Genomic DNA, 72,089 nt, shown 5'->3' on the forward strand with positions numbered 1-72,089 from the left:
ACCCACCAACTGAGCCCAGCCAAATTGCAGACCTACAAAACTGCAAGCCAGTAAAATTGTTGCTTCAATCCACTAAATTTTGGGATGGTTTGCTGTAGGGTGGTAGATGTGTTCTATAGTTCTCACCTAGCCAAGACCCCAGCACCCCTAAGTACAAAGCCAGGCCCTAGAGGCAGCTAGCAGGGGTGTGTGGCAGAAGCTATAGTCTGCCATGAGCCATCTCTCCTTTGTCTTTTTAGTAATAGCTCAAGTCCACCCAACAAGAGACTACATTTTCTAGCCTTCCTTCAGCTAAGTGTGACTACATTTTTACCAGTGGAATAGAATGAAAGTGATATGTACAACATCCGTGTTGCTTATTTATTTATTTAGACAGAGTCTCGCTCTGGTCTGTGTTGCTTCTTTAAAAGGAACTTGCTTGCCCTAAACTTCCTCTTCCTGCAGGCTGAAATGCAGAGCTGGTGCCAGCAAGGGTGGAGCTCTATGACAACCTCTATGATAGGGCTACTCAAAGTCTGATCCATGGACTGGCTACTTGACACAGTCAATGAGAAGGTGAGTACAGAAATCAAGAAGAAGTGTTTACAAACTTTCATAACAAATTGACAAACTAATATTAGGTCTATTGACTATAACAGTAGGAAAAAAATGGGATTTTAAAACTGTGTTTGGGCCAGGCGTGGTGGCTCACACCTGTAATCCCAGCACTTTAGGAGGCCAAGGCGGGTGGATTGCTTGAGCTCAGGAGTTTGAGACTAACCTGGGCAACATGGTGAAACCCCATTTCTACAAAAAAACAAAAACAAAAACATTAGCCAGGCATCGTGGTACATGCCTATAGTCCCAGCTACTTGAGAGGCTGAGGTGGGAGGATCACTTGAGCCCAGGAGGTTGAGGCTGCAATGAGCCGTGATGGTGCCACTGCACTCCAGCCTGGGTGACAGAGTGAGGCCCGGTCTCAAAAAATAAACAAATAATTAAATAAATAAAACTGTGTTTGGGTTTTTTTTTTAAGTTTTTAAGTGTATTCCACAGAAGTACTATTACTTTATAACAAATTGGGCAAAAAAATCTGGCTTTTCCTCCAGATAGCCTGAAAAGCACTGCTCTAGGGGATGGTGAAGTAACAAGTCACCCTGGAACTTAGAAGTGACTTGAGCCTTGTCAGGATCCTGTCTTTTGGCCTGTCATTTTCAGTATACCACCTTTCTGTATACCACCTTTTTCCACAAGGCAGGATGTCTAGCAGCATAGAGGTCTACAGTCTGTCGTTTCAGCCTTACACCTGAAAAGGAAAGAGGCCTTCTCTCCTTAGCTCAATTTAGAACAATTTTTGGGAAGATTGTGACTAGTCTGGGTCAGGTCAGATGGCCAACCTCACAATCCATCACTGGGACAGGAAGGAAGGATCACGAAAGATGGAGTCTCTCCAGGAGTTCAAGACCAGCCTGGGCAACATAGTGAGAACCTGTCTCCATTTAAAAAAAAAGATGGAGGCGCCCATTGGACCACACATCTGTGTGTAGGAGCAGCTCCACAAGAGGGTGGTGACTGCTCCCAGGAGAAGGAAAGTGCAGGGCAGATGAGAGATGAGTGTCCACCACAGGGAGTTCCCTGCTTTCTCCCAACTTCTTTCTCTTGTTCTCCAGCCTCCTAAAAAACCTTTCTACCAGGAACAGCCCTCCACCCCCAAAACCAGGGAGTGAGGAAAAGAGAGGGCAGCAGAGGCGACAGCACATGCAAAGGGCCAAAGGGGAGATGGGTCACACTACTTTCGTGAATTGAAAGCAGCTCAGGATGGCTGGTGTGTTCCAAATCCAGGAGCAGGAAGATGTGGGGCTAAATACCAGATTCTGAAGGGGGGGTGGCAGGGAGTCCCCAGCTGGCTATAACTTAAACAGAGGACCCTGCCTACTGTGTGGAGGACGGAAGGGGGGCCAGGCTGGAGGCGAGAGGCCAGTTAGGAGGCTGTTGGAGCCATCCAAGTGACAGATGATGGTGGCTGAAGAGTAAGTGCTGTGGAGGAACAAGACAAGTACATTCAAGAAATATCTGGAAGGAATAATCAGCAGGATTTGGAGATGAGCTTGCAGTGGGGGATACGGGAGAGGGAAGAGTCCTGGGTGACTCTTGGGGATGCCCATGCTGCTCACTAGGACAGGGGAAACAGGCAGACAGGTAGGGATGGGGAAAAATGAGGCCGGCTTCCATCGTGGACAAGCTGGGTTGGAGGTGCCAACGGGGCATTCAGATTATCTTTGTTTTTTTGCATACACCATTCCAGGAACCTCTTACCTGGTTGTGCTCCATTTAATTTTTTCTTTTTAAGTTACATTAATCTGACCTTCAGTGGTTTTCTACTTTCTATACATTGCCATCCAAGATCTTTATCCTGGCACCTGAGGCCCTCTAAGATCTGATCCCCACCTCATTCTTCTACCACATAGACCACTGCTTCTCTTGCCGGGCCTGTGTTCTGGCTACATGGAACCACTGACTTTTCCCCATTTATAGTTTGCTCCTCCACACCTTTGGTCATATAGTTTTCCCAGCTTGGAGTGCCCTCCTCTCACGGATACACACACAAAATTCCACTCCTCCTTGAAAGTCCAGTTCATAAGCTACTTCCTCCATGAGGCAGTCCCTGACTCTTCATATGGGAAAACCCCCATGTTTCTAAATTATCACAGCATTTTATCTAAACCTTTGCCATCTCTCTCATGTCCTATCTGCATTATATATGTAAGCTTAGAAGGTGATTGATGGGCCTGGTACTGAAGGGTGTGGGGACATGGGTTATTTTGCTTGTTTAAGTGGCAGCTCTTCTGCTTCTGGTAATAGCACCTCGGTTTTCCTTTGGGGAGTTACTCTTTCCCCTGTGCTGAGCTCCTGTTCTTTAGACAGGGCTGACCCCATCGGCTCCTGGGGCAGCAAATCAGCACATTTCACTCCCTGGCTGCAGTTATCAGTTCAAGGCTGGGCTCAGGACTCTTCAATCCAAGAGGAGCCTGGGCAGGACTTTGGAGGAAAAGGGCAGACGGAGGCTGTCAGCGGGTCTGTGCTAGGCAGGGATCCTTCCTTCCTCTTCCTAGCTTCTGTTGGCTGCTGGCAATCCTTGGCCTTCCCTGCCCTGTCCTCATATCACTCGGTCTCTGCCTCTGTCATCACATGGCCTTCTCTCCTATCTCTTTGTGTCCCTTTGTCTCTATGTCTTCAAGTCTCCCTCTTCATATAAGGACACTAGTCATTGGATACTGGGCCACCCTAATCTAATATAACTTCATCTGAACTCGATTATCTCTGTAAAGACCCTGTTTCCAGATAAGGTCCCATTCACAGGTATTGGGAATTAGGACTTGAACATCTTTTCAGGGACACAATTCAACCCACAACAGACCCTTTCTACCCTGGGGCTCTCATCGGTCCCATGGGACACCTCCATGCATCCTCTCTCTCAGAAGACTCAAGAGCTTTCAGCTAAACTCAGCATAGCTGCCTCCCCTTCTGCTCATCCCCTGAGCAGCTGGTCGGCCACGCCATCACCAGCCCTTTAGATTTCTCAGGTGGAGGCCAGGTGCAGCGGCTCACACCTGTAATCCCAGCACTTTGGGAGGCCGAGGCAGGTGGATCAGCTGAGGTCAGGAGTTTGAGACCAGCCTGACCAATATGGATTTCTCTGTAAAAATTCCCTCTGGTTGAAGAAAGAAGAGGATCTCAAAGCATAAGTTTCTCAAACTCAGTAGTTTCTCTTCGCTGGTCTCCACTAAAAATACAAAACCCCATCTCCACTAAAAACACAAAAATCAGCCAGGCCACGGTGGCGCGCGCCTGTAGTCCCAGCTAAATTTCTCAGGCGGAAGTCAGGCACCAGTCCACTGGGGCCCCATAGTACGGGGATCCTGACTCCTCTTTCAGAGAAGTTCTGATGAAGCTCCCCTCATAGACTTACTGTGAGAGGCAGGTGCCTTCCACTGTCTTTCCTGCAAGAAGAGGAACATGGCATTCAATAAGCAATTCCTTTCCCCCTTAATCTCCAACAACCTGATCCTCAGCCGTAAGTGGGGCTGCAAGAGTTGTAAAAACCTAGTTTTTAAATTTTTCCTTATAAAATTTGCATTTTGCTCCAGTGATTCTGGGAGCTGATACCTAGCAACTTAACATCTCAGCGGAAACTTCCGTTTTAACATGATGTTACACCCTCTCCTAAGGCCTGAGGAACTGGAGCCCAAGCAGCCTTCACAGATGGCCTCCCCAGGTGGTCAGACCAGACCTTCCCTGAAGAGAGAGACCTCTGGAGCTCCCCCTAAGCCTAGCTCTGCCTGCTCTGCGGACTCCCCTATAGCAGTAGAATGCTGTGTGGTAGGAAAGGAACCTCAATGGACCCAGCAGATTGCCGCTTCCTCATTCTGTGACCTTATACAAACCATTTACTTGGTTGAGCTTCGTTTTCCTCAGCATAAAATGGACATTAAAAAAAAAATAGTCCCAATCTCCCAGAGCCATTTTCAGAATTAAATGTGTACTTGTGACTCAAGTGGATGCAACGAATATATTCAGCTCCCTGATAACAAGTCTTAGTCTTAGTTGAAGCCTCCTGGCCAGCCCAGGGCCGGCGAAGGTATGGGGGTCTAGTCCTTAGAGAGCTCACATCGAGTTGGGTGGATGACCTGCGCAAGACTGAAAACAGAAATAACAACCGACATTGTTTAACAGCCACCGGGGAGATTCACAGGCTGGCCAAGGAGCCCTAGGTACATTGGTGGCCCAATCTGACCTCTGTAGGGATTTGGAGGATGGGAATAATTCTGGTTTGGAATGGAGGTGGGCCTTAGGCAGGGCCCTGAGGAGAGTAAGATAAGCCTGGCGGAGGAGAGAGAAGGGCACCATCTCTTCCTGTGGCCTCCCTGTGAAGAAGGCCTGGACAAGTGTGAGTTGCGAACAGAATTACACATTTGCTCCATTTTAGATTCATAAGTCAGACGGCAAAATGATCCAGGGGCTGGAAGCACTTGGCCTCAGCTGCTCATTAGAATCACCCGGGGAGCTTTAAGAACCACTGATGCCCAGGTCCTGACCCAGAGACTCCCGCGTAATTGGCTTGGGTTTGGAAGAGCAGCCCAGTGGATTCTAAGGTGCAGCCAGGGTTGAGAACCGTTGTTACCCCTCACACCTCAGCAGTATGGCTTCTGTTAAGAAAAAAAAAGTGCCAAGAGAGAAGGCAACTTTAATTTTAAATGCTAAATTGGCAGGGTGGGTTGGTGATGTCAGATTTCTCTACCACCTTTGCCTGCCTCTAGCCGCTGCCCCCACATTTTCCCAGCTGCTCTGAAAAAGCCAAGCTCCTGCTCAAAACACTTTTTTCCCTTCCCTAAAAAGTCCTATTCTCAGGAAATTCCCTCCTGACCCCATCATGCCTCTTTTGGGAACACCTTGTTCTTAATGCTTTGTTCTGCTTCTCAGAAGTGCTCTGATCCTTCAACATCATGCAGTTTTGCTCAAATGTCATCAGGTTGCAGAGAATTTCCTAGAAGGATCAGAGGGAGCCTTCTAAAGAGGCCACTGCAGCAGCGGAGGCCACGTGGAAAGTATGCCGGGAGCCAGGATCCCCCAGCCCAAGTGCTGACACCGCCACTAATGGGCTCTCCACTCTGTGCCTTAACTTCTACATCTGTGAAATGGGGTGGCCCAGTGACCTCTGAGGTTCCTCCTCACCCTCCCTCTCTGAGACTTCAGAAGCTACTCCAAGCTGAACACAACTGGGCCTGAGGTACGGTTCACCTCCCAGACTCTGCTTCCTGGGGCCTCAGCCAAGCCACGGGCTTCCTGCCTGGTGAGCCACGGGGACAAGGGGCCTTCACAGAGTCTCTGCAGGGCTCTCCTGGGGAGCTGGGGGTGGGGAGGCAAAAAGCCTCTCAGAGCTAACACAGAGGCTTCGTCTGTGTCCAGAGCTGCGGGAAGAGTACACTGAGCAGCCCATAGGGACTCTACCTTGCCTCTTGATTTTTCCATGGGTTTTTCAGAACCTTTCATTTGCTCAAGTAACCCCTCAGCAGTAGAGACCAATAAGGGCCATTAGCTCAATTTGACATATGAGGAGGCTGAGGTGCCATGAGGAAAGCGATGCTGGAGGAGGCAGCATGTCAACGCAGGTAAGAGCATCTGCTGCTGCACCGCTTAGCCTTTCCCAGCCTCAGTTTCCTCATCTAAAGGTGCCGATACTCTGGACTGCTCTGGCAGGCCTGCCCATGCTCCTTGGAGAGGAGGAGGCGGCCCAGGAACACCTTTGATCTTGAGGTGGGATCCAGGAGCCAAGTCAGTGCACAGGCAGGGCCCTGAGAGATCCATGATGGGTCAGGTACTTTTCTAGAACATTCCATACATCATCTTGTACTATGTTCACAGCAGCCCTGTCAGTCAGGCATCCTTTGCCCCATTCTGCAGAGGGACAACTGAAGCCTGAGCGTTCACACACAGCCAGGGTCCAAACTCGGGTTCCAAGTCATGTTCTTCCCACCACTCTGGGCCATCCTCCTTGGATGTGGGTCCAGCGCTGGCGAGTTGAGGCAAGCTCTGATTCTGTGTTATCTCCTCCTTGTAGACAGATGGACAGCAGGTCTCAAACTCTTGCCCTCAAGTGACCCTCCCACCTTGGCCTCTCAAAATTCTGGGATTTCAGGCTCAGGGCCCAGTCCGATGCAGGCAAGGAAACCAGGGAAGAGAAACGAGTTTGAGAAACTTACGTTTTGAGATCCTCTTCTTTCTTCAACCAGAGGGAATTTTTACAGAGCAATTTTACATGGATTAAAGTTATTAATACATACTTTTTAAAAACCAAGGCAAACTAAAAGAGAGACTTGAACAGCTACCAAATCTCTGGAGGGAGAATGTCTTTTATTAAAACTTAGAAATGACTGAAGAAATCACAAAGAAAAGATTAGCAGGTTTGACTACAGAGAAATGTAAATTTTCTGTATTAAAAAAAGACTGAAAAGGGGCAAGTGGGAAAAATATTTGCAGCATTTAAGGTAGATAAGTTTAAAAATAATCTGGTTTTATTTATATTCTATCTCTTTCCTAAAATGTTTTGAGGAGGACATATTACATAAACAGTCCATACAAACTCATAGTTACAAACATAAAAAGCCTTATATGTATACAAATAAGCAAGGAGCATAATGAAGCAAATTACATAAAACAAGTTATAACTAGTAAATAGATTTACAGAAAAATGTGCAGCCTTGCTAATCACCAAAGAAATGCAAAGTTAAGTGGAAAGTTTAACTTGACACCCAGAACTCATGAAGATGTGATAAAATAGCTAGCCAACCTATTTACTCATTGCTGACCTGAGTAAATTGTTACAATTTCAAGGAAAATAATATGGTGAAAGATATCAAGAACTATAAACATATTTTTATATTCAACAGAGTAATTTTACAACTGGGAATTTATGCCAAAAATTCAAAAATGTGAAAAGAGTTATGTGTACAAAAATCCTCATTGCAGCGATTTTTTTTTTTTTTTTTGAGATGGGGTCTCCCTCTGTCACCCAGGCTGGAGTGCAGAGGTGCCAACTCGGCTCACTGCAGCCTCTGTCTCCCAGGTTCAAAAGATCCTCCCACCTCAGCCCCCTTGCCTCCCAAGTAGCTGGAACTACAGGTGCATGCCGCCACGCCTGGTTAATTTTTTGTACTTTTAGTAGAGATGGGGTTTTGCCATGTTGGCCAGGCTGGTTTCAAACTCCAGAGCTCATGAGATCTGCCCACCTTGGCCTCCCAAAGTGTTGGGATTATAAGCATCAGCCACCGTGCCCAGTCTTCATTGCAGCATTTTATTTTTTTTTAAGGCAAAAATTTTAAATGACCTAAATGTCCTAAAGTAGGGAAATGATTAACTGAAGTTTGCTCCATCCATTCAGTGGAATACAATACAGCCTTTAAAAAAGTTTATAAAAATGTATGGCAAATAAAAATGCCTGTGGCAAAATGTTAACTTTAAAAAGCAGAATATAGAACTGCGGTATTCAGAATATATAATTCATAGTATGGATATAATTATGTGAAAAAATACATGCATACAAATATGTGAAAGGCAGGCCTTCCTCAACGTATGCAAGGCCTGGGGTGGGGTACAAATGGAGACCACACACCAAATGCCTAAATATTAAAAAGTAATAGTTCAAGCTAACAAACTATCAAATCAAATATTTTACCTTCCTACCTTGTGATACATTAAGATGCATATTGTAATCACTAGGGTAACCGTTAAGAAAATAACTCAACAATTATATGTAAAAATGAACAATGAAATTAAAATGGTTTGCTAGAAGAATATATGTTAAACATAAAAGAAAGCGATAAAGGAGCGACATAGAAACAAAACAGACATGAGACATGTAAAAAATAAAGAGCAAAATGATAGATATAAATCCAATAATATCAATAATTACTGTTATTGGATGAATGTTTGTGTCCCCCACTGTAAATTTCTATGTTAAAGCCCTAATTCCCAATATGATGGTATTTGGTGGTAGGGCCTTTGGAAGGTAATTAGGCTTAAATAAGGTCACAGTGGTGGAGATGTGATGGGATTAGTATCCTTATAAGAATTGGAAAAGAGACCAGAGATCTATCATTTGATGACACAGCAAGAAGGCAGCCTTCTGCAAGCCAGGACAAGAGCCCTCACCAGGAACTGAAATTTCTAGCACCTTGATCTTGGACTTCCCAGCCTCCAGAACTGTGAGAAATAAATGTCTGTTGTTTAAGCCACCCAGTCTATGGTATTTTGTTATAGCAGCGCAAGCTAACTAAGACAATTACATTAAATTATAACAACATTATTTATAATTAGCCCAAACTGGAAATAACCTAAATGTCTGTCAAACAGTGAATGGATAAACAATGGAATACTAATCAGCAATTAAAAAGGAACAAACTACTGATAGATACTTCCATGTGAACAAACTTCAAATACATTATGCTGAGTGAAGGAAGCCAGATGCAAAAGATGACATGTTATGTGATTCCACTGACATGACATGTCCAAAACAGACAAATCTACAGTGATTGGTGGGGGCTGGCAGTGTAACAGGGATTGACTGCAAATGGCCACAAGGGGTTATTGGGAGGTGATGGAAATGTTCTATCTAAAATTGGATTATGGTGATTGTTATGGTAATGAACAACCCTGTAAATTTACTAAAAATTATTGCACATTTAAAATGGATGAAATGTATGGTACATGAATTACGCCTCAATAAAGCTGTTTTTAAATGCTAAAATTAAAAAATATTGTGTGGTTATGATAACATCAAGAAATGAAAAGACAACTGATTAACTCTTTAAAGTACATGTGTGTTTTGTCTGTGATATATGGTTCAGCTGGGTGCATTTTCTGGCTTCCCATAACACAGGGCTTCACAACTTTTTCTTAAAAGTCCAGATAATAAATACCTTCAACTTTGCAGACGTATCTGTTGCAATGACTCAACTCTGCTGTTGTTGTTCAATGAATGAGTGTGTTCCAATAAATCTTTATTTACAAAAACAGACCACTGGCCAGAGGGCTGTAGTTTACCAACCCCTGACAGTGTTTCCCACTGACAAAATCACACAAGAGCAAATGCAAAATCTGCATTATGCTTATATTGTTCCCTGATATACCAATCATGTTGGAATAGGTTCTCATTTCCAAAACAAGCATTATGGCAGAACAGACTGAACTTGATAGGCTGTTATGAGAGGTAAATGACCTAGTGCTTATAAAGTCCTAAGTCACTGAGAGATTGGTGGTCCATGGATGTTAGTGATTATTATTAGCTATGTTTTATGGTTGTTGTTGGCATTACATTTGACTATGTGATACACTTAGAACAGTGCTTGTTGCTGGGTGTGGTGGCTCACGCCTGTAATCTCAGCACTTTGGGAAGCAAACAACAACAACAACACAAAGGACAGTGCTTGCGATTTAGTTATTTTTTAAAGACTCTTTTTGGGAGTAGTTTATGTTCACAGCAAAATTGTGAGGAAGGTGCAGAGCTTTCCCATATACCCCCTGCCCTCACACATGCGCAGCCTCCCGAACTACAGACAATTTGGCAGCAGTTAGTACATCCACAGTGTTGTGCAGCCATCACTGCTGTATAGTTCCAGAACATTTTCATTATCCCCAAAAGAAACCCCATTCTTATGAAGTAGTCATTCCCTACTCCTCCCTCTCCTAGCCTCTGGAAGACACTTAAAAAAAAATCACTTCTTCAAACATTTGAGATTGCACAGTGCTTACAATCAAAAACATCTTTTTTTTTTTTTTTTCAGGGCAAGGTCTCACTCTGTCGCCCAGGCTAGTGTGCAGTGGCACACTCACAGCTCATTACAGCCTCAACTTCCTGGGCTCAAGTGATCCTCCCACGTCAACCTCCCTGGTAGCTGGGTCCATAGGCATGTACCATCACATGTATTTTTTGTAGAGATGGGGTTTCTCCATGTTGCCCAGGCTGGCCTCAGGCGATCCACCCACCTTAGCCTCCCAAAGTGTTGGGCTTACAGTATGAGCCACCACACCCAGCCCCAAAAAATCTTATAATCATTGTTTATCCTGTGGTGTTGCCACATAGTTGTCATTGCCTGAATAAGCATAAACTTGGTCTTTGCTCTTTAGAGCTATGAGTTGTAAATGAATGCGTAGTTTTGTCATTCCTAGATATTTTATGTGTTGAGTTTAACTGCCTCTAAACTGCCTTCAAGAATGCTATTGCTCAACAAAGAAAGGAAAATTTGTTGAATGTGAAGAAGAACGTGAAACCAAGTGGCAGGGCATAAACTTGATATTAATGAGGCAAATATTCACCAACAGAGGCACCACCATAGTCTATGCCTCTTCCAGAATCACAATCAGGTACTTTATGGGACAGGAAACGAAGATATAAACAGATGAAGTTGTGCTATGTTTTGTTACTGAGATTTGTCTGAAAAGATGGCCTGTCACATACCAAGCAAAGCAACCAAGGGCCAGAGAAATTGTGAAATCCCTTGGAATAGCTAATAAACGATTTCAAAGTAAGCAGAGGTTGGTGTATCTGGTTCATGTGTCACGTGAGACTATCGTTAAGGCATTACGATTCAGTTTAATGGCAGTATATTTTTTCTTGATAGTACATAAAATAACAGTGCATGCTACAATTGATAGCACCTTAAAATGATAATATTATTATCATCCTCACATTGCATTGTTATTTCCACTTACTTGTCTGTTTCTCCCACTGGACTGTGAATGTTTTGAAGAAAAGGAATTTCTCTTATTTGCTACTGTACCCTCAATGCCTTGACAAATGTCTGGTATGTAGCAGGAGCCAACAAATGAACAAAAAATTTATTTGGGAGATGAAGCTCACAAATTTAATTAGTCTTAACACCTGGTTTTAAGGTTGCTGTGAAAATTAAATGAAAAACAGATTTGAAAACCTTGCCTATTACAGTGCGTGGCACAAAGTAACTGCTCAATAAAGACTCATTGGTTGGTTGTTGTTTTTGTACCGGTTAGGATAGTATTTGGCTAAAGTGACAGAAGACCCAAAATATAATGTTGTAAACAAGAGAGAAGTTGATTATCCCTTCAGATAAGCAAAGTGTAGAAGTAAACAGCCCAGGTATACGAAGCTCCATGACCATCAGCATCTCAAGTTCCTTAGTTGTATTAGCATCTGAAGTTCCTTAGTTGTATTACTCTGCCATTCTCATACACGGCATCCACCTTATGGCCCAAAATGGCTGCTTGAGCTCCAGCCATCATGTTCACATTTCAGCTGGAAGGAAGTAGAAAAGGACAGCAGAAGAATGGTACCTCACCATTTATCAATACTTTCTCAGAGTCATAGTGATACTCTGTTTACCTCCCATTGATCAGAACTTGACTACATCTAACATATGGCATCTAGAAAATTCAGGCTTTTGTCTAGGCAGCCATGTGCCTAGCTAAAATTCAGGAAGGGGAGAGTAGATGTGCAGGGACAAGTTGGCTCTGCCACAATTGTTAAACTTCATGGTGCTGATTACAAGCACAACATGGGCTCTAAGAAGGCTTGTTCCATAAAGGCAATGGGAGACTTTCAAGTGGAGATGGGGCATGAGCTGGGCTTTGAAAAATGAGTAAAAAAGCGAAAGGATAGGTAAAGGCATTTCTGGCAGGGGAATGGCCAAAGGCCCCAGGGCAGGGAGGCACAGGTATGCCTGACAGTTAATAGGGTTGTAGTGGCCATGCAGAGGCTTTGTGTTGGGAGGAGAGGGATGCTTAGATGGTAACTAGCTGGGTCTCAGCCCTAGAAGGCGGGGGGGTCAATCCTGTGCTGTGTAATCAGCATGGAGTCACTTAGTCCTCTGAGCTTTGCTTTCGTCTTCTGTAAAATGTGCATGGTAATAATCCTGTTGTGAGGATTAAACGAAATGAGCAAGAGAAGCCCTTTTGTAAACCACAAGTTCCTACACACTTTAGATGTTCAAAAAACAAGCAACTGTTACCACGACAGAGGCCAAAGCTTGGAAGGGGAGGGCTTGGAGTTTGCACTTCCTCACGCCTGCTCCAGGTGGCTCATCACTTGCGGATCCCCTTGGGTGGGCATGGGATGTGTGTGGTGATTGAAGGATTTGCAGGCAGAGAGATAGGAGCCTTTGGTGGGGCACAGACAAGGCACACAGATACTCCTAGGATGTGAGACAGTGACGGGAAAAACTGGGAGAGGGCAGACCTGGATTGTCCCAGTGCCCGTTCTCCTCCCACCCCCGCCAGGAAGCACCGAGTGTCAGTGACCTGTGCTAGCCAGGGGCCACTCCTGGGACCTCAGAGCCCACTGTAGTCAAGTCAGCAGCTTGCTAGGCTGACTCTGAAACAGGTCCAGCCCTCTGGGGCATGTGCCTTCTTCACATTCTTGTGGGAGTCTCTGTGGCAGAAGCCAGAGGCCACAATAGGTGAGGGCGTAGAGGGGTGCAGAGTGCAGGGCAGGGTTGACCTTGGTCCAGGTCAGGCCTGGAGTCTCACCAGGCTGCTGCCTCTCCTACAGAGGGGTCAATCAGGTTGCAATACCATCTTAGTCATCTTGGGCTGCCATAACAAAATATGGTAGACCGGGTGGCTTTAAACAATAGGGGTTTATTCCTCACAGGGTTCTGGAGACTGTGAAGTCCAAGATCATGGTGCTGGCCAATTCAGTTTCTGGTGAGGGCTCTGTCTGGCTTGCAGTTGGCTGCCTTCTTGTTGTGTCCTCACATGGCAAGGCAGAGAGCACTCTGGCTTCTCTTCCTCTTTTCATAAGGGCACTAATCCCATCATGGGGGCCCTACCCTCATGACCTCATCTAAACCTAATTACCACCCAAAGGCCCCACCTTCAAATACCATCACCTTGGGGGTTAGGGCTTCACCTAATCTCCAACATGCATTCCATAGCAGACATCTAATTCCATCTGGACACCTGCTTTGGCCCTGGGCTCCTGCTTTGTCCCTATACTTGGCTGTCTCTTCAAGACATGCCCTGTGGCTGGTGGGCTTCTGCTCTAGAAGTGTCAGGCAGGGGAGCTGCACCAGGCTGGTGCCTCTGCTGAATGCACAGAGACTGCCCTGGAGGAGGGAGGGTGGCAGCTGTGAGGATGGGCAGACCCTGCAGCCGCATGTCAAGCCCACTAGGTTTTATTGTGATGATAAAACCACATAGTGCCTTCTCTTTCCTTTTTTTCATGAGATTGCTACAAAGTGGATTGTCAAGAGGAGGACTCTGGAGGGGAAGGAGGTCCGAGAACTGGTCAGAGAGAGACAGGACAGAGAGGCACAGAGTGAGAGGGAGGCAGAGAGTGGCATGAGGACCCAGAGAGAGTTGGGGACACAGGCATAGACACAGAGAAAGGAGCCAGAGATAGAAAACAGAGGGACAAGGTGGCAGAGATACAGAGACACATGGAGAGGTGAGGTCTGCAAGGCAATGCAGAGAGCACTTGAGGCAAGTGAGGCAGGACAAGGAGGACGAGGAGGATGGGGCATCGGGGAAGGGGAGGCAAAGGGCATGGAGGCCTCCTCCATCTCAGAGGTCTCTTCCTCAACACAACCCATCCCGAGAGAGGCAGAAACAGCAGCACCCAGGGCAGAGCTGCCCACTGGGCATCCGTGTCTCCCCACACTCTTACCTGGCTGCCTGTCTCTTCCAGCCCAACACCTCATCACCTCCGAGTTAGAGGACCAGGGCTTGAGCGAGGAGGACTGTAGGACCCTGAGGTACCAGCTGACAGGGTGGCTGATCTCATGGGTCCAGTATGGCCAGGCCTACAGGCTGGGGATGAGGACCTCTGAAGCCCCTCGTAGCCCTCAGGCTGCCTGGACGGCAGTAAGGAGTCACTCACACTTATGTGCTGTTGGCAAGGAGATGAGATGAAAGCTAAGGGCTGACGGGGTGGTGAAGAGTGCTCAGATCACCCTCAGACATTAGCTATGAGTTGCCTTCCCTTGGGAGAATGTGGGCTTCCTGACCCAGGTGGCTGTGAAACATGCTCACCCTGAAGCAGATCAGTGGCCAGGCCGTTCCCTGAGAGCAGTCCCTGCAGGGCCCAGGGTCCAGACCTGGCGGGGGCAGGGAGGTGGCTTTCCTAGGACACAAGTTCTGCTGGGGAGCCCCAGACTGCAGGAGCTTGGTTCTGGACCCAGGACTGGACTTGACCAGAAGCCACCAGGCAGGGCAGGGGACTAGTGTGTGTGCATGCGTGTGTGTGTGTGTGTGCATGTATGTGTGTTTGCATGTGTGAGTGTATGTGTGTGTGTATGTGTGTGTGTGTCAGAGTATATGTGTTTTTGCATGTGAAAGAGTATGCGTGAGCGTGTGTATGTGTGTGTGTGTGTGTGTGACTCAGTCTAGCACCAGCAATGTGCACACATACACTGTGTGAGTTTGTGTGTGTGTGGTGTGTGTAGGGGTGCTGGCTGTCAGGGGATCACAGCAAATAGGACAGGAAAACCCACCAGAAGCCAGAGGGTGAGGACTGAGGAGAAGCAAGTCCACCTGCAGGAGTGGGTGGGGCCACCTCCTCCCTCTGCCTGCTTCCCCACGTGTCCTCAGGTGAGTGTCGGAGCGAAGCCCTTGGCACTGGCTCTGAGCCATCATGGCAAGTGACCGGAGCTGCTCTGGCACCTCCTCAGGAAGCTTCCCTGGAGCAGGGGAAGATAAGAGAGGCTGGGGCTGACAGGTCCTCCGAGATCGGCTGCTCTGACCCTTGCAGTGTACAGAGAGGGGCAGGCACTTGCCCAGGTCCATCTCTTGATGCCCTGTTGGCTACCCTTCCACTGCCTCATGGTGTCTCTCGTCTGACTTGCCCATGTCTTTCCTGTCTTATCTCAATGGCTCTCACAACAGCCCTGAGATGTGGATAGGTTTGTTCCCATTTTACCAGTAGGAAAACCGAGGCCCAATAGGTGATCTGCAAAAGCTCGGGCTATCTGAGGCAGAGCTGGGCTAGCACTGACAGGGGTCTGGGCTCCCAGGTCAGCGCTGTCTCCACCTCGGCTGTGATGAGGCGGCTCATCTTCACGGCGGGTGGCCCTCACTAAGCTCACATCCCCAGGCTTCCCTCCCCACCCCTTAGCCCCGGGCAGAACCTCCCTGTTGTGGCAGAGAAGGTGGTCAACTCTGAGTGGAGCCCCCACTCTCTCTCTCACTGGACCAGTTCTTCCTCATCTGAGAGACTCATTCCTTTGGCAGAAGTCTTCCTTTCCATGAGCCACTCTTAAATCTGCCCCCGCTTCCTCACTGTCTGCCCCAAGCCACCCTGTTCCTGACACCTCAGTGTGGGTGAGTGTGTCAGCCACCAGCCTTCCGTGGCAGGAGGCTTTGGGGGAGCCACAGCACGGTGACGCACGGGCTAATGTGCAATGAGAATATTTTAGATCTGAGTTATCCTTCCAAGACTGGAACATGTGGCTGCCAGAGGCCAGAGGGCACTGGTTCCTGAAGAGGGGAAAGGAAAGGGAGAAGAGTGTTGAAAGGGCGGAGAAGATGGCAGGGTGAGGGCAAGCACAACCTAGCAGAACTCGAGACATCCTAAGGGCTGGCCTTAGCAGGCCACTGCCCTCTGATGCGCAAGGTCAGTCCCTCCTAGGCTCTGGAAGCCCACTCTTGCCCTCTCAGGAAACCCCGCTCCCAACACGTTTCTGAAGCACCAGTAACACGTTTCTATTTACCCCCAATCCCTCTGTGTGGGCTGTTCCACCCCACCAAAGTGGGCCTGTGCACCAGGTGAGCCCCTCGCTCCGCTAGGAGATGTGTGGGAGGCAGGGGCAGTCCCATTACCTCATCCCCTAGACCCCAGGCCAGGGATCCTGGAAACAGAACGGCAGGGCCCTGAGTTCATCAACCACCTGCAAACCTGCCGGTCTGGGTTGGGTGCCCAAATCCCGTTTGGGGCCAGCTGGGCCAGGGCCCTCACACGGAGAACACTCGAGAAGGAAGGGCGGCCCAGAGGAGAGGCCCAAGGGTGGCCGGTGAGCAGCCAGAGGGTGACACCGTGGGTGGCTGCCCTCCCCTGCGAGGCAGCCTTTTTAGTTTGTCAAGAAGAGTCAGATGGGTGGGGGCGTCGGGGGGCGGGGCTCAGCTCTGAGGCCTGGAGAGGCTGAAGGGGCTCTGCCTCTAGGGCTTTTGCAGAAGCGCATCCTTCCCAGAGCAACCAGATGAAACTCAGCGGCCCTTAGGACAACCGCTTCCCTCAGTGAGCCTCCTCCCAAGAAGCTAGCTGTTGGGCCAGTTAGCCACCACCCCAGACAGAGTCCCTGCATGGGGCAGAGTTTCTGAGCAAGCCGTTGAAGAGGAGGCCAGCCCCCTCCTGCCCGCTGTCTGCTTGCCTTCCTATCTCCGGTCTAATCCCTTGGAGCAGGTGGTGGAGGTGGTTTTTGAATCACATGGCACCAGCCATAACAGCTTTATGCAGAAAGAACTACCTGGACCCTTTCCTCCAAGGAGCTCTGAGAGAGGCAGGTACCAGAGCTCCTTGGGATGACACCTGCCTCTCTCAGAGCTCCTTTGGTACCTTGGATCTCAAGGCAGGATTTCCTCATTCATTCAGTAAACATTTATTGAGTGCCTGCTGTGTACCAGGCTTTGATAATGCACCGGATATAGAGTCCCAACCCTTGGGGAGCCTTAGAAGTAACCCATGATGACAATCAAATCAGGGAGAACAGGGTGTTCTGGGAGCTCTTGGGGGTCCTGACTCAGTACTGGGGGTCAGGGAAGATCGCCTTAGAACATGGACACCTAAGACAATGGCCGAAGGATGTTAGTTAAGCAAGAGAGGAGCAGGGAAGAGCCTTCCAGGTAGAGAGGATGGCCTTGCAAAAGTGGTGATGGTGCTTTCCAGAAACAGCTCCCAGAGCAGGTGCTGGAGAGAGAGGGACGCGGAGATACCCAAGAGCCACTCACAGAGGACCTTGCAAGCCTGGCATGTTTATACCTGTCTCCAGTCTTCAGCCAGAATTTTTCTGGGCCTCCAACTCCAGCAGGAAACCCAGTGGGAAAGAGTTATTTCCTGCCCTCAGAGGGAAGAAGAAAACAAAAACCCCAGCAATTTCTGCCTAACTCCAGAATGTGAAAGTTGACTTCTGCTGGCTGGGGTGACAGAGGATGACAGACTTTTCTCTTTCAAAAACACACTTACGCTTTTCTATTTAGAAAGGTAACACGCTCCCTAGGGAGAAAAGTGTACAGAGGAAGGTAAAATCACATAGAATCTTCATGTGGAGATAACCAATAAAACATTTTGTTTTTCCTTCCAGTCTTTTTTTTTTAAAAAAACATGCACTTTTGCATTTGTTATATAGCTGTGGCAAAACTATATATGCAATTTATTACCTGTCTTGTTCCCTTAATGTCTGTTCTAATGTTATCACAAATTCTTTTTTTTTTTTTTTTTTTTTTTTTTTTTTTGAGACGGAGTCTTGCTCTGTCACCTAGGCTGGAGTGCAGTGGCGGGATCTCAGCTCACTGCAACCTCTGCCTCCCGGGTTCAAGCGATTTTCCTGCCTCAGCCTCCTGAGTATCTGGGACTACTGGTGTGTCCCACCACGCCTGGCTAATTTTTGCGTTTTTAGTAGAGATGGGATTTCACCATGTCAGTCAGGCTGGTCTTGAACTCCTGACCTCAGGTGATCCACCTGCCTTGACCTCCCAAAGTGTTGGGATTATAGCCGTGAGCCACTGTGCCCAGCCAAATTCTTCATTTTTAAGGGCTGTATAGTATGCTGCCATATGGCTGTATTATAGTTTACTGAAGTTCCCTCCCAGGCACCCTTCCCATTGTGGCTTTTCCTGGACTTTTCCTATGGTTCCCCCTCAGCCCACAAGACCCCAGCCCTTAGCAGCCCCAGAACCGCAGTGCCAGAGCCAGCCAGGCTTCGGAGTCACCTGGGGGGCCTGGGGAAGGCTCACAGGCTTCGAATAAAAATCGAGGATGTGGGGCTGGGCGTCTGCATTTTTAAAAAGCTCCTCAGGATGCTGTGAAGCTGCTCCCAGACCAGCATTTGGAAGATGCCGTTTTAAAGCCTTCTAGGCTGCATAGCACCTGCATAGCCACATGGAGTTGATATAGCTCATTTTAAATTAGACAAATCATACCTATTTTGCAAAATTGCTGGGAAAGATAGAGATACGGCTTGTGAAGCTCAGGGTCTGGCATATCTTAGGTGCTCAAAAAAAATTGTAACTGCAGTTGTTATAATTCCAGGCAGAAGCCTTTGCACTGTGTCCCACTCAGCAGGACACTTTTGGTTCCTATAACCATCCCAGGAAGGGCTTGCCTGCCTTGGGACCCAGTTCTCCTCATTCTTTTTTGCATCAAATACAGAATCTATGCTCACGTTTTCACGAACACATCTACTGTAGGGCAGTCAATAGAAAAAAAAATCAAGCTAGGTGCAGTGCCTCATGCCTGCGTGAATGGGTGGCTCATCCCAGCACTTCGGGAGGCTGAGGTGGGAGGATTGCTTGAGGTCAGGAGTTCAAGACCAGCCTGGGCAACACAGTGAGACCTCATCTCTACAAATAACAAAAGTAAAAAAAAATCAGCTATGGTGGTGGCTCACACCTGTAGTCCTAGCTACAAGGGAGGTTGAGGCAGGAGGATCGCTTGAGCCCAGGAGTTGGAGGCTGCAGTGTGAGCTATGATCATGCCATCGCACTCCAACCTGAGTGACAGAGACTCTGTCTCAAAAAAAAAAAAAAAAAAAAAAAAAAAAGACCCAAATCAGAACACATTGCCCGTGAGACAGAATATGTATAATCAGGACTGTTCCATATGGCATATGGTGTTAGATGACCAGGAAGGACCTGCAATGGGGGGAGAGGTTCTAAACAGATGGTGAGGGGCTGTCGGAATCCCTCCTCCTATCTAATCAAGGAAGAGGTCAAACTTCAGGAAGGAAAAGAGGGAAATTAACCTTTATGAAAGTATCAGCTCCAAGTGTAGCATGGTTGTCGTGGTACAAACCAGTGGTACAAACTGTTACTGGTTGCTGATAAGCTGAGCACAGACATTGAGAGTAAGCACTTAGAACAATTTTACAGCAATTTTACATTGACATTACCATGGTACCCAAGTATGTGATCATTTTTTTGGAAATTAACTTTTATTGCATTTTACAAAAGCATTGATCTGTGACTGATTATATATTTTAAAAATTGATTCTTCACCACAGAGAGCTTGAGAGGCACTGGCTTAGAGACTGATATTATAAGATCTCACACCAACTCTGCAGGGTCTTGAATTAGGGGGCTCTGTCACTTCTATTGTCCCTCTCAGGAAGACAGCACCCATCCCACACTTGCTTGCCAGGCTTTGGCCAGAGGAAGGCAGCCCTGTTCCCGGGTCCCCTATCCCACATTAACCACAAGGCAGGGGTCAAGACTCCCCAGGAAGAACCCAGGCAGAGTTTGGAGGATCTAGATTTCCCTAGGAGGACAGGGGCGTGAGACCCCCCAGGACAGACCGAAGTGGGGGACTGGCATGTTCCTGAGGCTTCACGGGAAGGAAATTCCCCAGATAATTTCCGCCCTTCGTTTTAGAATCACCCCACCTCATCAGGGAGCTTTCTCTTGTGTCTGATCTCAGTCCTCGCTGCTGGAACTGAAGTCCTGCTCCATGCTGAGGCTGGTGCTAGTTGCTCTGGGGGCACATGCAATGGACATATTTTTGTTAAGCACTTACTCTGATTAACTCATTTACTTTTCCCAATGATCTCATGAGATAGGTCCTATTTTTATCTTCATTGCACAGGAGAATCTCAAGGAGGTTAAGGGACTGGCTTAAAATCACACAGCTAGTAAGTAGGTCAGCCTCTGGCCTGCCCTACTCCAGGACCCGAGCCCTGAACCACAGTCTGATGCCGTGGACCTGCTTTCAAGCAGCTTACAGTCTACTTGGGTCTGTGAGACCCTTGAAGAATCCCAGCAGAGGCAGGTAGTCCAGAGTGTGTGGCCCAGGAACCTAGATGAAGGAGGGACACTGGGGAGGAGGCAGCCAGCCCCAGGCCTTGCTCCTGGCTCCGCATGCTCCCCTGGGAGGATGCTCATATCCTGTATTTCTGCCTTCACCCTCCCCAGGTGTGATCTCACTCCTCCTCTCCTTGGAGGCCCCAGAAAAGTGGCTATTGTTTCCTGCCACACAGAGAGCTTGGGGACCCATGAGACCGCTCTCACTCTGTCGGGGGCAGCTCAGGTTCCTGGCAGTGGTAGGGTTGGGTGGTGCCCTTCAGCCTCCCAACTGCACCTTTTGTATGTATTTTTCCTTCCAGAAGGGTCTGCACTAGGAATGTAGACGAAGGACCCCTGCTGGAGTCCTTCCACTTTCCCATCTCCTGTTTCCCTACCCCCTACTTCTGGTATTCCCTGCTCTTTGGATGGGGCAGAATGGGGCAGAGCAAGTGATATCAGGAGAGCCCAGCCAGTGTCCTGCTGTCTTAAGCTCTCAGTGGCAAGTGGAGATAGAGACACAAAAAGCCCTTCAGAAAAATCAGTGAATCCAGGAGTTGGTTTTTTGAAAAGATCAACAAAATTGATAGACCGCTAACAAGATTAATAAAGAAGAAAAGAGAGAAGAATCAAATAGACGCAATAAAAAATGATAAAGGAGATATCACCACCGATCCCACAGAAATACAAACTACCATCAGAGAATACTATAAACACTTCTACGCAAATAAACTAGAAAATCTAGAAGAAATGGATAAATTCTTCAACACATACACCCTCCCAAGACTAAACAAGGAAGAAGTTGAATCCCTGAATAGACCAATAATAGGCTCTGAAATTGAGGCAATAATTAATAGCTTACCCACCAAAAAAAGTCCAGGACCAGACGGATTCACAGCTGAATTCTACCAGAGGTACAAGGAGGAGCTGGTACCATTCCTTCTGAAACTATTCCAATCAATACAAAAAGAGGGAATCCTCCCTAACTCATTTTATGAGGCCAGCATCATCCTGATACCAAAGCCTGGCAGAGACAACAAAAAAAAGAGAATTTTAGACCAATATCCCTGATGAACATTGATGCAAAAATCCTCAATAAAATTCTGGCAAACCAAATCCAGCAGCACATCAAAAAGCTTATCCACCATGCTCAAGTGGGCTTCATCCCTGGGATGCAAGGCTGGTTCAACATATGTAAATCAATAAACGTAATCCGGCATATAAACAGAACCAAATACAAAAACCACATGATTATCTCAATAGATGCAGAAAAGGCCTTTGACAAAATTCAACAGCCCTTCATGCTAAAAACTCTCAATAAATTTGGTATTGATGGGACGTATCTCAAAATAATAAGAGCTATTTATGACAACCCCACAGCCAATATCATACTGAATGGGCAAAAACTGGAAGCATTCCCTTTGAAAACTGGCACAAGACAGGGATGCCCTCTCTCACCACTCCTATTCAACATAGTGTTGGAAGTTCTGGCCAGGGCAATCGGGCAGGAGAAAGAAATAAAGGGTATTCAATTAGGAAAAGAGGAAGTCAAATTGTCCCTGTTTGCAGATGACATGATTGTATATCTAGAAAACCCCATCGTCTCAGCCCAAAATCTCCTTAAGCTGATAAGCAACTTCAGCAAAGTCTCAGGATACAAAATCAATGTACAAAAATCACAAGCATTCTTATACACCAATAACAGACAAACAGAGAACCAAATCATGAGTGAACTCCCATTCACAATTGCTTCAAAGAGAATAAAATACCTAGGAATCCAACTTACAAGGGATATGAAGGACCTCTTCAAGGAGACTATAAACCACTGCTCAATGAAATAAAAGGGGATACAAACAAACGGAAGAACATTCCATGCTCAGGGATAGGAAGAATCAATATCGTGAAAATGGCCATACTGCCCAAGGTAATTTATGGATTCAATGCCATCCCCATCAGGCTACCAATGACTTTCTTCACAGAATTGGAGAAAACTACTTTAAAGTTCATATGGAACCAAAAAAGAGCCCGCATTGCCAAGTCAATCCTAAGTCAAAAGAACAAAGCTGGAGGCATCAAGCTACCTGTCTTCAAACTATACTACAAGGCTACAGTAACCAAAACAGCATGGTACTGGTACCAAAACAGAGATATAGATCAATGGAACAGAACAGAGCCCTCAGAAATAATACCACACATCTACAACCATCTGATCTTTGAAACTCTCAATGTGCTCAAAAAGGAGTGTTTGAGGATCCAGTAGGAAATGGCTGTGGAAGCTCTACTAGCTCTAAGTGGCTCTGCCTGGTTTGGCTTCCCTCATTCTAGGCTTACTCAATTTTTTTTTTTTTTTTTGGATGGAGTTTTGCTCTTTTACCTAGGCTGGAGTGAAGTGGCACGATCTCGGCTCACTGCAACTTCCACCCCCTGGGTTCAAGCGATTCTCCTGCCTAAGTCTCCCGAGTAGCTGGGCTTATAGGCCCCCACCACCATGCCCAGCTAATTTTTTTTATTTTTATTTTTAGTAAAGATGGGGTTTCACCATGTTGGCCAGGCTAGTCTCGAACTCCTGACCTCAGGTGATCCACTTGCCTCGGCCTCCCAAAGTGCTAGGATTATAGGTGTGAGCCTGGCCGACTTACTCAATTATTGCAGCCTCCAAAGCTTGGCTCAAGTACACTGCCTTCAGGAAGAGGTCTCTGACTACACAAGTCTGAAAACCAAGTTCTCAGCCTGGAGGGGTTATTGTCCACACGTAGTGATATAAGGCTGTTTTCCATCAGTGCTAGAGAGCCATAGGGACACCAGGCAACCCAATAATGACCACAGGCTGGAATCTGCCATGGTGCCCCACAGCACCAGGCCCCATACAAGCTCAGGCCTGCTCTGCTCAGAACTTCTATGCTTTAGGACTTGGTGGTTTTCCATGTGCTTTACCTGGGATCACCGGATATGGGGGAATCTCTTAACTCCCAGGGAGACGGTTTGAGAAGAGATCTTTGTTATTCTCACCACACTGGTGAGGAAACTAAGGAAGGACCTGGGCAAGGTCACGGAACTGGTTTATGGATTGCAGAGTCAGGACTTGACCTGGGTTCTGATGCTCCCAATACACCCCAGGCTGCCACATTTGCCCAGGGCCTGAAGAAAGCCACACACAACACAAGTGTGTGCACCTGGGGCTCATTAGACCTCTCAGTGGGCTTTTGCCTTTTCTTCGCTTCACCAATTCCTCCTCCTGGCATTCCCAACCTCTCCCAGAACCCTCCCACAGCCCTATAGGGAGCCGGGCAGAGACAGTGATGGCTGGAACAGACCCTGCACACTACATACATGGGGATCCAGGCCACAGCGGGTGGGGCTTTGCTCTTGGCAGGACAAACAGTCCTGGTTCCGAAAGGCCCCAGAGGCCAGGACAGAGTCTTAAATAGCCAGTGTCAGGCCGATTGTGAGGCTCGGTTTAAATTAGCTGTCAGGGCTCCATTGAATCAGGTTTAATTGCTGATTGGTGCTGAAATGATGAATGAGATGTGGCTTTAAATAGGAAGCATAAGTGTTTCAACCTCACCCTGGTCTGGAACTGCAGGCATGATCTGGTGTCCTCTTATTCAAAGAGTTCCCTGGAGGAGGAGAGGCAAGAGGAGGAGCAGACTGAGCAGCCTGGGCTGACCTGGGCTGCTGCACCTGTTTCTGGGTGGTCTAGTGTTCCAGGACAGATATAAGGATCACCTGATGGAGGCTCAGGGAAATAAGGTCTCAATAATTCAATCAAGCAATCCTTCTTCAACCCATCTGTCCACCATTTTCCTTATCATCCTTTGACCAAGGTGCTTATTCCCATCTGTGCCTTTGCAGGGGTCCCCAGACCAATTTTCCTAGAGTTGACAGAGGAAGTGGGGGGACAAGGCAGAGAGGAAAAGTCCACCATTCTTGGGAGGTCCTGCATTTAGACCTCACTCTGTCCCTCATCAACTGCATGGCTTTGAGAAGTCATATGAGCTCTCTGAGCCTCAGTTTCCATATCTGTAAACTAAGACAAAGCTTGCCCTACCTCCCTCCTGCAAGGAGCTGTTGAGGGATCAAGAAGGCTAAGGCAGGGAAGGAGCTCTGAAAACTGTGATCGCGGCATTACTGATGACCGATCAGCGCCTCCCCTGCCTGGCCCTGGGCCAAGCTGGGGTGACTGGAGGGTGAAGTGTGAATGGGAAGAGGGAGACCCCAATGTGCCTTTTGCAGCCCATGGGCTCCCCTCACCGACACCCAACAGGTCACTGCCTACTCAGTGGTGGTTTTTCACCTTCCCCAGGGTTGCTGGACAGTTCCAGTTCTCTGGGCCAGGGCCGGGTTCCCCACCCACCCTTCTCACCTGAGACCTGCCTGGTGAGTTCCCCCAGCTGCATCTTCCATCTCCAGCTTCCTCTCACCCTCACCTGGAGCCAAGTGGGGCAGTCAGAAGAGAGGGCAAGAGAAGCCCCACAGAGCCAGGGTTGTAACTGCCAGTCTTCTTGGTAGAGGAAGCTGGAGGGCTGATTTCTGGGTTTGCCTCTCAAAGCTGGAAGAATGGCAGCAGGTGGGAACCAAGGACCAGCCCCTGGTGAAGGAAAGCTGGGTAGCTCCGAGAAGGCACTGTAAGCCTCCACAGTGGTGTTTCTGGGGCTCAGCGCTGCAGTGGCTGCTGCTAGTAACACCCTCCCGAGAGGGTCAGGGAGTAGCCCTCATACCCATGTCAGCTGGCTCCTGCTACCCCTGGCTACACCAGACTCAGAAGAGTCCTCTTCATTAAGAAGGCAACTGTCCTAAAATGCCACATTCCTCATGATGTCACTCCCAGAGTTGGTCAGCAGCCCCCCATGGCCTGTGGGGTGGCGCCCAAGCCCCTGAGCTCACCTGTGACAGTCCTCATGGTCAGCTCCACCTGTGGGTTTCCCCTCTCCTCTTGTACTTTCAGCGGGAGAAAGGTGCACTGAGCGGACATGGGATTCCACACTGGAGTCCAAGCTCACATGTCTTGTTTTTGTTTTTTGAGACAGGGTCTCGCTCTGTCACAGGCTCGCCTGTCTTGTCTCTGCTCCCTCACTAGCAGTCATCTGGCCCCAGCCTCCTCACCTGCTGGCGTGAGGAATATTTACCTGCTCCAGAGCAGGGCTATGAGGGGTTGGGAGGAGTTGGGAGATGGCCCCGGGACAGCAGCACGAGGTGCACCTGAGGAGCTCAGGAGGGGCGTGTTCAATTTCCTTCCTTACTTTGCAGGCTTGGTGGGATTGTTCCAGGAAAGAATCTACAGGGGAAAATGTGCTTCTGAAAACTTTTAAGAACTACACAAATTCTAGCCTCAGGAGCCCCCTTCTCCTGGATTTCAAGCAAAGGGGCCCGTGCACTCCAATAGGGCCTCCCAGCTGAGGTGTGGGCCACCTTCCTCCCTCTCCCAACATCCTCCGATTCCCGCCCATTTCTCTCCCACCCTCCAGGTCAGTGGCCTTGGGTTCCCTGTGGACACTAGCAGTCCTTTCCGCACCTGCACACCTTCTCTGCTCTCTATCTTTGAGATGCGTGCCATTTCATCTTCTACCCTCAACTGTCTTTTGAGTTTTACCACCTCCAGGATGGGGGATTTGAATCACCCTTGTTATATTGTAAAGGGTGGGAAGACTCCAGCTGACCCCAGGGTGCATGCAGAGGCAAAAAAGAGACAAAACACTTTTCTTTTGGTTTTGTTTTGGTTTTTGGTTTTTGGAGACGGAGTCTCACTCTGTCACCCAGGCTGGAGTGCAGTGGCATGATCTCGGCTCACTGCAACCTCCACCTCCCAGGTTCAAGCAATTCTCCCACCTCAGCCTCCCAAGTAGCTGGGATTACAGGCATCCACCACCACACTCGGCTACTTTTTTTGTATTTTTAGTAGAGACAGGGTTTCACCATGTTGGTCAGGCTGGTCTCAAACTCCTGACCTCAAGAGATCCACCTGCCTCAGCCTCCCAAAGTGCTGGGATTACAGGCGTGAGCCACTGCACCTGGCCAACTAAACACTTGTCTATTTGTATGGTTTTTTTTTTTTTCTCTTTGGCTTAAAAAAGTTTGTTGGGGGTGGGGAGTGGGCTACAGAGGAGATGCTTTTGAAGAGAAAAACATCACAACCCTGAAAATTCTGGTGAAGGACAGAAGGCTCAGGAAACAGGCTCCCCAAAAAGGCAGCCAGGGTGCCAGAGCACGTGACCTGCTTTTCATAGTTTCTGAGCCCTCTCTGCCTGCATCATTGTGCGTTCCTCCCAGACATGTGAAGTTGGTATTATTGGAATGCCTACTTGCGTTGATGGGGGAAACGAAAGTAGGTATTATAATTCCCACTCCATAGAAAAGGAGCCAAGGTTTGGAGAGGTTAAATACTATTGACGATAAAACAACAATAGCTGCCATTGGCTGAGAGCTAATTGTGTGCAGGCTCTGGGGGAATTGCATTTGAGACATCCTCTCATTGAGTCCCTCAGCCATCTGGCAACGTAGACACAATCGCCCCCATCTGATGGCAACTCAGAGATGTTAAGAAATGAGTCCACATTTAGGAAGTGGCAGGGCTGGTTCTAGGACAGGGGTGGGGCAGCCAAGGGTCATCTGGGGCCATCTTCTCATCTCTGAAGAACAGACATGGCCAAGGGCAGAGCTCTGGCTTTCTTCCGTTTGCCTGGAGTTAGATTTAGGACTTATAGGACCCATAGATGAAAGTGACAGAGAGGTAGGTTTTAGTTCAACCCCTAAAAACATTTTAGATGAGACTTTCCTTAGAAATAAGGAACACCCAAGGAATTCAAAGTCTGGATGAATCTTCTACCTGGAGTGTTGTAGAAGAGACTCCTCCTGTGCCTGGGACAGACAGGGCTTGGTCTCAGAGCTGGAAGACCATATCCTAGTGCTACCACTGACCTACTCACGTCATGATCTTGAGCCAACTACTTGACCTCTCTGAGCCACAGTTTCCACATTTGTAAAGATGGGAAAGTAAGGCCTTTCCAAAGAACATTGCGTGGATTCTGAAATATGAAATAACAGATGCAAAAGCACTCCTGGCTTGGCCCAGGGTTGGCATCTGATAAATACTGGCTGAATCTGAATCTAAGCCAGGTAGGGGCTGGGATCAGAGGACAGTGACAGTCCCTTGCCACTCTGAGTGTCTATGACTTCCATCACCACACTGGCCATGGGCCCTGCTTATCGTATCTGCCACAGGTAGCCAAATACCCAGGTGAGGATGTCCCCACAGGACTGAGAAGAGATCTGCCAAGAGTATTCAGTTTAACGGCAGCACCATGTCCTTGGTTCAACTTCTTTTTGTGGGGGAGCGTGGAGAGAGGAGGGGAAATTTTATGATCAGTCTGAAGTGGAAAGAAAGCTCTTATCTCATTTCCTTCTCAGAGCTACATGTGATGGCTGTGACTCGGCCGTGGACGTGCTGGGGAGAGTAACGGGAACTGACAGCGGCCTGGGCCACATTCTCTAGTCCTCTTCCCACAGAGGCGTCCAGAGAAGGGGAATCGGGCCCTCTTTGCCGTGCCAAAATAAACTCGCATTGTTTCCAGCTCCATGAGAGGCCTCGAGTGAAGCAGCCTTTGCCAAACCCTAAAAGGAAGGAAGGCTGAGCGGGGGGAGGGAGGGGGCCCTGGATCGGGGGATGCACCCACCACCTCGCTTTCTCCTGACTTTCTGAAAACTCCATGTGGGCAAGCTCTAAAGCAAATCTCAGAGGGCACTGTGAAAATCTGTGCATTTAGGGGAGAAAGAAAGGACTCGAACTCCCATTTGTTAAGGGTCTACTATATGGTAGGTACTTTGTTCATTAAGACTCATATTGGTGGGCTGGAGGTGCACGCAGACCAGGGTTCAAATTCTGACCCTGACTCTATTTGCTAACCACGTGACCTGGGCAACAAAGAACTCTGAGCTTCCATTTCTTGCAGGTAAAATGGGGCTGTTATGTAACAGCAATTCTTCAGAGAGGTGTTTTGAAGGTTAAGTCAGGTAATGTGGTAATGTATGTAAAGTTCTCAGCATAGTACAGGGCATATAAATACACTCAGTATACATGAGTTATTATTACTGTTATACAGCTGCTACTCATAATAATATCATCTTAAAACTTTCATGAAAATGCTGAGAGGTAGGTATTGTTAAATAAACATGACAGGTATGGAAAGTGGAGGCTCAAGAGAGGTTGAGGCACTTTTTCAGGGTCTAACAGTTAACGAGCGGTAGGCTCAGGATTCAAACTCAGGTCTGCCCAGCTTGACGGCCATATGTGTTGCACCTGCATCTGAGATGAGGGCTGACTGGGTTTTCTCATACAGATGCCAAGTTGCTCGGAGGCTGGAAAGCTGGAAAACAGCAAAAACAGAGACCGCCGGGCATCACTTTCATGGCCCAACTGCTTCCCAGACTTCATAGGCTCAGCCACCCTCCAGCCGGGCCTGGCTGACCACCAAAGCCTACGGTTCTCCTTGCCAGGCCTCAGGGCTCCTCTGTCTTTCAGCATCCATCTGGAGTGAACGTCTGCAGCGTGGGTCCCGTCTGCACCACTGGTCCCCAGGCCCTGCACAGTTGGCCTCCTGCTTCTGCATGGACAGCTTGTTGGAGCTGAGCCAAAGCAGCCTGGGATTGAAATCCTACCTCTGTCCCTCACTAGCTGGGTGACTCTGGGCATGTTACTTGCTCTCTCTGAGCCTCAGTTTTCTCATCTGTAACTCTGGAGCAAGAGTACCTAGTGAGAATTGCGGGAGACAATGAAAATGACAGTAAGTGCTCCGAAGGTGTTAGCTCTCCTTCCTCCCGTTCCCTGCCTCTGGAAGTGGGTGCTCCTGGCTCTTCTGCTCACTCAAGATCATGAGGCTGTGGAGCCCCAGGCCAGGACCTATTTTTCATCCCGATATGTAGTCTCTGCATGTCATCCTTAATGAAAAACGAATAACTCATGTGTTCATTTCATTAAATGCTGCCCCCACAAAAGTGTGGGCTTGTGCAATTCTCCAAAGACTGTCAGCTGGAAGATATCTCAGAATTCCTCGTAAATCAAAAGGTTTCATTTTGCTGCCAAGACAGTCAACTCTCTTTGCCTGAATAAGGCAGTGGGCGGTGCTGGGCTGGGATGGAATCGGAGACTTGCCTGCTTGTCCGGGCTTTGCCAATTACCCACACAGGAAGGGGGCAGACTGCTTGTGACTCTGGCAGAGAAATGGGTGGGGTGGGGTGCTGGATCCTACAGGGTCCTTCCTTCTCCTCCTCCGGTTCTAAAATTCTGGACTTTGAGCTTTCCTTCTCCCTCTGCCTCTCCCAACCCCCTCCCACTATGCTCCTCCCGCTCTGCTCCACAATCCCTGCCTCTCCAGTCAATCAGGTCAAATCAGCTCAGGGCAGAGTCTGCAGAGAAAAAGCATCTATGCATTCCTGGCAGAGGATGATCTTCTAATGCCCCTTAGCGCAAAAGCAGCCCTCCTTAGGGGTGAAAAGAAGGGCAGCCAAAGTCTGTGTTTCTATTGTGGGGTCCAGGAAGAGTGGGGCATTTGCTCATGGAGCTAAGGATGGATAAATTTAGAAGTAAAAAGAGGGTTCCTCTCCTGCCCCCAGCTTTGGAAAGGACTCCCAAGCCAGCCCAAAGGGGCTTTGTGGTCACCTAGTGGAGCAGATTCCAGGCCACCCAAAGGGGTCTGCACATTGTGGGTGGCAGTGGGGTGGGGAGTGCACAGGGTGAAGGTCCCAGAGGAAATTGGGCCTCTTAAAAACCACAGTCAGAGCTGGTCTCTTAGGGAGGGGAGATGAGGGTTGCAGAATTAAGTTTCAATGTCTTCACTGCTGGGCTGCCCGATTGAGAGTAGGAGACAGATATAGAGGACCCAAAAGATCGCTTCTGAGTGCAGGGGTTGGGAAGGAGAAGGAGACAAAAGAAGGACAAGGACAGGAACAGAGAGAGGCGAGGGGACCAAGAGAGAAGTGAGGGGGGCAAGGGGAAGGAAGGGAAAAGGGGGCAAGAGGAAGACAGAAAGGAGGAAAAGGAGGAAAAGGGGAGGGAGGAAAGTAGGCGAGAAGAAATGAAAACAGAAGGAAAAACAGGGAGGAAGGAAAACGTTTCCCAAAACATGTCATCTGAGTGCTTCCCTCCTTGACAAGGGGGTGGGAGGTGCGTCGAGCCAGCCTGCACGCTCACCTCACATCCTGGGTCCATCGCTGTGCCTGTCGCTCCAGAGCCTCCCCAGCAAAGGTGGGCTCAGAACTTGCCCACTGCACAACTCCAGGAACACTATTTACCTAAAACACAAAGAGAACAGGTGCCCTGGAGCTGTGCAAGGAGGTGGCACACCCTGTGTGCCTGACAAATCCCAGCAGCATAATAGGACAGGGACATAATGGAGCACTCAAAACATAGAATCTGTCGTCCCATTCACTAAATCATTAAATATGCTGTACTCTCTGTTTATACCACACTAGCACTTTTATAACACCACTGTATTCCCCATGGGAGGCTTAAAAAATCCCTTCGCTAGTTCTGAAAATAAAATCCCCTATTTAACAAAGACCTGCAACCATTAAGATGTCTATCCATCCATCTACCTGTCCATCCAGTCATCTGGAGTCCACCCTTTCAGTGACCTTTTAATTGAGGATCTACAGTGTCAGGCACTCTGCTTTAGTACAAGCATGAAAATGTCCCATTTCTTGCCCCCAGGGGGCTCATCCTCTGCTGGGGAAACACACTTAAGTAGTTTATTATATATCATTATAAGTGAAGTCATGGATAAATAAATTTACCATATTTAGCATTCTGAGTGGAATAATAATTCTATTAGCAATTGTTATCTGGGAAAAACAAGACAAAGCAAGACAAATCATGTGTGTGGAGTGACCACTACAGGTCATCTGTGATTTGAGTCCCCTATCCTTCAGCAGCAGGTGGCCTGCTCTCTCTACCTCTCAACTGTGCCCTGATCTCTTGCTTGGCTGGTGTGCCCTGAGTTCAGAACTGGCAGCTAAAATTTTATTTCCTCTTTTTATTTAAAAAATAAAATCATTTAAAATGCATAAAACATATGCATAGTTTAAAGCAGAACTCTAAAGCAAATATTAGCTGCGCATGGTGGCTCACACCTGTCATCCCAGTACTTTGGGAGGCCAAGGCAGCAGGATTACTTGAGCCCAGTGGTTCACGACCAGCCTGGGCAACATAGCAAGATCCCATCTCTACAAAACATAAAAAAATTAGTCGGGCATGGTGGCACATGCCAGTGGTACCAGCTACTTGGGAGGTTGAGACTGGAGGATCACCTGAGCCCAGGAGCTGGATGCTGCAGTGAACCATGGTCATGCCACTGCACTCCAGCCTAGGCAACAGAGTGAAACCCTGTCTCTAAAATAAATAAATAAATAAATAAGTAAATAAATAAATAAATAAAGCAAATATTTTTGTAACCACCCGTGAGATAAATAAATAGACTAGAACATCACTAGTACCTGTGAAGTTCCCCACCAGCAACACCCCAGGTCCTTCCTCAGTCAAATCTCCCTTCCTTCTCTTAGAGGTAACACTATCCTGACTTTTCTGTTAATCAGAAAAAGTCTGATTGAACCTTGCTTTCCTTTATGGTTTTACCATTTATGTATGCCCCCTAAACAGTACTACAGTGAATGACAAATGCCATTTGTAAGAGAAAAATGCTGAATATCTGCAAATTCATACAGCTTCATATAGTTTAACCTACTCGTCTATTTTTAAACTTGGAAATAAATGTACTGTATGCATTCTTTGATGATTTGCTTCATTTGGTTGACATAGCTATAGTTTCATTGTATATATTTTCACTGCTGAGATTTCATATAGCATACAAGCTCACAGTTAATGCATTTTATGGCTGATGGACATTTGAGTTGTTCTCAGTGTTTGGTCCTTACTGATGTTGTTGTTGTAAAGCTTTCTTGTCTCCTGGTGCGCACATGCATGGGTTGCCCTAAGATATTTATCTAGGAATAAAATTGCCGGATGACATGGTCTTCAACATGACTAGATCAAGTCCAGTTGCTTTCCACATTGGCTGTACCAATTTATACTCCCAGAGGCATCTGCATCCTTGTCATCTCTTGGTATTACAGACTTAATTTTTCCAATCTGGGGGGTACAAAATGGTATCTTATTGTGGTTTACATTTTATCTCCCAGATTATTAATGAAGTTGAGCTTTTTGTTTGTTTGTTTCTTCACCATTTGGATTTCCACTTTTCAGACTTGTCTGTTCAAGTCTGTTACCTTTAAAAAATTGGTTTTTTTCCCCTTGATTTTTAGTTCTTTCTGTGTTCTGGATATTAGTCCTTCATTGCTTATATGTGTAGTTCCAGTTTGTGGTTTGTTTTCATCTCTTTATAGTCCCTCCTTGATCTCTCTGTCTCTCTCTCAAAAATAATTTATGATAAAATTCCAAACATATACAAAAGTAGATAGAATAATATGATGAATCTCCTTGTACCTATCACTCAGCTTCAACAATTATAATTTCATGGACAATCTCGTTTCACTTATACCTTTTCAACTTCTGCTCCTCTAGCTTTATTCAGGTGATCCACTCACCTCAGCCTCCCAAAGTGCTGAGATTACAGGCTTGAGCCACCACACCTAGCTACTTCTTTACTTTTGTATCTCATTCTTGTTCTGAGAGCACAAAGGTATTTGCTTCTCTCTCTTTTTTTAAAAGGTTTGTAGTTTTACTTTTCACATTTAGCTCTTTATTCCAAATTAAAGAGATTTTAGTGTGTGGTGTGAAATAGAGATTCAATTTCTTCCCCCTATAGCTCTTTTTTTCCCTCCCTGGAATAATTTCTTAAAAAGTCTTTTCCCCACTCCCCTGTAATCTGCAGTCAGTCATATTGATCAAGTATCCATATATGTGTGGGTCTGCTCATGGCTCTCTCTTCTGTTTTATTGATCTATTTCTCTATGCCTGTGCTAATGTCACACTTTCTTAATTACTATGCCTTTATAATAAGTCATGATATCTGGCAGGGCAATTCCATCACCTTCTTTTTCTTATAATTATTGCATTTTCATATGAGTTTTATAATAAGCTTACCAAATTCTACATGCAAAAATGTGTTGGGATTTTGATTGTGATGCATTGAATCTACATATAAATTTGGGGAAAATGGCATATTTACAATATAGACTCATTCATCCATAAATATAGTAAGTCGCTGCATTTGTTAATGCATTCTTTAATGTCTCTCAATAAAATTTAATATTTTATACAAAATTAGCATACATTTTGTTAGACTTATTCATAAATACTTCATTTGTGTTGCAAGTATAAATGATCACTTTAAAATTTTTTATTTTCTCAATGTTTACTGTTCACATATTGAAGTAAACTCAAGTTTATTTGCATGTTAACTTTATACCCAGCAATTGTGCTAAACTCTTTTACTTGGTCTAATAACTTGGATTTTCTATTTACACAATAATGTTGTCTCTACATATTTAACATTTTGTCTCTTTTTCCCCAAACTTAAGCCTTAACTTGCTTGCTTGCTTTCTCACTCTCTCTTTCTTTCTCCCTCCCTCCCCCCTTCCTTCCCTCCTCCCTTCTTCTTCTTTCTCCTCCTCCTTCTTCTCCCAATAATATTGTCTATACATATTTAAAGTTTTTTCTCTTTTTTTCCCAAACTTAAGACTTAATTTTTTTCTTTCTTTCCTCCTCCTCCTCTTTCTTCTTCTTTTGAGGCAGTCATTCTATTGCTCAGGCTGGAGTGCAGTGGCACAATTGTGGCTCAATGCAGCCTTGATCGCCCAGGCTCAAATGATCCTCCCACCTCAGCCTCCGGAGTAGCTGATACAACAGGTGCGTGACACCACACCTGCCTAATTTTTTTTTTTCAGACAGAGCCTCTATGCGTTGCCCAGGCTGATCTCAAACTCCTAGGCTCAAGTGATCCTCCTGCCTTAACCTCCCAAAGTGCTGGGATTATAAGCATGAGCCACTGTACCCAGCCTTCTCTTTCTTTCTCTCTTTCTTTTCCTTCCTTCCTTCCTTCCCTCCCTCCCTCTCTTCTTTCTTTCTTTCTTTCTTTCTTTCTTTCTTTCTTTCTTTCTTTCTTTCTTTCTTTCTTCTTTTTCTTTCTTCCTTTTTTTGAGACGGAGTCTCACTCTGTTGCTCAGGCTGGAGTGCAGTGGCATGGTCTTTGCTCACTGAAACCTCCGTCTCCTGGGTTCAAGTGATTCTTCTGCCTCAGCCCACTTAGTAGTTGGGATTACAGGTGCGTGCCACCACAGCTGGCTAATTTTTGTATTTTTAGTAGTGATAGGGTCTCATCATGTTGGCCAGGCTGGTCTTGAACTCCTGACCTCAGGTGATCCACCCACCTCGGCCTCCCAAAGTGCTGGGATTACAGGGGTGAGCCACCATGACTGGCCCTTTTCTTTCTTTATTGAAATGGGTAGGATTTCTCGTACAATATTAATAGAAGTAGTGATAGTAACCGTGCATTTTTTTCTCCACCTCAAAGTCTCGTTGGACGAGATGATCTCTTTCCAATGCAAAGATCTTGATTTTCCTCACAATCATCTTCTTTCTGGCTCAAGCAACTACCCACAGCCTTCTAGAGTGAGACTAAGAATCATAATTTATATCCAGACTTTACGTTCTTGAGACAAGGTCTGGCACTACTGCCCAGGCTGGAGTGCACTGGCACAATCTAAGCTCACTGCAACCTCCACCTCCTCGGCTCAAGGCTTCCACCCACCTCAGCCTCCCGAGTAGTAACTACAGGAGCAGACCACCATGCCTGGCTAATTTTTGTATTTTTCATAGAGACAGGGTTTCACCATGTTGTCCAGGTTGGTCTTGAACTCATGAGTTCAAGCGATCTTCCCATCTCAGCCTCCCAAAGTGCTGGGATTATGGGCATGAACCACCCAGCTATATCCAGACTGTTGATAGTTGCATATCTCTAGCCTGAATGTAGAAGATCCTGGAGTCTGATCTCTTCTCCAATATTTTGTATTTGTTGAGTCATTTCCTCTCAAAACCCCATTCCTCCTCGAACTCCCAAGCCATTTCTGCTTCATAGTTTGAATCATAACTAATAGTCAAAAAAAAAATTGTGATGGTTGAGACCTTGGCTGTGCCCATATCCCTTTTTGAAGCTCTCTCTGCCCTTCTTCAGGGTGAGAGAGATGGACTGTGCCTTTGTTCCCACATCCTAGCACTGGCTGAAAGAAGCGACATGTGCTATGCTACGCCATTGTCTCTGGGGTGTCTAAGTTGCATCCAGATGTGAGAACACCAGATACAGCACAACTAGACTCACCAAGATCAGCCCCTTTCACCAGGGAAGTGCCTAATGTTCTGGCCTACTTTTATTGAGGGTTGATAGAACAAACAGCTATTGGAAGAAGGTTTGCCAAATAAATATTTGAGATGGTGTTCATCGTGTTGTTCGATGTTCCCTACATAAGGATTCATATAATATATTGTGTTGGAATTAAGTGTCAGTATAGTTAGTCTCTCCTGTTGAACTAACATATGTCTGCAATGGGATTAATACTTTCTGGAATTGTCTTTAGATACATTTTCATGTCCTGTAAACCTTGTTGTTCTGGAGTTTCTTGTACATTGGAGTAATGTCTGAGTCTCAGACAGGAAGCTAGATGTCTAGAGAGTCAAGGTTTACTAAATTCCTTTGACCCTCTTTTAGCACATCAAGAGGTAGGCCTGGCTGACTACATTTTAGAAGATGATGAAGGAAAGTTTATCTCTCTATCCTCATAGACTATGGGAAGGGGAAGGGGGATAGGGAGAGAACAGGTAGATCAGGCACCAGAGCTCTTCTCTGCCACTACCATTATTACCTTCCCCACCTTCCCCACCAGTGTGTCAGGGCACAACCTAGAAAGTTGGGAGCTTTTAAAGACATGCTTTTAAAGCATGTCTGAAGGCCGCAGGGAGCGTCTGGGCTGGAGGCACCCTTCTCCAGGTACGCTGGGTCCAGGAGAAGCACCCACACGAAGGCCTGGAGGTAGCGCAGGAAGTAGGAGGTAGGGGAGCCTGAGACAGCACCTGAGCAGGTGTTGAGAGTGCCAGCAGAAAGGCAGAGGCCTGGTGACAGGACTGAGTGACCACTAGGAAAGCTGGCAGGGACCATGGGCTCCAGCGACAGCTCCTGGCACAGCGCCCCAGAAAGCAAGATGGGGCCATCCCATCATAGCAGTCATGAGCTCAGGGAGCAGGCTGTGAAGATCCAGGCAATGCCACGGGAACACAGGGGCCTCCCTCCTGGGCTGTGCAAGACTGATAGGAATCACCTGCCACACGGGGATTCATCAGCCAGAGAGAGCAGTCTCCAAAAGGCTGACATTTACGTGAGTGAGCCAAGTTATCTATGAAAGACAATTTTGATTACTAAATCAAGCTTGAAATTTACCAAATTGGATACAATTTAGGATTTTACCCGCCTGCTTCCCAGTGAAACTGATAAGAAGACATTCATTATAAAGAAAATTTTAGCCAGGTGTAGTGGCATGTAAGCTACTCGGGAGGCAGAGGCAGGCAGATCACTTGAGCCCAGGAGTTTTAGTCCAACCTGGGCAACACATCAAGAACCCATCGCTAAAAAAAAAAAAAGAAAGAAAGAAAATTGTAAAAGTTACACTTTTTCCCCACAATTGCATTGTAGTGTGAGTAAATGTTTCCCCACTGCACATCCTTTTTATGAAACTAAGATTTATCTCATTGTGGCCTCTTTTCAGCTGCAGAGCTGACTCGCATGTTACATTCAGTGACAACAAATGTTCTTGCACAAGTGTGGAAGGGGCACAAGTGTTGGAGTTTGGCTGGCCTGGGTTTGTGGCCTGGGCTGGATTGTGACTTTTGTAGACTCCAGGCACTTTTATAGTTGTGGAATCCCTCCCCCATTAAAAGATTAAATATATGTTACTATTGTGTTGGCATAAAGACGAATCTATTAATATCATATATTAAAACATTTTTTCAACCTCAATGTTCTCTTCTCTTCTTCTGATTTTAAAAGAAATTTTAAAACATTTTAGTGGGCCCCTAAGAGTATCCTGGGCCCTGCGCCTATTGGAGAAGTCAGCCCTGCTTGCACTTTTGCCTGCCCTGGACATGCCTCTTTGCCTGTCTTCCTCATCTGTAAAATGGGGTTGCTGGACTAAATGATGGAGTGCATTCAAGGACACGGCACCTGGGGTAAATAAATATGGGTTTCCTTTCTTCATCTCCATGGACTTGATTTTCTATTTCTATTTTCGTGATCTTGCTGCATATGTGGTTTTCATTGTGAGTCACCTTCAAAATTCTCTTTGGAAGTAGGTGGGGTATAAATTATAAATAAAAATTCCTTTTTACTTCCTCAGCACTTAGCACAATGCCGAGCTTTATATTCCCAATCCTTGTTTGTTGACTGTGCCGGTAAATGGCTCTCTCCTGGCCAACCTCCGCCCACCACCCTGTCCCACCCCGGCCTGACTGCTCTTGGAGGAGGCATCCTTTCTGTCTTTCTTTGGCCTCTTCTCTCTCCCTCAGAATTCTTCTTTCCTTAGTGGCCTGTGCTCAGCTGGCTGTCAGAGTGAGGAAGGTGCCCACTAAATGTCACACGGTGAGCTGGGTAATATTGCCACAGTCCCACGAGGCAGGGTGTGTGCCCTGCTCCACCCCGGAGGATGCTGTGGCTCAGCGAGGAATTGGCTCCACACGTGGTGGGACTGGGATTTGAACCCAGGCCTGTCTGGCCAGGCAGAGGCATGGTGTGTTAAGCCTCCATGGTTTGCAGTTTCCAGCAATCTGAGGGGATTTCTTGGCACTGTTCAAATCAAACCCTACTGGAAAACGTGGAGGTCCCTCGAGGTGTGTGTTCAGCTTTGTCACCGTCCCTCAGGCCCCACCATTCACCCAGCTGGAAGTTTGTGCTGAAACTCTCTTCCTAAATATTAGAGGGGAGCAGTGCCACAAGCAAGCGGGGAGGAACCGGGAGCCACACAGCTCATGCTGGAGATTCAGTGGTATGTCCATCAGGAGGGTGGCACACATTTCCTTTATTGGCCGGACTTTAGAGCGCTCAGCTCCAGGACTTTAAAACGGCACCAGAGTATTCAATGAGCTTGTATATGTGAGGCACTTACAACAGCGCCTGGCATACGTGTTGGCTGGAGCCGAACCGAATGCACCGACTCATTCAGCGCACATTGAGCACCTACTGGGCTGCGTGCTGGGAAGATACACATGAATAAAACATCTTCCCACTTATTCAAGAGAAGGCAAAATAAAAATTGCCCCGCGATGGGATAGAATCTGCAATTAAAAAGAAGAGCATGTGCAAGTTTATTTATGTCCTATTACACAAGCTCCTCCATTCTCTACCCCCACCCCCACCCTCTCAATCTGTCGCATTCAGGGATCTGGGGCTCTGAGCATTTGCTTGAATTAAACAGATTCAATGGCATGTCAGGGTTGGGAGGAGAAATGGAGAAGGTGGAAGAATGAGATGGAGCAATTAGTTAAAAAGAGAGATGTTGGTAGTCAATGCACAGATGCCTCCTCCTGGAGAGGAGAGGAGGTCAGACAGACCTGGAATGTTCCCTTGGGAACAATCATATTATTAATAACTGTGATAACGATTCGTGCTACTGAGTGCTCCCAGTGCCAGGCGCTGCTCTAAGCCTTCACACAGATGAGCGTATTTAATTCTCCCAATCCCCTAAGGAGGCAGCTTCTATCATAAACCCCATATTAGAGCCCAGAGGCTCAGCAGGGGGCAGTGACTTGACCAAGGGCACCACCGCCAAGAGGCAGCCTCCTGCCTGGAGGCTGCACTTGTCCTGTGGCCTTCACACAGGTGCCTGTGACATTGTGAGACAGGTGAGGTCAGGGTGGGGTATACAATACCACTGCAGACTAGTTGGAGTTTAGAGCAGAAAGCAGGAGGTCGGACTGGTGGAGTTTGAATCCTGGCCCACCATGACCAACTCTGTGACCTCGGCCAATGTCTTTCTATGTCTCTGTTTTCTTATAAGTGAAATGAAGATTGAGGATGGTGATGACGACACCACCTCCTGGAGTGGTTGTAAGGCTTTAACACAACTGTGCACACATAGGGTTTAGCAGGGCCTGCCCAGACGAGCAGGATACATGGCAGGCATCCCTGAGCTCATGATTTGTCCCTAGGAGAGCTCGCCCTGCCATCATCCAGGCAGATGAGCTCAGGCTTCCAGGCTTCTGCACTCACAGATGAGGGGGCCAGCTCAGGACAGGCAGTGGGAACCACAGAGGGAGAAACGCTAATGAGAAGTGACCCCACCCATGGAGCCTGTCCCCAAACGGATGAGCATGTTGGGAAATGTGCCCAAGTGTGGCAGGAAATGCCTGTGGAAATGCCTTGGACAGGGGCAGCCGATGACTGGCCACGGGGACACTGGAGGACATCGCCTGGCCTCTGCCTCCAAGCAGGGCACCGCCTGGCTGGGGACAGAAGACTCTTCACACGAACCAATGAGTGGCCCAGGCGGGGTCTTCCCAAGGGTCACCTGCAGCGTGTGGTTCTGGCCATCGGCAAGCAGAGTGACCAGTGAGCCGTGGGCTGGGAGCCTGTATGGGCAGAAGGCCAAGGGGCTGTAGGAGGTGGCATGTGTGTGGGATGCTGTGACTCAGCCACTCACCCCAAGGACTAGCTTCAGGTCTGCTTGCCCCACCTTCGCTTTTGACCAGGCATTTCTGATTTTCTCTCCTTTTCCTCTTTTTGATGAGGGGCAGCTCTGTTGTCATAAGTGAGGCACAGCCAAGGCCAAGGTCTTCCTTTCCAGAGCTGTTCTGGGCTGGGCCGACTCTGCTATTTGAATGTACAGGGCTCATTCTACAGTATGCCAATAAATGTGCCCATGAAAAAGAAGACCTTTAGCGATGTGCTCATGCAGATGATTCTATCCCACCTGTCACAGAGGGAGGCACGGCAACCATCTGCTAGATTCTCTATTCCCACCCCACCCCTTACATTTTTAACCACATATTTTCACAGTTTGCCTTACTTATTTAAATCTGTTATTTAGAAAGACACATGTATTGCTAAGTAAAGAAACGGCAGCTTTTGCCCATTGAAGCCTGTTCTTCCCATATTCTGTAGCTGGCTGGGGTCCGCTGAGAGACCCTTATATGTGCAAGCCTGGGTGTCCTTTAACCAGGCTGGATTTAGGACTGAATCCACTCTGGATTATCGAGTGCTCTGTACTAGAAGGGGAGGAGAGCTGACACTTAATGTGACTTATCTTTCAGAGTAACAGTGAGACCCCAATCTCTTGGTCTCTACTGTAGTGGACGTGGATCCCTCCTTTAACCCGGAGACAATACTGTATGTCCAAATGCTATGCTCTTGAAGTCATGCTGCATGGCCAGACCATTGATTCAGTTATTTGGCACCTATTGTATGCCACACATTGTGTGCCAGGCACTGGCAATGCCTTGGGACGAGATGAAGTCCCCACCCTCATGGAACTGACACTTGTGTGGGGAGAGAAGAGCTAGAAAGCCCAACATGGACAAATTGTGTTAAGTGCCCTGAAAGGAACAAACTGTGATAGAGAATGGAGAACAGCAAAGAGGACCAGGGGGAAGGAGGGCCCACAGAAGAGTGATGTGGAAGCCAGGCCCTAGCCGGGGAGAGGCAGGAAGAACTCAACACGTGCAGAGGGAAGGCGAGGCGAGTGCAGTCCGGAAGGAGAGAGAGCTTCACATTACCTGGGAAGCAGGAGAAGAATCTGGCCCTGAGCCTCCTCTCTACCTCCTACCTGCAAGCCCCGGGGTCCCCCTGGCCTTCTCTGTCTTTGCAGCTCCTTAGAGTGGGAAGGACCAGGCCTTGTGCCTCTGCCCATGGCCAACAGAGCTCCCTAGAGAGCCTGGGCTGCCCGCTCACCCAGTAGTTCCAGGCCATGCCAGAGCCTGCACCTGGCCAGAGGCCCAAGGAGTTCTGACACCTCCCCCAGGCCACACGACTCCCGCCCCACCACACCCCACTCGAGTAACAGAGCTTGCAGCCTCACAGCCACTGCTGCCATCTCTTTGGGCCTCTGGTCACCTCCACACAGCCTCATCACCCTGATCATTGCTGCTGCAGCTACAAGGCATCGCTCACTGCCCTGCCAGGCCTTCAGCCTTCAGCACGCTGTCAGGAATATGCTACTGCCTATTCCCCTTCTTTCTGGTGACATCTGGTGACTTCTTTGATATCTCTTCAAATGCTGCTCCCTTCTACACCCCTCTCCCACACTTTCCTGCCTCCTTCCCCTCTGTTCCTGGCACTTCACTATAAGGCTTACTTACCCTGCTGTTAGCTATTTGAGTCTCTCCCCGGCTTCCCAAGGGCAAGGTCTGAATCACTTTTATACTTGCAGTCCCAGGAGCTGATGCAGAGAGTAAATCATCAATACAGCTTTGTTGAATAAATTCTTCGTGTGCCCCTTAGAATAATAATCTCCTTCATGTATTCAGCATTTAACAAGCTCATCCAAAACTTTGTGCCATTGTATGCTTGCAACACCGTAAGACTAGGTGCTGACCTGCTGCACAGGTAGGGAAATGTGGAGAAAGGTTACATGATTTATGTTAGATCGCACACAAATTGGTGGCAGGGCTGGGTCATGGTCTTAATATCCTTACTCTTAGTTCACTGCTCTTCATTAACTTCAGAGCACTCAAGCCTGGAGTTAGAGTAAAAACACATTTCTCAGTAATACATCTTAAGATATAAGCTGAGGACATACCTGTTTTAACACAAACTTTAAAAAAAAAACTACACTATATTTGATCTTAGACTTCCCAAGCCAAATAAGTACATTAATTAAAAGTACACTATAAGATATGAGGTAAGCCTTTATTGAGCACCTATTATATACTGTTATATATGGAACTCAGTATTCTGGGAGACACAAAAGAATTACAAGACTCTCTTACATAGTACTCACAATTATTCAGGGAAAACGACCCAGGGACAAACACAGCAAATGGAGATAATGTATGGGTGGGTAAATGCAGAAGCTCTTGGAGCAGAGTTGTTCCTGAGGGGCCCATGGAGAAGGCTCTGGGAAGTCATTCCCATCCATGGGACAAGAGGAGTGATAGCAGAGAGGAGACGTGGGGATGAGGAGTAGGGGTGGGAAGGTGCACAGGACAAGGGGGCGGCCCAGGGGCTGGCCAGAGGGAGGGGCTTTATAGGAACACTCGTGAGAGTGCTCCTCTGAGGATCAGAGAGGACCTAGATGTGCTTTTCAGGGATGTCTCATCACAAGTAAAGCATGACTCTTTCTCAGTTGCCAGAAACAGTTTTGAGAATAACAAACTCAATCTCTGGCATCAGAAAGGGTGCCTCATCCCCAGGGATTCTAAGAGGGTAGGATTTGTCTTTCCAACTCAGCTCAGCTTAACTCAGCTCAGCTCAGCTCAACTCAGCTCAATTCGGCTCAGCTCAGCTCAACTCAGCTCAATTCGGCTCAGCTCAGCTCAACTCAGCTCAATTTGGCTCAGCTCAGCTCATTTCAGCTTGGCTTAGCTCAACTCAACTCAGCTCGGCTCAGCTCAGCTCAGCTCAACTCAGCTTAGCTCAGCTCAGCTCAACTCAGCTTAGCTCAGCTCAGCTCAGCTCAACTCACCTTGGCTCAGCTCAGCTCAACTCAGCTCAATTAGGCTCAGCTCAGCTCAACTCAGCTCAATTCGGCTCAGCTCAGCTCAACTCAGCTCAGTTCAGCTCAGCTCAGCTCAGCTCATTTCAGCTTGGCTCAGCTCAACTAAACTCAACTCAGCTCAACTCAGCTCAGTTCAGCTCAGCTCAGCTCATTTCAACTTGGCTCAGCTCAACTCAACTCAACTCAGCTCAGCTCAGTTCAGCTCAACTCAGCTCAGCTCAGCTGAACTCAACTCATCTCAGCTCAGCTCAGCTGAACTCAACTCATCTTCACTCAGCTTAGCTCAACTCAGCTCAACTCAACTCAGCTCAACCCAGCTCAGCTCAACTCAGCTCAGCTTGGTTCAACTAAGCTCTACTCAACTCATTTTAGCTCAGTTCAGCTCAGTTTAACCCGGCTCTTCATATTACCTGTCAGTCATGGACCATCACTTCCTATCCCCAACTGCCACAGACAAAGCTAGTGAAGTAAGACACATGAACAGAGGTTCCTATCTCCTCTCTGTCCAAACCGCAATCATGACATCCACTCCCCATTACCTCCATCTTCTCCCATTGCAGGTGCTCATAACAACGTCCAAGGACCCAGCTTTGTTAGTGAATATGGAATTTGCGGGATGGTTGGCAAAGGCTCCAGCCCTGATGGAAAGCCCTGGAGGAAACTCGGCTCAGCTGAGAGTGTGATGACTCTCCTCCCATTGCAAACTGAGACCACAGTGAAATGGACAGAAGGAGAGAAGGGGTTGTTGTAGGCTGATGGCCTTGCCTGCCTGGCCCCAACTGACCTGGCCATTGAAGTTGTGCTGGAACCCAGGCGAGTGTCCAATGTGTCCCTAGGTGAACTAAGGTTGTAAGGAGGTTTCTGAAGGACACGTAGGGGACTCATGGAAAAGCAGGTTTGGTGGGGGCCCTTCTCTATTCTCTCTTTCAAAGCCATGCCTTGGGCTGGTTCAGGGCACCAGGCAGGGCTCTGCTTCTTTCACTCTGTCCTCAGGCAACACTACTGCATTTCAGCAGCTCTTTAACCTCAAAGACCTGTGAGTCAGTGTAGAGCAGGTCACACACAGAGCAGGTCACACACAGAGCATCTCTAGTTGAGCCCACTGGCCTCATCACAATGCCTGTGAGCTGTTCATGGGCCTGTAGAGTTCATGCCCCTCCTCATGTGTCAACACAGGAGCTAGTCCACGCTGAGGAAAACATTTATTGTATCTTTCCCCAATAGAGTTTCTGTGGAGAGATTCCCCACCTATTTTCATAACTTCTCTCAAAGTTTGACAGCCTTTGCTCAGCTGTAGCCTGGACCTAACCTTCTACTACAACACAAGCCAGTTCTCTTTGGTCTGATCCTCAGAGACAGACCCTTGAGTGAGAAACTCCAGGATGTACACCATCACATTGGGAGTGGGAAGGTGGAAGAGAGAAGAGACAACAGAAAGGGGGAAATGCCTACAGCCACTGCAAAACCAACAAGCAGAATGGTGGTGGAGACTAGCCTGGCCAACATGGTGAAACCCCATCTCTACCAAAAATACAAAAATTACCCAGGTGTGGTGGTGTGTACCTGTAATCTCAGCTACTCAGGAGGCTGAGGCAGGAGAATCACTTGAACCCTGGGGGTGGAGGCTGCAGTGAGCAGAGGTCATACCTGGGTGACAGAGCAAGACTCTGTCTCAAAAAAAAAAAAAAAGAAAACCCCAAACCATTTGTGGAGTATGTATTACATGCCAAGCACTATTCTAGGCATCATGAACATACATGAATACAAACACGTGGACAAATATCTCTGCCTCACTCACTTCAGAGTTGTTCACAGAGTCACAGCTGCAGTGGAGAGAAGCAATTATGCACAGATGGGTAAGAGAGCCCAGGGATGCTGAGTGACATGCTTTTGGTCACCCAGGAAGTTGAAAGGCAGAACCAGGTGTCTCATCTGTTGACCTCTCCTTGTTATTCCTCTCACGGTTGGAAGTGAGCATTTCCTAGGAAGACAAAAGAATCTTTTATTTTCTGGGTTCCTAGCCAGGAAGTCCTGTTCACTGCTTTGGAGGGGTTTTCCTTACCCAGGGAGACCCTGGCAGGTCAGCCCTTGTGTTCATGGTGCCTGCTTCTTGCAGAGAAAGTTATGTTCCTGGACCTTCATCTTCTGGAAGTATGTAAATGCATGACATTACTTTTTTTTAATGCTTGGTATTTATGAGGTCTTTTCCCCCTGAGGCTGCCCCACGTTCTGAAATGTGAACATGGTAGGCAGGATGGATACATTTTTGGAGCAGTAAGTACAACCAGATGTGTGGACGGGGCTGAAGAAACACACCAAGCTTTTATGAGGGATGCAGAGCTCAGAGACCCAGCCTGTTTCTCTCCTCTCAGGGGAAATTAGTTTAAAACTGGCAAAAAAAAAAAAAAAACAAAACACAGGTCAAGGTGTTACCTGCATACCAGTTTCACATACCCCCTGCCAGACTGCGAACCTGGTCTTGCACCCATTCACCCAACTCTCAGTGACGGCAGATGGCAGCCAGGTGCTGACACAGTTCTCTCATTTCACTCCAACAATACCACCCAAGAAATGGATGAGGAAGCTGAGGATCAGTTTGGCTAGGTAACTTGGCCAGGGCAACACAGGTAGGCAGCAGGAAGGGCTGAGATGCAAACCAGGACAGCTAGGCTGCAAAGGCAACCACACTGTCTTTGCAGACCAGCTTCTTTCCCCCAGGGGCTCTCTGTCCAGTGGCAGAAGATCTACAGGGTTCCAGCAAAGATGGCAGGCTCCATCCCAGGCAATGAGAAACAACTCCTGGCAGTATTGTAGCAGCCAGTGGTGAGGTTTCAGTGGAGAAAAAGTAGTACTCATCCCTGCAGAATTCGAAAGCAGTGGTGAAGCAAGACATAGATGCATCAAACGAGTTGTGAATGACACATGTTACTACACAACCATGCTTAATTTTGGAGAAGCAAGTGGTGGATGCTTTAAGGGTTCTGCACTGTGACCTGGAGTAACCTGGAAAACATTCAGGCTAGAAGGATTTAAGCTGCGCATTGAAGGATGGGAGGAATTTGGAGAGGCAGAGAGGTATGAGAAGCACATTACGCCGAGAGTGTGTGAAAAGAGCAGGAACACAGAGAGAAATTAAAGAGGTGGTGCTGGTGAGATGAGAAATAACATTTGCTAAGCATTTATTGTGTACCATGAATGGTGCTGGGGGCTTCAGCATATTATCTCACTTATTAAATCAACTATATTTAGTTTTAATTTACATATATAAGAAAATGCACACATTTGAAGTGTACAGTTCAATGAGTTTTGGTAAATGTATATACCTGTGTAATCATCATTACAATCAACATACAAGACAACATTCTGTACCTGCAGCTCCCCTTGTATGAATTCAACCAACTGCAGATAGAAAATATTTGCAAAAAAAACCACAATAAAAAATAACAATACCACGCCTGTAATCCCAGCTATTTGGGAGGCTGAGGCAGGAGAATCACCTAAACCTGGGAGATGGAGGTTGCATTGAGCCGAGATCATGCCACTGCACTCCAGCCTGGGCTACAGAGTAAGACTCTGTCTCAAAAAAATAAAAAAAATTAAAAAAAACCCAACAATACAAATTTTAAGAACAATAGAGCATAACAACTATTTCCATACCACTTACATTGTATTAGCTATTTTAAGTAATCTAGAGATGGTTTAAGTATACAGAAGGATGTGGGTGGGTTATATGCAAATAGCACACAATTTTATATAAGGGACTTGAGGACCTGAATTTTGGCATTGGCTGGGTTCCTAGAAACAACCTCTTTGGTGGATATGAAAGGACAACTGTATGCATTTCCATCATTCTCAAATGCCATCATTCTCATGTTTTTTTTTTTTTTTTTTTTTGTGATCAGTCACCAGTTCCCTCCCTCCAGCCAATCACTGATCTACTTTCCATCACTGTAGATGAGGTTTGCTTTTTCTAGAATTCACATAAATAGAATCCTATAGTAAGTGGTCTTTCATGTTTGGCAAGTTTGGCTCAGCATATTTCTGAAATTCATCCATGTCGTTGCATGTATCAGTAGATGTTCCTTCGTAATACTGAGTAGCATTCCATTGCAAGGCTATCCTCCTGCCTATTGGTGAACATTTGAGTTGTTTCCAGTTTAGGGGGTTAATGAATAAAGTTTCTATGAACCTTTGTGTGCAAGCCTTTGTGTAGGCATGTTTTGATTTCTCCTGGATAAACATGAAGAGGTGGAACTGTTGAGTCATATGATGAGTGAAAAATTTTATAACAAACTGATGAATTGTTTTCCAAAGTTCATTAATCATTTTATATTCCCAAAAGCAATGTATGAGACTTCAAGTTGCCCCACTTACTTGTCAACACTTGGTATTGTCAGTCTTTTTAAATGTAGCAATTCCAGTAAGTGTGCAGTCGTAGTTCGTTGCGGTTTTAATTTGCATTTCCCTGATGATTAATAATGTAGAGTATCTTCTTGTGCTTATTTGACATTTGTATATCTTCTATGAGAGTCTGGATTTAAATTAGTTTAAAATAATTAGCCCACTTTAAAATTGGGTATTTGCCTACCAATAATTGACTAGTAAGAGTTCTTTAGGTGTTCAAGATACAATTCCACTGTAAGATACATGTATTACCAATATTTTTTCCAAGTCTGTTGCTTTTTTATCTCCTTAACGGTGTTAAAGAGTAGAAAATTTTAATTTTTATGAAATCAAATTTATCAATTTTCCTTTTATAATTTGTGTTTTTTGTGTCCTATCTAAGAAATCTTTATCCATCCAGAGATGGCTGAAGTTTTCTCCTGTGTTTTCATCTTGCTGTTTTACAGTGTTAGCTTTTACATTTAGGTCTATAATCCATTTCAAGTAAACTTTTATGTGGTGTGGGGTAAGGGTCAAAGTTTGTCTTCTTCTATATGATATCTTATTGTTCTGGAACCACTTCTTGAAAAGAACATCCTTTCCTCATTAAATTGCCTTGGCAACCTTGTTGAAAATCAATTGACCAAATAAGTGTGGGTCTATATTTGGACTCTATTCTGTTCTATTGATTTATATTTCTGTCCTTATGCCAATACCAATAGTCGTGATTACTATCGTGAAACAAAAATGAAATCCAAAGCTCCCTGACTGACTAAGCAGACCCCTTTTGGCCAAAGAGACCCCCAAGAACCTTAAAAACTAAGTTTTCTGGCCATGATGAGATGGGAGGTTGGTCATGCCTCATTTACCCTCTCCCTTGCTGACCACCATTAGACTTTTTCCCTAAGAGTTAAACAGAAACCAGCCCTGGAAAACAAGAACAGAAGACTCACTCAACAACCTGGTACCTTGGCCAGACTTCCCTCCCCTTTCAGTTTCAACAGAACAATCAACCAGCATTCCTTCCTGATAAGAGACTGCTGACCACGGACTGGCTCTGGCGTGTCCACGGAGGCTGCACACAGAGCACCTGGGTGTCCTTCGTTTTAACTTTTGATGTGTACAGCCTAATTTTACCGCATTTTAATGTTAAGTTTCCCCCCAAAGTGAACATGGGACATACATAACACGTTTGCTTACTATGCATGCGTGCAACGTCCCCTCATGCATATTCATAGCCCTTCCTGTAACCTGTTAAATATGTATGTCTATCCAATTGACCAAGCATGAGACTCCTGTAACACACTCCCTCCCTCGAAATGCCTGCTTTCAGTCTCTGCCAGAGGCTATGCCTCCAAGTCTTCAGGTTGCAACCCTTTATAAGAAATAAAGTTATCCTTTCCAAACTTACAAATTTTGTGATTTTAAGTAAACACTACTATTAAGTCTTGAAATCAGGGCATCTAAATTATGCAATGGTATTTTCTTCTCATTTTTTTCCTAGCTATTTAAGATCTTTAGTATTTTCTTATAAATTTTAGAATAATTTCCATAAAATAATAATTTTGTAGAAATTTTATAAATTTCTATACAAAAGCCTGCTAGGATTTTGATTGGGATTGCATTGAATCTATAAAGCAATTTGGGAATAACTGACTGTTTTTTTCTGTTTTTGAGACAAGGTCTTACTCTGTCACCCACACTGGAGTACAGTGGTGTGATCATGGTTCACTGCAGCCTCAACCTCTTGGGCTCAGGTGATTCTCCCACCTCAGCCTCCTGAATAGCTAGGACTACAGGCACATGCCACCATACCCAGCTAATTTTTTGTATTTTTTTAGAGATGGGGTCTTGATATGTTACCCAGGCTGGTCTTAAACTCCTGGACTCAAGTGATTCACCCACCTCGGCCTCCCAAAGTGCTGAGATTACAGATGTGAGCCACTGTGCTGAGCCTGACACTTTAAACACTATTATTTGTATTCATCCAAGTTCTCCAGAGAAACAGAACCAAAAGGATGTGTGTGTGAGCACATGTGTATGTCTTAGTCCTTTCTAGCTGCTGTAACAAAGTAACTTAGACTGGGTAATTTATAAACAACATAAATGTATTGCTGGAGGCTGGGAAGTCTAAGAACAAGGTGCCAAAAGATTCAGTGTCTGGTGAGGGCTTGCTTTCTGCTTCAAAGATGGTGCCTTCTTGCTGCATCCTCACATGATATAAGGGACAAACAGGCTTCTCATAGCTTCTTCTACAAGGTAACTTTTTCTACAAGATCTCATAGCTTCTTCTATAAGGTCACTAATCCCATTCAAGAGAGTGGAGCCCTCCTGACCTAATCACCTCCTAAAAGCCACATCTCTTAATACTACCACATTGAGAATTAAATTCTAACATGATTTTTTTGGGGAAATCAACATTTAGACAATAGCATACATATATTTATTTGGAGAGATTTATTCTAAGGAATTGACTTATGCAATTATGGGGGCTGGCAAGTCCAAAATCTGCAGAGAAGCCTGGGAGGCTAGAGATCCAGAGAAGAGCCAATGTTGCAGTTCGAGTTCAAAGGCCATCTGCTGCCCAAATTCCTTCTTGCTTGGGGGAGGTTAGTCTTTGTTCCATTAAAGTCTTCAATTGATAGTATTAGGCCCACCCACATTATAGTGTATAATCTACTTTACTCAAAGTCCACTGATTTAAATGTTAATCTCATCCAAAAAGAAATCTTCACAGAAACAGCCAGCCAGTACACTGACTAGCCCTCCAGTACAATGTTGAATAGGAGTGGTGAGAATTGATATCCTTGCCTTGTTCTTATTCTTGGGAAGAAAGCATTCAGTCTTTACTATTATGGATGATATTAGCTATAGGTTTTCCCTAGGTTTTCTTTATCAGGTTGAGGAGATTCCTTTTTATTTTCAGTTTGGTGAGAGTTTTATAATAAATGATGCTGAAATTTGTCAAACATATTTTCTGCATCTGAGATAACTGTAACCTTTTTATTTTTTACTTTGTAAAGATGATGAACTACACTGATTAATTTCTGAATGTTAAATCAACTCTTCATGCCTTAGATAAGCCCCATTTGGTCATGATGTATTATTTATTTTATATATTGCTGGATTCTTTATGCTAATGTTTTGCAGGAAATTTTTGTCTGTGTTTATCAGGAATATTGGTTGGTAATTATCTTACAACATATTTTCCTGGCTTTAGTATTGGTAATGCTGGACTCCTAAAATGAACTGAGAAGCTTTCCTTTCTCCTATATTTTCTGAAAGAGTTTGTGTAACATTTGTGTTTCTTCCTTAAATGATGGATAGAATTTCACCAGTGAAGCTGCCAGGGGCTATATTTTCTTTATGGAAACTTGTAAATCAAAAATTGAATTTTTAATAGATATAGGGCTACTTAGATTTTCTATTTCTTCTTGATTCAATGTCGGTAATTTGTATCTTTCAAGAAATTTATTCATTTTCTCTGCATAGTCAAATTTATTTAAAATTGTTCATAGTATTTCCTTATTATTCTGTTTATAAGATCTTTTAATTTATAAAGAATTCCTGATACTGGTAATCTATATTTTCTCTCTTTTTTTCCTTGATCAGTCTAGCTAGAAGTTTATTACTTTTATTGATATATATGAAGAAACAGCTTTTTTCATTGATTTTATTCTATTATTTGTTCATTTCATTGATTTCAATCCATTTCATTGATTTCTGCCTTTATTGTTTCTTTTGTTCTACTCACTTTAGGTTTAATGTAGTCTAATTTTTCTACACTCTTAAGCTAGAAGTTTAGATCACTGATTTTAAAGCTATTTTCTTTTCTAATATAAGCATTTAAAGCTATAAATATCCTTCAAACACTGCTTAGCTGCATCTCACAAGCTTTGACATGTTGTATGGTCATTTTCATTAGGTTCAAATATGTTTCCATCCCCTTTGTGATTTCTTCTTTGACCTGTGGCTTATTAGAAGTGAGTTTACATTTCTAAGCATTTGCATATTTTCCACATCTTTCTGTTACTGATTTATAATTTAATTTCAAATTAGTATGACCATTCATATTAGTATTCGTACTCTGGATTATTTAAATTATTGTAAGTTTTTTGAGACTTACTCTCCATCTCAGCCTATAGTCTATTTTGGTAAATCTTCTATGTGCACTCGAAAAAGTGTGTCTTCTGTTATTGTCAAGTGAAGTGTATTATATATGTCATTTCTGTCAAGTTAGTTGATAGTGTTAAGTCTTCTACATCTTCATTTGTTTTCTGATTATTTGTTCTATCAGTTACTGAGAGGAATTTTGGGATCTCCAGCTACTTTTGTGGATTTGTCTGTTTCTTCTTTCAGGTCTGTCATTTTTTTGCTTCATGTATTTTAAAGTTTTCATATTGGGTACATATACATTTTGGATTGCTTTGTCTTCTTGATCTATTGACCCCTTTATCATTATGAAATGTTTCTCTTTATCCACAGTACTACAGTATTCTTTGTTCTGAAGTGTACTTTGATATTAACATAGTTACACTGGCTTTTTAAATAATTAATGTTGTGCATGGTATTACTGCATGGTATATCTTTTCCCATCCCTTTCCTTTAATCTAACTGTATCTTTATATTTTAGGGTTTTTTTTTTAAAGAGTGTATAGTTGGGTCTTGCTTTTATATCCAGTCTGACAATCTATGTTTATGAATTATAGTGTTTAGATAATTTACACTTAATGTGATGATTAAGTCAGATATATATCTACCATCTTGCTACTTGTTTTCTATTTGTCCCATCTGTTCTTTGTTCCCTTTTTATTCCTTTTTGTCTTCTTTTGCATTCATTGTACATTTTTTAGTATTCTACTTTATCTCCACTATTGACTTGCAAAATATATCACCTTGTTTTATTGTTTTTAGTAGTTGCAATAGGGTTTAAAATATACATAATTAATATATCACTTCTACCTTCAAATAATATTATACTAATTCACATATAATATAAAAACTTTCCAAAAATATACTTTCATTTTTATATTGTTGTCATACACTTACTTTACTGCTGTATGTTATTAACATCACAATATATTCTTTTGTTTTAAATCACTGTTTTAAAAACTAATTTTAAATAAAGGAAAAGGAAAAAAGGCCTTTTCTTTTTATCCACATATTTGCCATATCCTAGTCTCTCCAGTTCTTTGTGTTGATTCAAGTTTCCACTTGACATCATTTTCCTATTGCCTGAAGAACTTTCATACTTTTTAAAGTCAGGTACTACTAGAAACAAGTGCTCTCATCTTTTGTCTATCTGAAAAAGTCATCATTTCACCATCATTTTTAAATTGGGTTTGTGCCATAATCTTAAAAGACATAATCCTAAATGCCATAATCCTGTTAAAATTCCAAGAGATCAAAATCCCTAAAGTCTTGAAAATCATAATGCTGAAACATTAAAGTCTGAAAATCTAATTTTGGGAAAACTAATTTCAAAAAATTCTTTAAAGACATTTATTTACATTTTTAAAGAGAGATTTACTTGAGAAACATATAAAGACATAACAGAGCCCTTCATACTTTACCCAATAAAATAGGCAATCATAACATACATATTTTTACAAGCATAAACTCTCAGGTATACTAACAGCAGTCACACGGATGTAACAGTTATAAGCAGATGAATCACATTCATAAAGGAATAGGTGAAAAAGCAAAATGTATAAATGCTTATCAGTATGGTCGGTAATTGTGTGCACCCAGCTTTATAACTGCTGTCATTTGAAATAACATGATGGGCAACCTAAGTCTTTTGATGATATTAATCAAAAACCTCGGTGGGTCACCATTGTATATGAAGTGACCCAAAGAGCTAAGATTTTGAGACATTTTATCCTTCTCAAGTGCAGATGTACAAAAAGAACATCTTTTCATTTACTGAGGAAGTTTCAATATTTTACATACGTGGGCAATGCTTATACAACAAAGTCAATGCTGTGATAATGCATTTTTGTGAAATTACATTTGCAAAAATGTCATAAAACAAATTAGAACTCACTAAAAGTCTTTATACAATTTATACTTAGTACTGGAAACGATGTGAAGATGAAATACATAGCATAGCAAATTGGTGCTATGTGTGAAGGGGCAGAAATCACACACAATTGAATAATTTAGCAGGGGAGATTTCTTGTCTTTTTTGCCTGCATTTTCACTTCTATGATCTTTGAAACACTCATTGAACTTGCATTTGGAGAGTGGTTATGGTGTACAAATTTTGTAAGTATATGATGTCCTTTTGAAATTCTGGTTATTGCTTGGCTGTTGCAATTAAGCAATTTTCTGTTTTTGCAGCGTCAAAAATAATTGTCTCTCTCTCTTTTTTTTTTTTTTTTCGCCTGAGACAGAGTTTCACTCAGTTGCCCAGGCTGGAGTGCAGTGGCGCGATCTCGGCTCACTGCAACCTCCACCTCCTGGGTTCAAGCAATTCTCCTGCCTCAGCCTCCGGAGTAGCTGGGATTACAGGTGCCCACCACCATGCTCGGCTCATTTTTTGTATTTTTAGTAGAGATGGGGTTTCATCATGTTGGCCAGGTTGGTCTCGAACTCCTCATCTTTGGTGATCCGCCTGCCTCAGCCTCCCAAAGTGTTGCGATTACAGGTGTGAGCCACTGCATCCGGCCATAGTTAGCTTTTTTTTTTTCTTTTTTTTTTTTTTTTGAGATAGGGTCTCACTCTATTACCCAGAACTGGAGTGCAGTGGTACAGTCTCAGCTTACTACAGCCTCAACCTCCTGGGCTCAAGTGATCCTACCACCTTAGCTTCCCAAGTAGCAGCTGGGACTACAGGCTTATGCCACCAGGCCCAGCTAATTTTTAAAATTTTTTGTAGAGATGAGATCTCTGCCATGTTTCCCAGGCTGGTCTCAAACTCCTGGGTTCAGGTGATCCTCCTGTCTCAGCCTCCCAAAATCCTGGGATTGCAGGTGTGATCCACCATTCCTGGCCTAAAATTAGCTTTTAAATTTGTACCTTTCACCATTAAGTAGCCTTGTACACTTTCAACTTTTCACTTTTTTTTTTTTTTGTAAGGAAACAATTTCACAGCTCTTTTCCATTGTGCTGTAAGGAATGCAGTAAGAAGGAATGATATTTGGCTTCCCCAATACCAAATCTGTATTAGGCAGTGTTCTCCAGAGAGATAGAAGCAATAGGATATGTATATAGGTATATGAGAGGAATTTATTAGGGGAATTGGCTCATGTGATTATAGTGGCTGAGAAGTCCTACAACAGGCTATCTGCCAGCTGGAGACTGGAATATGGGAAGTGTGGTTCAGTCCAAGTCTGAAGGCCTCAGAGCCAGGGAAGCCAATGGTGTAACTCTCAGTCCAAGGCTGAAAGCCTTGGGACCCAGGCGGGGGCTGCTGATGTAAGGCCTGGAGTCTAGAGGCTGTCAAGTCTGGATCTCTTATGTCCAAAGTGGTAGAAAAAAAGCCTGTCCTAGCTCTCAGAAGAGACTCATTCACCTTCTGTATCTGTTCTCTCTGGATCCCTGGATGACTGAATTGTGCATACCAACAACGAGGGCGGATCTTCCCCACCTAGTCCACTCAGACTCACATAGCAATCTCCTCTGGAAACACCCTCACAGACCCACCTGAAATCATGCTTTACCAGGTTGCTAGGTATTCCTTAATCCAGTTGAATTGACACCTAAAATTAAGTGCACAAGTCCCCTTGTCAATTTGGCACATATACGCATCTCTTTACACCAGACTTAATTTCCAAATAAAGACAATAACAAGGTAATAGTTCTGCCTAACATGCTGCAACCAATATGATGCAACTATCTTGTGTACAGCTGAAGATGCACTAATCCCTTCTCCAGAGTTTGGCTTTCAGAATTTCAGTTTGAGATTTTAATCTTTTAGGATTGTGATTTTTCAGGATTTTAGACATTAGGGATTTTAATCTTTTTTATTTTTTTTTAATTTTTTTTTTTTTGAGACAAAGTCTTACTCTGTCACCCAGGCTGGAGTGCAGTGGTGCGATTTCAGCTCACTGCAACCTCTGCCTCCTGGGTTCAAGGGGTGATCCTGCCTCAGCCTCTGGAGTGGCTGGAGTAGCAAGTGCCACCATGCCAAGCTTTTTTCTTTTCTTTTTTTTTTTTTTTAATAGAGATGAGGTTTTACCATGTTGGCCAGGCTGGTCTTGAACTCCTGATCACAAGTGATCTGCCTGACTTGGCCTCCCAAAGTGCTGGGATTACAGGCCTGAGCCACCATGCCAGGCCGGGTTTTAATCTTTGGGATTTCGACATTCAGGATAATGGCATTCACAATTATTATTGGCAACATTTTAAATTATATTTTTGCTGGACTTAGAATTCTGGGTTGGCTTTTTTCCTTTCCATACTTTAAAATACATTCCATTGTTTTGGCAACATTTTAAATTATATTTTTGCTGGACTTAGAATTCTGGGTTGGCTTTTTTCCTTTCCATACTTTAAAATACATTCCATTGTCGTCTGAACTGCATTGTTTCTGATGAGAAGTCTGCATTAAGTTTTATCTTTTCTCCTTTGTACAAAATGTTTCTTTTGTCTCTGGATGCTTTAAAGATGTTTTCTTTGGAGCCGTTTTTCAGAAATTTGGTCATATATTAATAACATCTTTGTGTAAGACATTTGGCTCTATAGATTTACATTTCTCATCAAATTTAGGGGGAAATTCACTATAAAATTTTGAAGCCTTTTTCTATTTCTTCCTCTCTCTTCTCTTTGTGGCACACCAGTTTCATGGGTACTGGACTGCTTGATATTGTCCCACAGGTCATTGAGGCTATGCTGTCTCCCCCTACTCCCGTCTCAAATTTTCTTTCTTTCTTTTCTTTGGTTTAGATAAGTTCATACTGCTATGTCCTCAAATTCACTGTTATTTTCTTCTGTAGTGTCATATACGCTGCTGTTAGTCTCATCCAGTGAAATTTTCATTTCATCTCTTGAAATCCCATTTGGTTCTTTTTCATATCTTCCATTTCTTTTTCATTACATTTATTTTTCTTTGACTACATAAACGTATTCATAATAGCTGTTTTAAAGTTTTTGTGTGCTAATTTCATCATCTCTGTCATTTCTTAATTAATTTTTATCTATTGATTTTCTTCCTGGTTATGGGTCACATTTTCCTGCTTCCTTTCATGCCTTGTAATATTCTTTTGGATGCTGGACATTGTGGATTTTATTTTGTTCCATGTTGGATTTTGTTATGTTCTTTTAAAGAATGTTGATCTTTGCTCTGGCAGGCAGTTAAGTTACTTGCAGATTAGCTTGACCCTTTTGAGGATTGTTTTTTAGCTTTGGTAGCACTTCTGCTAAGGTGTGACTCTTTTGTAGTCTCTAATTGAATGACTCTGGAGCTCATTGTGGACTTTCTATTCCGGCTGGCTGAATACAAGTATCTTGTAGCCCTGTGTGACTGCTGGGAATTGTTCAGCTTATATCTGCCTAGTACTTCTTTACTTAGTCTCATGGAGTTTCACCATACTCAAGTTCAGCTTAGTGTTCAGCAGCAGATTCAAGGGGACCCCTCTGCAGATTCTGGAAGCTTTCTCAGCATAACTCTCTTCTTCATAGTACTTTGTCACACAAAGTCTGGCTGACTCAGCCTCCCCAAACTCTGATCTCTGATAATTCAACTCAGTAAGACCACCATGCTCTCCCAGGGTCCTACTCCCTGCCACATGGTCCCAGAAACTGTCCCCAGGCAGAAACCTGGGGCAACTAGAGGGTTCACCTCATTAATTTTTCTTCTCTCATGTATATAGTCCTGGGCTGACTGTTGTCTAATACCTGAACACAGTTGTGGTATATAATTTGTCCATTTTTGTAGTTGGTTATGGTAGGAGGCAAGTTTGGTCCCTGTTTCCCCAAAATAATATTTATCATTTTTAAGAAAATGAAAAATTACAAGCACATAGAAAAATATGGAGAAAAGTCAACCAGTGAACATGTTAAAATTTGCCATATGTGCTTCAGAATTTTTTTCAGAGAACAAAAGTATTTCAGATACAGCTTAAGTGCTTTAAATCTTTTTTGATTTTTATAACAACCCTGCCAGGTGGTGATAATTACTTGAATTTTATTCAAGGAAAAAGAAACTTTCCAAGGAGGGCATAGCTGGTCACAGGCAGAGCTGGGTTTAGACCTTTTTAGACCATCTTCAGGCTACAGAAATAGACTCTCAGGTGACCTGCACATAGCGTGTTCAGGAGCAAGACAGCGTCTGGGCTGACCGGGTGTCAGCGGAAGGGTCCATAGGGAGTAGTGGGAGAAATGACTTTAGGTTAGCTGGGAGTGCCCACCGACAGTCTTGAAAAGCACACAGGAAACTGGCTTTCTTTCTATGAGCCAGTGATATGTGAACCTCTTTAACATGCATATGACTGGGCTTTTGAAATGAACTCCAAAGCAGTGTGATTTAGCCAGGGCCAGATGGCTGTGGGAGGACACAAATAGCCAGTAGGTATGGATGAACTCATTCCCGCACAGGATTTTTCCTCAGGTGCTGCCATGAATCTGGTTAAATAAGGCTCCCTGAAACATCCCTATCATCAACTGAAGGCATCACCATCTGTGGCACCTGAAGATGCCACCTCACCATCTGTGGCATCACTGCCGAGGGGCTCCTCTCATTGTCTGTGATTTAGTGGCTGCTTTCTTCCAAATGGCTGCCTTGCTGCTCATGTGATCCACCCACAGACTGCATGGCTCAGGTCCATGTTGAATTTCACAGATTGTTTCATTATCAAATTTTAGTAGTTGGAGAGGAGGTGAAAGTTTTCACGCAGGTGTGCAAAGTTCTAAGGAGGATATAGGAGTGGGAGGTGTCATCTGGAGCCCTCCGTGGATGGAAGAACAACGCTTTTTAACCAAAGAGCCAGATTAAGCAAACACTAATAATCATGGATATCATGGAAACTTCTCATTTTCTTTGGGGTCCCCACCCTACTTTCTGGGAACCATCCCATCCTCTCACTACACAGCTTCGGGGGGAGGGGGACAGTCATATTCTTATGTGGCTTGGCTCCTGGCCATAGTGGTTCTCTCAAGCTGGGCCATGAATCCCTCCCCAGGACCTCTGGACGTGGGACCTAGAGTAGCATTGGTGTCTCTCTGCAAAAAAGGAGCTGTGAGCTGTCAACTCTGTCAAATGGGGGGCAGTCTCCAAATTTCCCGCCCTGGGGAAGCAGAGGCTGCTGGTCGGCAGAGAGAAAAATGGAGCAGGTGCTTTAAGAGGTACACAGATAAAAGATGGAGAGAGCCCCATCCCATGGCTGAGAGCCTGGTTGTGTCCTTGGATCTTATGACACATCCTAGGTTGTTTCTTTTTTTTAATCCCCATCTTGTGTAAATTCAATGTGAGGTTATTTAATAATAAAATTTGCAATGGGTCTTCATAATGATAAACATTACATACTTAATCTCACCTATGGCTAACAGCAACTATGGCACGGCAGCTGCAACGGGCATGAAGAGAATTGTTGGGGGCAGGTGAGAGGGTTTCCCTGGGGTGGAGAGGGGCTTTAGAAGAAGGTCCATTTTAGCTGGACTTGTTGAGGCTCAGCATGCCTGGAGGCAGGAGATTACGTGTGTTGATTCCTTGAGACTTCAATTTCAGTATTGGAACTAATTAATGTAATTACTAAAATATCTACAGTTCTTGTTTCTGGGGTATTTCAGTATAAGGCAGGGTATCCAATAGAAATATTTAATATAATGTGAACCACATATGTAACTGTAAATTTTCTAGTGGCCACATTAAAAATGTAAAATGATACAGGTGAAATTAACTTTAATAATATCTTTATTTAAACTGATATATCCAGAATATTCTCATTTTAATATAATCAATATATAAAAATTATTAGTGAGATATTTTGCCTTCTTTTTTTGGCCGTAAGTCTTCAGGGTGCAGTGTGAATTTTAGACTCACAGCACATCTCAGTCTGGACCAGCCATAGTGTTACAAGTGCTTGAGAGCCACGTGTAACTCGTGGCTACTGCACTGGACAAGGCAGGTTTCTAGCATTATCCTCAACTAGCCAGTAGACCTGCCCTTGATAAGCGGAGGTTCAGAAACAGAGACTCCTCCTTGGGCTGGCTCAGAAAAGAGGGGTTTTGTGCAGGGATCTATGTTAAAGAGATGGTGTCTCAGAACAGGAGCCTTGGCCTGGGTGGCTCTCGTGGGATCTGAGACTGAGTTGGCTAGGGCCACATTCCCACCTTTCCAGGAACGTGTGGAGCATTGACCCTGCTCTCTGAGCATCTGCTCCATTCTCCTGACTCTGCTCCTGTCTACTTCATGCCCTCGCCTGCACATGACCATCATGGAGAAGACCTGTTTCTCTTTGCTTCCCTGCTTTCTGCACCACAATCCTTCTGCTTTGGCTCTCACTTCAAATGTCAACAGCCGCTCAGTTTCCCAAACTTACGTCCTGAAGGATGAATCTCAAGAGGCCCAGATCATCTTTTTCCAGGCCACAACTCAGTGGCCTTGGGAGAGGCTACCCTTAAGTCAGAGCGCACCCTGATCTAGTTAGTTACAGCTAAGAGGGGAGGAGGGGCAGATTCCTATGGGGGTGGTCTCTGGGAAGGTGACAAAAGATTGGCCTCTCATCTGACATCTTTTTCCTTATGGGAACAAAGGAGACAAAAGCCACTCTTCTGAGGCTTCAAAGACAGCCTTCTCACAATACTCTATCCAAAGGGAAGAGAAATGTCCTTTCTACAGGCCAGGTCAATTCAGTGGCAAGTCTAGAGGCTTCACAGGGAAACGGTCTCTGTATGGCAGCAGCTAGACTCAGACTTGAGGGTTTAAAAGGAGCGAGAGATGTGAATTCCCAGTCATCTGTGCCCTTGTGGAGATCTAGGCACAACAGCACAACATTCACAATAGATTCTTATTAGAGAGCTTCCTTTTGGTCTGATTCCAGCAGAAGGGTTTTGTAACTTGTATTGTTGAGTCCTCACTTTCCTGGGAGGAAGATGGAAAGGTTAGAGGAAAATGCTGGTCAAGAAAGGTCATAATTCCCTGGAGTTGTTGGATGTGACAAAGAAGCAGATATTTCAGTAGAAAGGGCACCAATTTGCCTACTCCTTGCTCCCCAGTTGGGAGACTTCAGGCCACTCTAGGATTCGGAGTTTTCCCTCCACATGGGACTGAGCAGGACTGAGCAGCGGGGCCAGGCCTGGAAGGACTTGGAGTCTGTGGAGGATGGATGGGGCAGGGTCCCCGCTTCCGGCTCCACAGCTAGCCTTGCCAGGAAGGCTTGGAGCTGCTCCCTGGCCTTGACCACCCCTGGGGAGCAACAAGCAAAAGGTTCTGAGCCAGGGCATCGGTGCTGCCGGAAGGCCCCCAGCATCCTGCCAGAACTGAATCTGACATGGCCACCCAACAGCCCACCTCCCCAAGGTTGGGGAAAGCAGCCTCAGAGATCACATTCATCAGCCTCAGAGACTACACTTTATTAGTATTGCTTTCATCATATTAACACAAGCAATAACAAGTGCTTTCAACATCCTAAACCACACATCTGGAAGCTGCACTAGGCAATACAGATATAAACCCTTCAAAGAACTGGCCACTTGTCCAGGCTTTAAGAGGCTCTGATGGATTTCAGGCCTGTCTCATTTGATCCTGAGCCCAGCCCCACATCACCATGCTGCCCTGCCCATGCACGGCCAGGCCCCACGGTCATGACTGCCCAGGCACCAACCGAGCTCTGATGTTCTATCCAAACGTTGCCATCCCTAGAATCAATGGAAAAAAACAGGACTTGGAAAGCCCAGCCGGCTGCAGCGGGGGCTCGAGAGGACAGATGGGTAGAAGAGAGCTGCATCTATAGGCGCTGGCTTTCTGCCCCTGGTGGGGCCAGCCCAGCCTACTCCTGGAATAGCTCTGAGTCCGCCAGCAGAGGGCTGTCACCCTTGGGGCCTGCCACAGGAGTGAAGCCACATTGACAGGCTCTGTGCACTCCCCTGACCCGTGCTACTCATAGCTGGGGCGCTGTGAGCACATAAGCCAGCATCGCAGAGGCGGGCATATAACCCTCGCCTTGCTCACTGCACAGGGTGATTTTATCAGGACAAAATGGAAGAGCTATGTAAGTGGCTGGGTGCTGAAAAATGTAATGATGGCACTTGCTGAAATGCCATTTAACCTGGAGAACATATTTTATTAGCTGCAAAAGTGTAGTCTCCTCTAAGGAGTAAGGACAATGGAAATTCCAGGGCAAAAATGTAAAACAATAAATACTGGGCCAATAGCAAGCCAGTAAACGGCATTTCCCATTCCACTCCTTAAAAGACTTGGCTGAGCCGCTGGGTGAACGTGGCCTCCCTGGCATTGGTCCTGGGGCCCACTGGCACAGTTCCCTTTGCTGACAGAGGCGGGTTCCCAGCCCTGATTCCTTCCCCACCACCCCCAAGGATGTCCACTGTCCCCAACCTCCCTCTTCCTCTCACACCTTCCATGCTAGGCTCCTGCCAGAAATGCCATCTGCCAACCTCAAAGCCTCACCTCATCCCTCCTCAAGCCACACCCTGAGTGTCTCCCACTCCTCCAAAACTCAGCCCTGAGCCCCGGTCCCAGGGGGTCCCTCTGGCTCAGATGTGCAAAACCTTAGGATGGGATTGCTGTCTTCCTCGGTGTGCCCCGAAGCAGACCCTGAGACCAGGATTCGGGTGCAAGTCGTTTATTCGGGAGCTGATTCCTGGAATCACGGACAGGTGGTGAGGAAGACAGCCAGGGAAGGAGGAGAGCTGCTGAGGGCCACGCGAATGAGCTCTGGCCAGGGAGCCACCAAGAGTCGGTGTAGTATGCACCTCGGAATCATGCCACTAAGGGCATGGAGGCTGGAGTGGTAAGGAAGCTGGGGTATTTCCACTCAATCTGGGCCCTTATTGTTAGAGAGGTGCCTCTGGAAGGCATCGACCCCCTGAAACTTTCAGTCTAAGCTGCCCATGTGCAGATGATGTCAGAGAAAGCCCTCAGGGAGAGAGTCACAGGTCCTTGGTGAAGGAAGTCATCTGCATGTACAGGAACTGTCCTCTAGTAGACCAACGGAAAGTGTGCTGGACATAAACACCACCACACTGACCAAGGCCCCAGAGGAGCTCTGGAGCTAGCAGCCAGGCGCTCAGTGCTCGCACAGGTGAAGGCCTGCAGGATTCAGAGTCGAAGATCTGAGTGGGAATCCTGGCTCTGTTCCAGAGCAAACCTTGAGCAACTTCCTTTCCCTCTAAACCTCACCTTCTTTGTTGAAATGGGATACTCATACTTTCTCCACAGGATTGCTGTGAGCCCTGAAGCCAAGACACCAGGTACTATTAGAAACTGGCTTTCAACCTTTCAGATAATGTCTTTTTGAAGTTACAAGTTGAATGCTTCCCATTCTTACCAAGAATTACTCATATTTCTGACTAACATTACTAATGCCAAAGCAATAATGCTGGGAGTGGGGAGTCTGAAGTTGAGAATTAGTCTTGGAAGTCATATTTTACATAAGCATTATTCCACGTTATCCTACAAAGAACTGGCCACCAGAGAGCCTGGTACTAAAGTGCGTAGCAGCATGATACGTCAGTTCCGCTAGTGCCCACAGTTATCAGTAAATTGGCTGATTCTGTCTCACCTTACTGTTCTGAACATATGATTTTCGCCCATCTCAACATGGGCAAAATTACATTGCGATTAGTGGGGAAAATGACTGATTTTGCCATTATAAAATTCTTTTGGCAACAAAGATTTCTCATTAGAGGAAAATGGCTATATTTAGAATAAATAAGCCAACAGGTTGAAAACACAATTTGCTAATAATTGATAGGCAGTATACTATTGAATGGAGAAAAGTAATTAAAAATATACATACATATATACATACACAGAAACATATATACAGAGAGAGCACGTGTGTGTGTGTGTGTGTGTGTGTGTGTGTGTGTATTCAGCCCTGGCTGGGAAAATGTTACAGGTTGGGTTCTCCAGAAGCAGATAATGAAGCAGAATTTCGGGTGCAAAATTTTATTAGGGCTCAACACCTGTGAAGGAAGGAGGGAGCGAGTAGAATGGGAAAGAAGTTGAATGGCAACAAGGTCTTGGCCAGTCTAGCAGGAACTCTGGAGTGGATATTGTCCTGCAGAGCAAATGAGATGGCTGTGCTTTCACATCCCTGCCTCTCTGTGACAGGATGCAAGCTGCCACCAGAAAAGCATGACCTAGTGCAAGGCAGCTCTTTGAGCAAGGCAGCTCTTTGCAGGGAGGCGGCCCTTTGCAACAAGGCAGGCCCTGAAAGAGCCGATAGCTGGAGGCTGGCTGCTGACCAAGCTTTCAGTGGATGGGCAGCAAGTCCTTTAGAGGAAGGGGATCTAGGCTGTGCATCCCTGCATCTATAAAGGCATTAACTCGTGGTCATTTTATTTCAACAACTTCTTTTGGCTGACCATAACTCATCCTGGAGTTTCCCTCCCACCTCCCTCTGCTGCCCCCTACCATTTCTCTTGGTTTACTTTCGATCCTCCTTGCTAAACCAAAAGCAAATAAGGTAGGAGAGTGAAAAAGAAAAGAACTATTCCAGTCTGTTCCTTCACCTCTCGGCTCTGGATATGGCTGTCTGCAAATATTCACAGCACCAGTGACCTCCATTCCCTCAAGCTAAGCTCCATCTTCCTGCCTCTGTGCCCTCATCCAAACTAATATTCTCCTGGAATAACCCTTCTACTCTGCTTCTATTTCTATTTATCCTTCAAGGCCTTTTTAAGTCTCACCTCTGGGAAAAATGAAAATCTCTTCATGGGCCCTATTCTCATTGTTTATAACCTACATTCGAGCATTTTAGGCAATATTTAACTACACATTTTCTTAAATCCCAGTCTGGAGTGTAGTGGTGCAATCTCAGCTCACTGCCACCTCTGCCTCCTGGGTTCATGAGATTCTCCTGCCTCAGCCTCCCCAGTAGCTGGGATTACAGGTGCGTGCCACCACACCCAGCTAATTATTGTATTTTTAGTAGAGACAGAGTTTCACCATGCTGGCCAGGCTGGTCTCAAACTCCTGACCTCAGGTGATCTGCCCACCTCGGCCTCCCAAAGTGTTGAGATTACAGGTATGAGTCACCGCAGAAATTAATAATTGAGGAGTAGGATGTGCACCTTTTGTATTCCCTTTAGTACCTGGATAGTATGGGTGCCTGATATGTGCTTATGAATTTTTACATTGAATCAAAAGAAATTGCTTTTAGAAGGAATGCTCAAAATGTAAAGTGATTAAATTCCAACCATATGCAACACTTCTAATTGCTGCGGTTTCCGCTTGAATGATCATGAAATGATCTGGAGAAGCAACATGTGGAAATTTAAATCCATTCATTTATCAACAGCAAAACAGCTATTTCCAGCTTTTTTCTTTTTTCTTTTTCTTTTTTTTTTTTTTTTTTTTCGAGATAGAGTCCTGCTCTGTTGGCCAGGCTAGAGGGCAGTGGTACAATCTCAGCTCACTGCAAACTCCGTCTCCCAGGCTCAAGCAATTCTCCTGCCACAGCCTCCTGAGTAGCTGGGATTCCAGGCGTATGCCACCATGCCCAGCTAATTTTTTTTTTCTTAATTTTTAGTAGAGACGGGGTTTCACCATGTTGGCTAGGCTGGTCTCGAACTCCTGACCTCAGGTAATCTGCCCGCCTCGGCCTCCCAAAGTGTTGGAATTACAAGTGTGAGCCACCACGCCCGGCCTATTTCCAGCTTTTTAACAAGGACTGAATCAGGGCTTCTAGACTCATGCTGCAAAGGTAGAAGGATTTAGTGGATCAAAATGAGAATTCATGGCTCTTGAACTGTTAACCTCTGATATCTCGTTAACCTCTGATATCTCTTACTTCATTCAAAGCATCAGCAGCTCCTGAAATCTAATTTTAGGTTCTACAAGGTGCATCAAATAAAGAAAGTGTAATAAGCATATTTAAGACAATTTAAACTCATTTAAAACTGATGGCTCCCTAGACCAGTGATTCATCAGATGCAGCCTGGGGACTCCAGGGGGCGCTAAGATCTTTTCAGGAGGACCGTGAGGTCGAAACTATTTTACAATACTATGAAGACATCATTTGTTTTTCTTACTTTCATCCTTTCTCAAGAATATGGTAGAGCTTCCAGAGGCTACATGACATAGGATACTTTGTTCTGGCAACAAGTGCTTTTTGTATTCTTGTGTTTTTTAGAATTTTCTAAGCTGGTAGATTTAGAATATATATATGTGCATTTTCGGAGATTAACTCAGTTTGTTCTTAATACTTTGACTGCAGTATCTATCTTTCATTATACCTGCTATAATTTCTGTAACCTCATTATTGTCCAATGTATTGTTGCTTTGAAATCCCGAATTTCCCTTGCATCTATTTGAAAACTCAACAACAAATAATATACTGTGTTGTTTTGCAATATTTTAAATTTTTTACAAAACTTCATAAATTTTTAAAAATTCATCTAAAACTGTTATTGCTTTAGAGTTCAATATTCTAAAATAAAAAGAAAAGTTATTTATAGAATATTTTTCTTATCATTAAGGATAGATCATTGGCTTAAAAACAAAAGATAAGAAGGCTTGCTTTCTCAATTCCCACATGTAGCATCTACATATAAGATGCTGACATACCTGAACCTGAAATATCAGAGTTCTCTGACTCATGGAAGGGCGGATCAACTTCAAAAAAAAAAAAAACTGGATGAAGAAATGAAAACACAATGAAAGATATCTTCCCCTCCCTTTGTGGATGCTAATAATTCCCCTTATTGTGTCTTATGCAACAAAACAATTTCAAATTGTCATTTTGAGACTGATAAGAGTATAAAGGAAAAGAAATATTTTTAATGTACACAATATGAGCTTTTTAAAAGCTAAATATTTCTTCATGTTTTCAAACTAGAAATGAAAAAGACACCAAAGCATCCTACAGGGTGAGTTATCATATTGCATTGGCTGGAAAAGTACATATACTAGCTGAATGACAAAGCCTTACACAGTTGACGTTGCTCAATGCCTGCTGAAGGACAAGTTAGTAAAAGAAACCAGTGCCACTTCCCCAAAACATGGTACCTTGTCAAATTTCAGATTTCACTATAAATATGAAGACTAATATACCATCTGCAGAATTGCACTTGTACTTTCAAAATGGACACATCTACAGATATGACTGTATTTGTTATTTTTCTTATTTTTGTTCTTATCAGCCCCACTTAATGATTGAAGATACTTTATTACATAAATGCTTGGCAACAAACACATGTGCTGAAATAGTCAAAGTGTTGAATAACTTTTTGAATCTTATGATTTATCCTGATACAACTGTGTTGAAATGTGCATGGATGGTGCAAAAGCAATTGTCAGCAAAAGTCATGCCTTAGCATCAATGAAATCAGTATACTAGGAGTTAACTGTTACTGCTATGGCCTGGCAAAAGCAAAAGCAAGCCAGCTTCACTCAAGAATATCCTGGGGCCAGGTATGATGGTTCATGCCTGTAAACCCAGCACTTTGGGAGGCCAAGGCTGGAGGACTGCTTGAGGCCGGGAGTTTCAGACCAACGTGGGTAACATGGCGAGACTCTGTCTCTGCAAAAAATTTCAAAAATTAACCGGGCTTGGTGGCGCACACCTGTAGCCCTGGTTACTCAGGAGACTGAGGCTGATCATGCCACTGCACTCCAACCACTCCGTGTCAAGAAAAACAATAGACAGTATTTGTTGCTAATGATAAAATCTGAGTTTTCAACCAAAAATTGGAATTTGGGGGAAATTTGTATCCAATATTATGAATTTCCCAGTACCTAACGATGAGATCAGTGGTGCTATTAATAAATAGGACTTAAAAATATTGTATACTGAAATGACTGAAAATTTGGAAGAACTGTGTGACTCAGTGAACCAGTATTTTCTAAATGACCAATGCAATGCATGATGCTACAAAATCCACTCAGAGAACAAGATAGACCAGTGCATTTTAATGTAATACATTTTCACAGTTCAGTGATAGGGTTTCAGATTCTACTTTGCAACTGGCCTTTAAGAAACTATGATTTGTCAAGTTTTGCTCTAATATCACTGAAGAATACCCACAATTATTTGAAAAGGCTATCAAAATACGCCTCTCATTTTCCAACTACATATATATGTGAAGCCAAATTTTCTTCATATTCTTTAACCAAAGCAATGTATTGGAACAAATTGAATGCAGAGGCAGATAAGAATGTCCAGCTGTCTTCTATTGAGTCAGACGTGTGTGTGTGTTTGTGTGTGTGTGTGTGTGTGACAGTGTCTCTGTTGACCAGGGGGAGTGCAATGGTGCAATCATGGCTCACTGCAGCCTCAACCTCCCAGGCTCAAGCAATCCTCCCACTTCAGCCTCCCAGGTAGCAGCTGGGACTACAGCCTCATGCCACCATGCCCAGCTAATTTTTTAATTTTTTGTAGAGACTGGGTCTTGCCATGTTGCCCAGGCTGGTCTCCAACTTCTGGGCTCAAGTGATCCTCCCATTTCAGCTTCCCAAAGTGCTGGGATTACAGGCATAGGCCACTGTGCCCAGCCTAAGCCAGATATTAAAGGGATGTGCAAAGATTAAAACAATGCTGTTTTTCTCATTTGTTTTACAAAATGGTTATTTTCCAAAAACATGTTATTTATGTTAATGTATGTTGGGCTTATTGTTATTTATAACCAAATATATATTTCTAATTTGTGTTTTAATTTTTAATATGGTAAATATTGGTAGGTAAATCCACAAATAAAAGTGTTTTGGGGTCATCAATAATTTTATGGCATGTAATGGGGTCTTGAAACCAAAGAGTTTGAGAAGCACTGTTGTAAACTGATGGGAACCTAGGGTATGCTGAGAAGTGGGCTCAAGTGACTTGAGGTGTGTATCAGTTAGAGGAAAGAAGTGAGTCCTCCTAATTCCAGAAAGAGACAAGAGAAAAAAGGCACAGGCCAAAGACCACGTAACTGCCACACCTGAATGTGTTTCTTGTTACAAATGGTGGGGACTAGAGCAGAGCTTTCAAGGGTTGGGCCAAGTTATTTCTTGGAGGAGTCATTTACTGGACATAGAGGTGGCAAGCATGAGATATCCTTTTCCTGAGATGTGAGGTTCAGAAATTCCAGATGGATGATATTTTTTTAGCCACTTAATATATTTAACCAAAAAATTCAAATTAAGTATATTTTGGGCCATTAGATTTTATCCTTTCATTTGATAGCAGAATAAAATTACCACAGAATCAAAGACTATATAAAGTTTTTAAACCTAAAAGAACTAGTCACCCAAAGAGCCAGAGAATCAGAGATAAAGCGATGAAGATTATTTACTTCTTTCCTCAAAATGTTTCTGATTTAATTGTGTAACTCACATGACACTGGTTTTCTTTCTTCTTGTTGTTTTGAGATGGAGTCTCAGTCTGTCACCCAGGCTGGAGTGCAGTGGTGTGGTCTCAGCTCTCTGCAACCTCTGCCTCCCGGGTTCAAGGGATTGTCCTGCCTCAGTCTTCCAAGTAGCTGGGATTATGGGCACACGTCACTATGCCTGGCTACTTTTTGTATTTTTAGTAGAGACGGGGCTTCACAAGGCTGGTCTTGAACTCCTGACCTCAGGTGATCTGCCCACCTAGGCCTCCCAAAGTGCTGGGATTACAGACGTGAACGACCACAACTGGCCTTTTTTTTTTTTTGAGTCAGAGTCTCACTTTGTCACCCGGGCTGGAGTGCAGTGGCACGATCTTGGCTCACTGCAACTTCTGCCTCCCAGGTTTGAGCAATTCTCCCACCTCAGCCTCCCAAGTAGCCGGGACTACAGGCGTGCACCACCATGCCTGGCTAATTTTTGTATTTTTAGTAGAGACAGGGTTTCGCTATGTTGGCCAGGCTGGTCTTGAACTCCTGACCTCAAGTGATCTGCCGGCCTCAGCCTCCCTAAATTTGGGATTACAGGCATAAGCCCAGGAAGAAATACGTGCCTCTGCATGGAATAGCATGCACCTGTGACACACCAGGACCTAAGGACAAACATGCACTACAAGTCACAAACCATTAAAATCAAAAGACCACTTTCTTTCACTTTATCTGTGTTTGGGTGTTTGGAGGCATTTCTTATAAGTGTAATATAGTTTTCAGGACATCCTGTTAGAAGCCTCTCCATCTAGGTCCTAGGGACAATACTCCAATACTCTAAACATGCTGCCTTAGAGAATGAAAGCATGATTCTGGTATCCATCCGGTGTAAACAGAAACATCCAGGAGTGACAGCTATGTGGACTTTTACCTATGTCCCACTGTCTCTTGTCTTTTTTGGGGGAAAACTTTGTTAATAAGTAGAACTACTTTTCTTCATTTCCTGATACACAACAGTTCCCACTTCTCAACAAATGGTAGGCATTTCAAAGTAAAACAGATCTTCTAACTTCTAACAGTTATAGAATCAAAGGATGTGAATCCCATTTCTTATGGTTTAAAGGGGGTATATAACCAGTAGAATGAAGTAATAAGGCCTAAAAAGGTTGGGTCTCAATTTCAAAATTAATAAGGTCAGAAAAGACTTTTAACTATAAGGTAGTCAGGTGATTGAATCTAGAGTTAGAATAAAAGAATAAAGCATTATTTTTTTTTTTTAATTTTTTGCAACAGAGTCTCACTGTTATCCAGGCTGGAGTACAGTGGCACAATCTCAGCTCACTGCAGCCTCTGCCTCCCAGGTTCAAGGATTTTCCTGCCTCAACCTCCTAAGTAGCTGGGATTACAGGCACGTACCACCACGCCCAGCTAACTTTTTTGTATTTTTAGTAGGGGTGGGGTTTCCGCGTGCTGGCCAGGCTGGTCTTGAACTCCTGACCTCAAGTGATTTGGCCTCCCAAAGTGCTGGGATTATAGGCGTGAGCCACTGCACCCAGCCAAAGCATTACTTTTAATTAAACTTTTTGACATGAGGCAAGGTAAAACTAGCAGACAATATTATCTTATTCTTTCAATTATTTTGAATTGAAGCGATTTAGTTTTAGGGCAAAAGACCATGTTTTATGCCTTTAAAATATTTATACAGTAGATAATTAAATATTACTTTTGAAAATTAATTCATTTTTCAACAAATATTTACTGAGGGCCTACCATAAGCCGAGCACTGGGCTGGGCTCTCAGGATGCAGCAAGGGCCAGGATGGTAAGGTCCCTGCCTTCAAGGAGCTCCCAGGAACAACTAGCAAGTGTGTAAAAGGAAGGAGGGACCAACAGAAATTAGATGAAAAGGGACACTTGGGAATCTTCCCAGAAATTTCTGTTGTAAAAGGAAGCACACTGGTTTTCAAAGTCTTAGGCAGCAGCTGAAGACAATGTAGATTTCCCACAGATGACACACCTGTGATGATTAGTATTAGTGGGAGAAGACGGTAAAAGAGCTCTTATGACTACTGTAGCCATGCCCCAGGTCATGTCGTGTGTGTGTGTGTGTGTGTGTGTGTGTGTGTGTTTCCTGGTCCTATACTCATAGCCAAGGTTACAAAATAGGATGGTGCATTTGGAGAAAAAAATCAATGAAACTTTTATTTTTATGTGTATTGCTACATTTCTACCAGGATGTAAAACCATAAACTAAATTTATAATAACTATATTTCTATTGATTCCAAAGATAAATTCTTTCATTGATGGAAAACTAAAACATTTTATGAGTATTAAAATAAAAATTTGAATAGAATTATGGTTTGCTTTTATACTATCTGCTTCCTAGTAATTTTCTGAGTAAGATGTTTCATAGATTTTTTGTTTCCTATGAAGATTTGGAGACAATGTTTCAACATTTTGCCTCCGTCCTTCAATAAAACTCCACAGTAAACCAATAGTATATAGGAGAATTACCTGCTGAATATATATTTTAGCCAAGGCTTAGGCAGAAAAAAGAAAGACTGCAATTTTGATCAGGACCCTTGGATTCCAGGACTGCATTTCCACGAATGGACTAGCATGCATAGATGGATGTAACCACAAAGAAAACGGTAACATTTACCAAGCACATATGCTATGCTGGGCCCTGGGTTATGTATCTCTCAAAGATTATTCAGTTTACATTTCCACACCACGATGAGGTAGGTGATGAAGAATCCACGCCTGGGAAGAGTTAAGAAACCCACCAGTTAATAAGTACCTGGGCTGAGCACAAGCCAGGCAGTCTGACAGCAGTTCCACAGCTACGGATGAAATCTGAGCTCTTCAGAAGAAAAATGTTACCGAAAGAACAGCTTCTCAGCTCAAAAATTATTTTAAGTAAATCTGCTCTGTCTTATATTAATTCATATACGTATGTTACAAAATGTCCATTCTTCCCAAGTGCTACAGTTCTGAAAACTAATCACTGGTACTTTATCTGTCATTTCTTATCTCAGATGATTTCCAGATAGAATTCAGTGGTGTAGGCAGGTATTTTTTTCTTCATGAGAGGAAGAAAC

General features: G+C 44.8%; 1 long non-coding RNA gene across 1 annotated transcript; it reads right to left on the bottom strand.

The window, feature by feature from the left end:
• Window positions 1-19,442: 19,442 nt before the first annotated feature.
• On the bottom strand, window positions 19,443-40,492 carry LOC741170 (uncharacterized). The gene is made up of 3 exons (XR_001715761.4): window positions 40,177-40,492; window positions 30,674-30,774; window positions 19,443-28,850 (listed from the first exon to the last, which is right to left on the bottom strand). It is a non-coding gene; the product is annotated as an uncharacterized LOC741170 (long non-coding RNA).
• Window positions 40,493-72,089: the final 31,597 nt, after the last annotated feature.

This window comes from Pan troglodytes, chromosome 12, assembly GCF_028858775.2.
Source record: "Pan troglodytes isolate AG18354 chromosome 12, NHGRI_mPanTro3-v2.0_pri, whole genome shotgun sequence".
In the NCBI taxonomy this organism is placed as follows: domain Eukaryota; kingdom Metazoa; phylum Chordata; class Mammalia; order Primates; family Hominidae; genus Pan; species Pan troglodytes.